Source organism: Danio rerio, chromosome 7 (assembly GCF_049306965.1).
Source record: "Danio rerio strain Tuebingen ecotype United States chromosome 7, GRCz12tu, whole genome shotgun sequence".
In the NCBI taxonomy this organism is placed as follows: Eukaryota; Metazoa; Chordata; class Actinopteri; order Cypriniformes; family Danionidae; genus Danio; species Danio rerio.
The window spans coordinates 35,590,607-35,662,695 of NC_133182.1; the positions used below are offsets into that span (position 1 = coordinate 35,590,607).

General features: G+C 35.6%; 1 protein-coding gene and 1 long non-coding RNA gene across 6 annotated transcripts; one reads left to right on the forward strand and one right to left on the reverse strand.

Moving 5' to 3' along the window:
• Positions 1-31,773: 31,773 nt before the first annotated feature.
• irx6a (iroquois homeobox 6a) lies at positions 31,774-36,294 on the reverse strand. 5 transcript variants are annotated; one of them, XM_073906511.1, is made up of 7 exons: positions 35,931-36,294; positions 34,898-35,161; positions 34,373-34,482; positions 34,010-34,275; positions 33,248-33,886; positions 32,905-33,010; positions 31,774-32,351 (listed from the first exon to the last, which is right to left on the reverse strand). In XM_073906511.1, exons 1-7 carry the CDS (start codon positions 35,994-35,996, stop codon positions 32,312-32,314), a joined length of 1,491 nt encoding a protein of 496 aa, XP_073762612.1. In that variant the 5' UTR covers positions 35,997-36,294; the 3' UTR covers positions 31,774-32,311. The 5 variants fall into 5 exon arrangements, with proteins under 5 accessions (XP_073762612.1, XP_005169033.1, XP_009301593.1 ...); XM_005168976.6 differs by having other exon boundaries at positions 33,983-34,275; XM_009303318.5 differs by having other exon boundaries at positions 32,896-33,010; positions 33,983-34,275.
• Positions 34,899-38,600, forward strand: LOC110439935 (uncharacterized). Its single transcript, XR_002459227.2, has 2 exons — positions 34,899-35,245; positions 36,857-38,600. It is a non-coding gene; the product is annotated as an uncharacterized lncRNA (long non-coding RNA).
• The last annotated feature ends 33,489 nt before the right edge of the window (positions 38,601-72,089 follow it).

Genomic DNA, 72,089 nt, shown 5'->3' on the forward strand with positions numbered 1-72,089 from the left:
TTAATTCAGAGAAACTGCAAATTTCCATAGCTACAGTATATTTGCATCTTTATTCAGCAACTCATATTTTTTAGATACTCATATTTCTTCCTAATTTTTTAATCAGAATCGATGTCCTGCGTTTGCCATTCTCAGCATTCAGCATTCTCATTGCCAGTCTTTTTTCTTCTTCCTGTACACCCGCCTCTCTTTGGTTTTTGTCGGATATTGTTGCTGTAAACATGTTGACAAATGGCCCTTTGAAAGCGCAGTTACAAATGACATTTATTCGGCAACAAAGCGGTTATTTGAGTGGCCTCCGTGGGCTTGCTTTACACCCGCTGGAGTGATCAGCTGTCTCATGGCCAAGCACCTCAGGCTTTCGGCCCACCCATGACGGCGCTTTCATGAAGACCCTTATTTAGAAATGCAGCTGAGGTGAGCTTTTCAACAGTGCTGATCCCACATCCCTTTCTCTGCTAATGATGCTGTGCTGGCATTGCTCACTCTAACACTTTAACATGTAAATACAGTTTGTCTTGGCATTCTGTAGTATTAAAAAAATAAATAAGCAAACTTGGGGGAAAAAAGAAACTGGCACAGCCTGAAGGTAGCTGTTTTAAATAAATGTACAGTGTGATATAAACAAAAAAGGGAAGACTGGAAGAAAAGATACGTTCACATTTTTTTGAATGGGGTTTCTTTTCCAAATATTTTCAAAAAAGTTGAAATAATTACAAATATAGCAAGAGAATATCGTTTCTACACTGTAAGAAATAATCTGTTAATTAATAGTTTCCGTATTTTGTGATTCACATGTGTTTTCTGTTTATTTACGGTTGTAAAATTGCATTGTGGGAACTAGATTTTTGCTTTGTTGATTTTGATGATGAAAATTCATCTCTAAAGAAAAGCGCTATATAAATGTAAGGAATTATTATTATTATTATTATTATATATGATGTGTGTGTGTGTGTGTGTGTGTGTATATATATATATATATATATATATATATATATATATGATGTATATACACACACACACAGAGGTCATGGTAACAGTCATAAAATTAAAATGACGGAATAAACGTTTTTTAAGTCAACATTAGGCGTAACATGAAACTCAAAATAACCATAGTAATGTCATCAAAATGGATAAAAAGTGAAGTGTCAAGCAGGGAATTCTGGGGTAGTCAATTAATGGTTAATCACTGTATATATTAAGAATTTACTGAACCAGATTACTGCATATTTTTACTGTTGGATTTCTACTGTTTTTTTTTCCATTGAAATCACAGACTATTTAAAAGTTTATTGAGCTAAAAGCCATTGTTAATGGTTTGTTAATATTGCGATATTTTATTTTTCTGCACTAAATATTGCGATATGTATACAATTTCACAAGATAATTTAAAATAGCGGTGCACAGTAGGTAGTGCTGTCGCCTCACAGCAAGAAGGTCGCTGATTCGTCCCTCGGCTGGGCCAGTTGGAGTTTCTGTGTGGAGTTTGCATGTTCTCCCCGTGTTCGCGTGGGTTTCCTCCAGGTGCTCCGGTTTCCCCCACAGTCCAAAGACATGCAGTTCAGGTGAATTGGGTAAGCTAAATTGTCCGTAGTGTATGATTGTGTATTGATGTTTCCCAGAGATGGGTTGCAGCTGAAAGGGCATCCACTGCATGAAACATATGCTGGATAAGTTGGTGGTTCATCCCCGATCCAAGATTAATAAAGGGACTAAGCCGAAAACAAAATGAATGAATGAATGATTTAAATAGCTCTCTTTGATTGTTTTCTGAGTAATCACAATACAGAAAATGCTTTTCTAACTTTTTCTCTTATTTCTTATCCAAATATCAAAAGGATTATGTAGATCAAGTAAAAATATCATTTAGTTTTTGCCTTCAAAAGAAATCAGTCAAAATTAGGAGTTTTTCTATAAAGAAGCAGAATTATGTACCAATGGAAAGCAAGACAAACATTTTAAGTAAGAAAAACATTTTGTTTGCATAAATTGTAGGAATATTTAAATTCAATTAATCTTTGTTACACTTCCAAACATCATACTTGTTGTGCCCTATATCTCTTGAAATGCTCAGTTAAAGTTTATTTTGTTGCACTTTATAAATGTTATGTCAGTTTTTACACTTTTATTCATTTTTATATTTTGAAGGTTTTGAGGACATGCATTATTTACTCCATTCATTCATTCATTCATTCATTCATTCATTCATTCATTCATTCATTCATTTTCTTTTCAGTTCAGTCCTTTTATTAATCAGGGGTCGCCACAGCGGAATGAACCGCCAACTTATCCAGCATATGTTTTACACAGCGGATGCGCTTCCAGCTGCAACCCGTCACTGGGAAACACCCATACACACCCATAAACACTCATTCACACATACACTATTTACCTTACCCAATTCACCTACAGGTATAGCACATGTCTTTGAACTTGTGGGGGAAACCGGAGCACCCGGAGGAAACCCACACCAACACAAGGAGAACATGCAAACTCCACACAAACTGATCGATCTGAGGCTCATACCAGCGACCTTTTTGCTGTGAGGCGACAACTCTACCCACTGTGCTTTCCTTACCTGATTATATGCAGCATATTATTCTACAAAAATAGCATTTTCTGACTGTTCACATTATAACCTAGACTAATAGTTGTGAAGAAAATGTATTCAATTTAGCATATTGTCTCATTTGCATATTTAAATGTAACATTTCAGAAACTTTTTTGTACTATATTCACCAGCAGTGTCTTGCCTTAATTGAAGCATAACTCTATTTAGAGTGAAGTTATGCATATGGAGAGGCAGGAGCTTCAGAAGCAGTGGGAAAGAGTGGCATGTTTATCTCTGATTATTCTCAGACAGAACAAGCAAAGCATAACTCTAAATTTCATTTGGCCCGAGGCTGAATCATCCTGTCTTGTTTCCTGGTGTGTGTTTGTGTTTGACGATTACACTGAAGGAAAACTAAAATATGTTTGTCTGTGAAGGCCTCTTTTCTTCTCTGTTCACCACTGGATTCCCACTGTGAGATTGCTTGCATAATTGTCAGCAATAAGAAAGCAAAACATAATAAACAATTATTAGATCTTGAACCGCATGACAGAGAAAACAAGTATCAAGTAAAGGATCATTTGCTTATGTTTCTTTATTGTAGTGATTAAGTCACAATAATTCATTCACTCATTTTCTTTTTGACTTAGTCCCTTTATTAATCTTGGGTTGCCACATCGGAATGAACCGCCAACTTATCCAGCATATATTTTACGCAGCGGATGCTCTTTCAGCTGCAACCCATCTCTGGGAAACATCCATACACACTCACACACATACACTACGGACGATTTAGCCTACCCAATTTACCTGTACCAGATGTCTTTGGACTGTGGGGGAAACTGAAGTAAACCCACGCAAACGCAGGGAGAACAACTGACCCAGTTGAGGTTTGAATTAACAACTTTCTTTCTGTGAGGCGACAGAACTACCTACTGCGCCACTGCATCGCCCGTCACCATAATATTATACGATTTTATCCATCTATTATATTATATTATATTATATTATATTATATTATATTATATTATATTATATTATATTATATTATATTATATTATATTATATTATATCATGTTATGTTGTATTATATCTTCTGGTTAAATGTATTTCTCACAGGATAGTCTGTGTTCTTTTAGTCTTCTAAGTTTGTTATAACTTGGCAACTTGGTTTTCCATGAGATTGCAAGTCCGTTCTCTACATTCTTGGTCGTTCTCTTGGTCATTTCCACCCTGGTTGTTAGATGTTTTTTTTTTTATATCCACTGTACATGTGTATACATATTATGTATATTATAACTATTCATTTGAGCTTAATTCATTTTAAAATTTAAAACAATTAAATCAATAGTATCATGTTTACTGTTTTGCAAAACCTTTTTTGGTGGGATGGGATGCGATTTAAGGTTTGGGTCATTTATTGGGATATGGATAAATTAAAGTGTTGAGTTCACACTGAAATTATGTATAGCTTCTGAAATTAATTTCATTTAATAATAATAATTTCAATGTCATTTTTAACATGCATTTTAAGCACACTATAAAAGCATGCATGTAAACAATAAGTGCATTACTTCACATGATTACATTTAAAATTGTACATGTCAATAAATACAATTTGTAAAAAGGTCGGTCAGAGAAATCCAACTTTTTATCATGTCAGCTCTAGCAGTGGGAGTAAATGAAAGTTGATTTTAAAATCCACTACTCTGTTTATTGCTGCATTTTTTTCACTTTTCTTATTCTAGTAACTGACCTGACTCAAAGTAATACAGAAATCATATACTGTATAAGTGTTTATGCAGAGTGCACAAATACAGTCTGGCAGGGAAAATGAAAGAGAATATTGATCCAGTGCCAGACTTCGTTGCCTGGCAAACTGTTGTGCTCCTGTTAAGACCCTCTGTTCCCCTTTGACACTCAAGCAAAATGCTGGCAGGATGTTTGCTGAATACTGAGAAAACTGGTCTTGAGGTGGCCCCATTAAAACTGTGTCAAACGGGTGTCTGCATATGTGTGTGTGAGAACAGAACCGGCTGTCCCCATGGCAATGATCCTATTTGAATCTGGCTTCCTGCTTTTTGGATCCGTACGTGGATGTTTCTTCTATGTTCCATGTCGCTTGATGAAATGCCAGCACTCACAAACATGCAGTCTGTGTCCTGGCTTGTTCAGGCCTCAACCCAAATCTGTCTGTCTGTTCCAGCTGATAGGATCAAACCGCAGCCTCTTCGAAATTAGCAGTTGACCGTTAAAAGGGTCTCTTTTTCACAAGAGATGCACGAAGACGTCTCTTCTGTTTCAGGTCTCTTCTGTGTTTCCGACTCAAGCAGAAACTTTACACACAGGATTCCTGTAAACAAAGTCCTTTAGAATACATTTGAAACCTTTTAACACTTACTGAAGTAGAATTTAAAATCAAATGATTTACTGTTATATGTTCAATCACCGAATTTAGTAAAGAATACAATTTCTTTCTGTCCATCATCGGCCTGCATACTGAGACACATTTTCTGCTTGGATTAGATTTCCATCCACAAGCTTGCAATTTAATCCAGTTATGGAATCCAATTTGATGACAATATATAAAAGAACGACAAAAAAAAAATTAACAATATTAACACTGTAAAGTATACACGTTTTACACTGTTTTTTAGAATTTATTGATATATGTGTATGTATGTATGTATGTATGTATATATATATATATATATATATATATATATATATATATATATATATATATATATATATATATTTATGTGTGTATATATATATATATATATTTATGTGTGTGTGTGTGTGTGTGTGTGTGTATATATATATATATATATATATATATATATATATATATATATATATATATATATATATATGTGTGTGTGTGTGTGTGTATATATATATATATATATATATATATATATATATATATATATATATATATATATATATATATATATATATATATATATATATATATATATATATATATATATATATACACACACACACACACACATAAATATATATAAAAAAAACTATGCCAGAAATATTTTTGGGTAAACTATGCTTTTAAATATGACAATCAATTGTGAAAGCAGTCTGTTTCTTTTTTTTCTTTGGGTGAAATTGTGCTTTCAGATAACCAGAAAGATAAAACATTTCACTAAGATACAGATTGGTCTGAAATATGTAATATTTTGTTTTCTAGATATACTTCATAGAGTGTTCAGAAACTCAATTATAAGTTTATTATAACAGAGTTTATCTTACACCCTTGAAAAAGAATTACAGAAACTCACCTGATCTTTATGTTAACTGTAAAAAATGTTCACTTCACTGTTTCTGTAATTGTGACAAAATCATCTCTCTTTGGAAGAAAATACATCATTTTATACAAGGACTCTTTAAGATAAAATTTAAGTGGATGCTGCATACTGGTGGTGGTGTGGAGAGACCCCTCGCATGATTGTGAAGCACTCCAAGTGTGTTGGTTAGCGCATCGACTGTTGGTGGAAATTATGAAATTATATTAGTAATGCAAGAGGAACAGCAAATGTTTTGAAATAGTCCAAATTAAATGAAAAATAAATTGTACAATAAATCATATATAATTATATTATATTATAAATCTGTTTATTAAGATTTAATAGCAATAAAAAAAATAAGGCAGGTATAGGGCAGGTATAAGTAATTACTGAAAATTAGCTTTCCATTCATTACATTTGATATATATATATATATATATATATATATATATATATATATATATATATATATATATATATATATATATATATATATATACATATATATATACATATATATATATATATATATATATATATATATATATATATATATATATATATATATATATATATGTATGTATATGTATATGTAATTTTTTTGATTATATAAAACTGTTAAAATATATTGAAATATATTTTATTTCACAATATTACAAGAAATATGCTATTTGCTGTATACAAGTTTACACATGCACACACAGTATGATTTGTCTTGCTTGTTTAGCAGTGTGACAGGATCCTTCTCAAGTTGTCACATTTCCTAAACCGCATGCCAAAAACACTGCTGACACCTGCCATTTTTGTCAACTAAATATATTGCTGGCTAATTCAATATATTTTCTTTTTATTCCAAAAGTACTCTTGGGATATGTATAAGTGTGTGTTTGTGTGTGTGTGCATCTTCGTAATTAGTCCAGTGGGCTGTTTTGAGGGCGAGCAAAGGTACCAGATGGACTTGGGGAGGGGGGACTGGCATTAAGACAAGCCAACAAAACCAGACAAGAAAAAAAAAAAACAAGGAGTGAGAAAGAAGAGAAGAGAAGAAGAGAACAAGCGAGCTCATCACTGTCAGCAAACACCTCCTTCCCCCTCGCTTAATCCTTTATCACTTCATCACACTCGTTCAGATGAATCTGGATACCCAGCAGAAGACATGGCAGTTACTGTACACTCGTGCTGCTGCAGTCAGTTAGTGTTCTTTTGTGGGAAAGAGCCGTAATCCTATATTAAGCCTGAGAGCCTGTGTTTGACCCAACTATAAACACCGCTCGCACTCCCCCTGCAATAAATATGCAAGCAAAGAGGCTTAAGAAAGAATAAAGAAATGAATTACTTTGTGTCTTATGAACACATTTAATGTTGTTTTTTTGAGTCCTCATATGCTGCTTGATCTGTTGTTATTTTTGCACTTAATCTCCATGGATTTTAAGTGTCCAGGGTAAATCTATTTTTTACTGTGGCTATTTGGCTAAAGTACTTTGTGGATACTTTGTTGTGGTGTAATCACAATTTATTCCACTTGTTTTTCTTATTTATACCACAGTTGTTTTTCACTAGACAAAGTAGCTTAAGCTGTGAAAAATATTTAGTAGTGCTGTGATGTTTTTTTGGGTGTCTAAAGGCAAAATATGGAGTGTTTATCTGATTCTGCACTGTTAAAAATAAAGTTCTTTATTGGCATTAATGATCCCTTGAAGAACCTTTAGCATCTATGGGACCTTTTTTTATCATAAAAATTCTCTTTAAATGAAAAAAAAAAAAAGTAATTTAGATCATATTCATCACAATATGAAAAACAAATGCTTCTTCAAAGAACAAAACACTGTTCTTTTATGTTATTGCTGCTGTATACAAACCTACTTCTGCTTTTTTCCTGGCACTTTTATATTTAAGAGTGTACGTTCTTTCACATTTTCATCAGATCTTGCATTTGTACAGCTGTCCTAACCTGCACTTCTGATCTGTGGCCTGGGACGTACATATTAAGTTTAAGGGAGGAATGTTTTTAAGAGACAAGTTGTTAAAAAACAGCGAGGCTGGAAAAAAATCTTCCCAAGAGATGCTGAGAAAATGTGGATGGCACAGTGAGAAATGGGTAGGAAGGAAAAGAAAGATCCGCTTCCAAATGAAAAGAAAGCAAGCAAGCACATAGGAGGGGTTGAGCTCCCCTGAAGACAGCAGACTTTGACTCCTGCTTGACAGGCTGCTGGGTCTCGGACCATACGGGCCTGTCTCTTCCACTATCAGCCCAGCTGCACTCCCCCTCTGTCCCCGCACCTGACACTTTGACACGGGCACAGCAGTGACAAATAGCTGGAGCTTTCACCTTCTGTCACCCTGTCTGGACTGCGCTAAATCAGCCCAGTGATACTGTAGCCTGGCCCCACTGACAGGTCCTCTGTCACAACACGCCACTGATCGGGGTCTCTATGGGTGGCTTAGTCCTGCAGAGGAGGGGGCTCTTTCTTCTCTTCATAATGCACTGAGAGTCAGTTAAGCAGCTTGTCAGTTTCTGTGGCACAGAGGAGAGAGAGATAGTTTATGTGGATGCATCGGGTGGAAGTGTGCAAAGCGGTGTTCATTGGTTTATTTGGGGATACATTTGAACAGATTATGACCAGAATTTGGCATATACTGACAAACAATATTTAAGGGTAGAGTTTACAAATTTTTTACTTTAATAACTATCATACTAAAACTACAAATTTTAGTGCACACACACACACACACACACACACACACACACACACACACACACACACACATATATATATATATATATATATATATATATATATATATATATATATATATATATATATATATATTATTATTTATTGTTATTTATTTGGTAGTATGAAACATGTTTTTTTTCAGCATGACAAGATTATATAATAATATAGTATTTGTAGCAGCAGCTTCTTTGTAAAATGTTTAGTCCTTAACATAGTTGGAGTGTCAAACTAAGTTATTGCCTAACTTTTGTTTGTTTAGTGCAATTGTAAATAAAAAATTAATACAACATGTTCGCTGTTAGTTTGTTACGATTATTGTATATCATGATAAACAAGATTTTTTCAACGTAGTTTATCTAGTAGAGACAACAAATGCATGCAATAAAACAACTGTGCTACAAACCAATGTGCTTATTATTGCAATAATAAAATAATACCATGGCAAATTCAGGTTGGCAACATCAGGCAGAATAATGGTCTTTTTTACAGCTTCAAATAACTGGCAGCAGCTGACACAGGCAGCTTTGCACATATAAGAAAAATTGCTTGTTATATGCATGTCTTACCAAAAGGGCTCAATGGTATTACACTTTTTAAAGCACTTCCACTAGAAGTGTTCTACATTGTTTTGGTCTGTCTATTAGTGTGTGTAATTGTTTTGTATGGTATTTAGTGCAAAGAATAAGGATACTGTTTTAAGAGATTGTTGGTATGATTTAGAGAATGTGGTAAATGAGGAGAGCTGCTAACAAGCTGTTTACACAACAAACATGAAATGATTGATTTCCAATCAAAGTTATGCTACAAGTAAAGTGATGCTGACCATAATTTTTGGACAGCCTGCCCAATACAGCACACCCTGATACCCTGATAAAGTGAAACTAATATCGTTTAAAATATTTTTTACCAGGAAGTTTGCTGTTTGTTCTCCATCATTAAACATAAAAAAATACTTGACATCTACTTTTTCCAGAACACTTTTCTTCGGCATCTGGTTTTTAAAACAGCGTCTTGTGCAATAGCACCACCAGCTTCACCTTTTTTTGCAACTTCAGCAGCACCAGAGATTACTTTTTTTTCTTTTCTTTTTTTTTTAAAATCTAGCCTGTTGGGTAATTTCTTTACAGGCCAATGTGAAATTCCTTACTTTGTAATGCCTCCGTTGATCATGTCTGGTGTGAATTGCCTCATAGGGATCTGTTGTTTTGATCCTAGAGCAGGGGTGGCCAAACTTTTTCGTATGAAGGCCAAACACCAAATATTATTGAGAGCTGTGGGCCAAAGATAAATATACCAAACTGTTTTACATGGGTTATTTCCTCATTTATTTCATAATATTTAAGAATCACTTTGAATTGTATCAACTTATACAGTATAGCTTTTTTTTGTTATAACTTATGGCAATAAAAGCATAAACAATCACATTTATAGCACAGTGGAGTTCAATGCTGAATACACTAGTCATGCAGAGCATCCTTGTTTAATCGCTATCAGTGTTCAAACAACAATGGTATGCTACAAACTATTTTTCCCCCTATTGCATTTATACAATAGCAATACCTTTTTATACTGATCTATGAAAACAACTAACTGTATTATGCATACCAAGCCAGTAGTTGGCATTGGCAATGCTATTTATTTTTTTAGAAACACGTAGTCCCCTATCACGTAGTCCACCATTGACATGTTGATTTTGTTGTTAAATACATACACATGCCTGTAGACTGAACACGTAATGTGCATGCAGTGCCATGCCCACATTTTGTTGTAGTTCACACAAAGATCATAACGTTATCTTTCACAAACACGTTTGTGTTTTCAGGCCAGTAAAATACCATTATTGTTGCATATGAATGGCTTAAAAAAATCTTCAAAACAGTGTTATGTAAACAACCCCCAAGACTACAGCGTCACACAAGCTTATGAACAATTGTCCTTAAATTGAATCTATATTTAAAACGTGAGCACACCTATGAGTCTAAAGTGAGGAGAGTCATTGTAAATTCACATTATGATCTACCTTAAGACAGATAGTGAGAAACCAACAAATAATAGATTATTTAATATCTCCTGAATGTAGGACCCACGGTTGCCCGCAGCGCACTTGTTAAATTCATGTCCCTGTTTCTCTTTCTTTCTTTCATATTTTGGCTGTCAGTCTGCCTTCCTCTCTCGATTCTTCTTCCTCCCCCCTCAGGCTTTAGGGGCCAGATGCATCTAACAGCACATTTAGCTAAACTACTGTATGCTTGCTGAGTTTTTTTTTTTATTCACCCCATCCTTTCCTTTGCTCCTCTTTTTCTCCTTTCCTCTTATAAACCCCATCCCCCGTCTCCCTTTCCTCTTTCCTCTATCTCCCTCAGCTGATATGGAATTGGATCAAAGAAAGGAGGAGGAAAAGGGGGATAGAGAGAGAGAGAGAGAGAGAGAAAAAAGCTCTCATTGGGTTTTATTGAAATATTTATAGTTCAAGGTTGGCTGGCTAAATTGAATATCTATGCTGATCTCACCCGCCTGTTTAACTTGTGCTTAGGCAAATATGTTTCCTAGGTGATAACCTTTTATGTACAGGTCTGACTTCATTGAAATGCATGAAGATAAAAACGTGTCACACTTCAGAGAGGCTCGGCTCTGCCACGCTGCTGCCTCGATTATTCAAATGATAATTGACCCCCACCTGTAGCTGGCTTATTTTCTCTCCTCCGTCACTTCATTGACTTTTAAGATATGGAATAAATACCATTTTTGCCATTTGCATTACAAACCGTCACAGAATGTCAAGCGCCCGTGGCAGGAGATGAGAAATGTATATGGCCAATTATTATTTCCAGTCCTGTGTTAATAATGTAAACACTGCGGTGTTGAGGCTGAATGAAATGTAAGCTTTCAAAGCTGCGCAGCCCCATTTTCCGCCGCGTAACAAATATGTTGATGTTTATCATCATTTACGCGTATCATTTTTCAGCTGGAATGCTGTATAGAGGCTGGCTGTCAGAAATGATGAATTGACATCTAGTGTCAAGCCACTGAACTGTGTGATTTAAAAGAGCCTTGTCCTAATATATCATCCACTTTCTCAGACTGAAAGGAAAGGTGTCAATTATTTGAGCGCATTTGTCAAAAGCTTGTGCGAACAAACACACTTTCGCTGCTCTCACCAGCCTGACTTTGGCTTTGTAATTTGTGCCAAGCATGAAGCCCCTGTTTTTTTTTTTTTTTTAACTGTTGTTTACTTTATCGTGCGGCGTTCTCAAAGGACACTCGTTTTCGGATGATTTTAAATAACTCATTAAAGAGTAATACCTCCCCATTATTAAATGTGATTGACCGTACGCTTTGATAACCCTCTCCCTCTGCTGTACAAACAAATGGCCGCAGTTTAGCTCCTAATGAGCAGGGATGCTAAATGTCCTCTTGCTTCATTAGCGCATGCATTAACCAGAGCACTGATTTAAAAAGAGCTCTAATGAAAGGCGTCGAACGTCTCCCACTTCGCTGCCGCTGCCTGTTTGCTCAGAGCCAGCCAAAGCTCCAGAATTAGAAATGTTTAATTATGAAAATGGTTACTGTGGAGAATTTCAAACACACTCCCTCCCCAGATCATTAGTTATAGAGTGAGTTGGAGGGGAATAAAAAAATAATAATAAAAAGAGAAAAAGAAATAAAGGAGAGAGGGGAAGAATTGAGAAGAAATGCTCTCAGCAATGAAGGGTTCATATTTCAAGCTTATAGCCGCTAAAAGGGTGTACTCAGAAAATCAATTTTATGAAAGTCCGCTCAGCACTAAAGGGAGCTCTATGCAACCGAGCAATCTTAAACCAACGTCCAAAGCCATGGCATAGGCTCTGATTCATGTTGGGTATCATGAATGCATTCCCCTTGGCTTACACATTATCCTCCAACTTGAGGTGAAAGGTTGCATCTGGGTTTAAATCAAGTCATGGTTAATGTGTGCGAGTTTAAATAATTTCACTATTTATGTAATATAATACATATGTATAGATATGTTATTGCAATATTATTGTAAACCTGAGATTACAAAAAAGTATGTTGGGCAGTATGTTATTTTAAATATATTCAATGTGAAATGCCCGGTGATATGTTTATGATTTCTTGCATTTAAAGGGACAGTTCACCCAAAATTTATGATTTTAAAATTGTTATCATTACTCAGCAAGTTTCTAATAAGCCAGTCATATGGCAGCAACTCGATGTAATTAGGCATGTAGACATGGTCAAGACGATCTGCTGCAGTTCAAACTGAGCATCAGAATGGGGAAGAAAAGTGGTTGTTAGTGCCAGACGGACTGGTCTGAGTATTTCAGAAACTGCTGATCTACTGGCATTTTCATGCACAACCATCTCTAGGGTTTACAGAGATTACTCTGAAAAAGAGAAAATATCCATTGAGCGGCAGTTCTGTGGGCGCAAATGCCTTGTGGATGCCTGAGGTCAGAGGATAATGGCCAGACTAATATAAAGACACCAGCAACTCAAATAACCACTCGTTACCACCGAGGTATGCAGAAGAGCATCTCTGAACACACAACATGTCAAACCTTGAGGCAGATGGACTATAGCCGCAGAAGACCACTCCTGTCAGATAAGAACAGGAAACTGAGGCTACAATTCACAAAGGCTCACCAAAATTGGGCAATAGAAGATTGGAAAAACATTGCCTGGTCTGAGTCTCGATTTCTGCTGTAAAATTCAGATGGTAGAGTCAGAATTTGGCATCAACAATATGAAACTATGGATCCATCCTGCCTTGTATCAATGATTCAGGCAGGTGGTGTAATGAAGTGGGGGATATTTTCTTGAAACACTGTGGACGCATTAGTACCAATTGAACATCGTGTCAACGCTACAGCCTACCTGTATATTGTTGCTGACCATTTTCATCCCTTTATGACCACAGTGTACTCATCTTTTGATGGCTACTTTGAGCAGAATAACACGCCATGTCATAAAGCAAGACTCGTCTCAGACTGGTTTCCTGAATATGAAAATGAGTTCACTGTACTCAAATGGCCTCCACAGTCACCAGAACTCAATTTGATAAAGCATCTTTGGCATGAGGTGAAACAGGAGATTCGCATCATGGATGTGCAGCCAGCAAATCTGCAGCAACTGTGTGATGCTATCATGTCAATATGGACCAAAATCTCAGAGGAATATTTGCAGTACTTTGTTGAATCTATGCTATGAAGGATTAAGTTCTGAAAGCAAAAGAAGGTCAAACCTGGTACTAGTAAGGTGTACCTAATAATGTGGCTGGTGTAGGTTCTTTTGTAGTGAACAGAACAAAATAGTCAAACTGGTTTAGAAATGATGAGTCAATAATGACATTTTCATTTTTGTGTAAACTATTGTTTAAATATTATTTATTATAAATTTTTACATTTTATTTACATCAAAATTACATACATTTTTCTTGCTGTGAGTTTGGGCTGCTTAAAAGGATAAATTTCTAAATCTTTTAAAGTTTTTTTTTTTCAGTTGAGCACAAAACAATATCTTTTGAAGAAAGCTGAAAACCTGCAATTATTGAATACTATGGAAGTCAGTAGTTACAGGTTTCAAAATATTTTTGTGTTCAACAGAACAGACTCAACCAGGCTTAGAACAAGTAAGTGGTGAGTAAATGATGACATTTTCAGTTTTGGGTAAACTATCTCTTTAATACTTATTAAATGCATGCATGTGAGAACAGCAGTTGATCAGTTATCTCTGTGAATTAACTAGCTTTAAGTCTTACTCTGCAAATTTGGCAGGACACTTGCAGTTTTTTACAATATTGACTTTGATTATATAGATGGACAAAATACCATACACTCCAAGATGACTGCAGTCTCATATTCAGTCAGCTTTTCAAATGAAGACTGAACTTGCTGTCACTCAATTTACGCTGACTCCTCTACACACTCTCTCAGAAAATACAGAGCACTGGTTTCTGTGGCTAAATGACATCAGTCTGCTGTTTCATCCGTCTGTTTGATGGACCCCCGCTTGGAGAGAGTCCTCTTGGGTGTGGAAATATGGCAGACACATGTGGAGACCTCAGCTGAAACACTGATGCACACAAACACTGACACAACGCATTTGTTACTGTAGGTCCTGCTTTATCGCGGGACATAATTGAGTTCTGTATGTTTATTTGCTTGTGCTCTTTTATTTGGGGGTTAGATGTGGGGGGTTAGATGTGTTGTACAGAGTTATATTTAAAAATACATCTATTTTGAATTCAATTTTTAACCATTTTAAAAATTTTTAACAGTGTTTTAGTGTCTACATTTGTGTTGAGTGTAGGCTGGTTAGTAATTAGCGGTATGTAGGGGTCTTTTTTGGTCATGAACACAAACATTGGATGGTTTGATCTTAGTAAAGTTACTGTAATTATGTTTGTTTGTTTAAACATTTGTTATGTCGTCAAGAACAAACTTTTGGACTTGTGTATTTAGGCTGAGTGGGTGCGTTTAACTGAGGGCTTGGGAGACGGTTGTACATGCATGTGTGTTTAAGCAGAGAGGTCAGTGGGATTGTACAGCTGGGTAACTCTGCCCACACTCCTCTCCAGGGATTCCCATTAGTTAGATTGATTGGTTCCTCTCTGTGCCCTTTGATTCATGCATTACACACGGCCCTAATCAGTGCACTGCCTTATGGTGCCATGCATCTGTGCATACATCTCTACATTAAAACTCACATACACAAACACATACATATGCGCACACATTTTCTTAGCCATCTAAATGAGGATGTACTATAGACTTGTTTTTTTTTGTTTTAATTTGCTATTGCTTTTACAGCTAATTAGAGTTTTTATAGACTATAGCTATAACCATCAAAGTTAAACCTCAATTATTATTATTAATAATATGCATAAAGTTTAAGCATTTTTCCAATTGAAGAAATATAATCATCACATAACTCTCATACACTGTCCAGTTATTACTTTGAATAATATAATATAATATAATATAATATAATATAATATAATATAATATAATATAATATAATATAATATAGGGGCTGCGCGGGGGCACAGTGGGTAGCGAAGTCACCTCACAGCAAGAAGATCGCTGGTTTGAGCCTCGGTTGAGTCAGTTGGGTTTCCTTCAGGTGCTCTGGTTTCCCCTACAGTCCAAAGACATGTGCTATAGGTGAATTGAATAAGCTAAATTATCCGTAGTGTATGTGTGTGAATGAGAGTGTATGGGTGTTTTCCAGTGTTGGCTTGCAGCTAGAAGGGCATCCGCTGAGTAAAACGTGTTGGATAAGTCATTCCGCTGTGGTGACCCCTGATTAATAAAGGGACTAACCCGAAAAGAAAATATTTAATATAATATAAAATAATATAATGTAATGTAATGCAATACAATAATATAAATATTAATATTGAAAACTGGTCAAAAAATGTCATTGTGACTCAATCCAGCTGATCGATTTTTGTGAAAAATTAAACAACTTACTTATTCTGAAATAATTGTTAAAATAAAAGTAAGAATAAGTGAGCATATAAAATGTTACATTTTAAATTTATAAAAATGTATAAAATTGGACAAACTTGTTATTTAAAGGCCCAAAAATGGCAATTAAATAGTATTTTGGGAGTATCAATGTGATTCTTAAATAAAGTCTATTAAAATGTCATGAAAAGCTTTTTGTAGTAAATTTCTTTGTCAAAATCTGTTGTTATACTGATTTATGTTTTGTAAATCATGATAAAATGTTAATAAATTAAATTAAAATAAAACAAGCTTTCTGACACTTCACCATACATTTTCCATGATTGATATACTTTATCTTGAAATCTCATATTAGCCAAAAGCAAAACTTTTTCAGTGTAGTGAAATATATTGCCTTACGTCCTTCATATGGCTTAAACAGGCAGAAGTCAGTACTTTTGCAGAGTGTGTATATTAATATAAATGTATTTTATTATGTTTCCACTGGGGGGTCAGATTTTACTGCTCCGGCTAAATTTGTCCTTTATGGCTCCAGACGCTGATGTTTCCCATCATGTTTTATCACATATAGGGACTGATGATGATAATAACAGCAGTGGTGTGAAACTCTATAAAATATGAAATCCTTTAAGTGATGAATAGTTTTGAATCAGATGCCACATGTTCCCATATAGACTAGGACTTTTAAAAGGATGATTTTTTTCAAGATATTTTGGTAAGCAAATACGCAAACTGACCATGAAGTCTATGCATTAATCAATTATACATGAAGAAGAGAGTTATACATTTTGTATGATTTCATAGAAGACTCCCACTGAAGTATCATTCATTGTAACTACAATAATTTATATACCAGAAATGCTGTCAGGCATTTTTAGAATGATTATTATTTGATTACTTGTTAAATGATAAATAATTGTCATTTCAACCCTTTATACTTTGCCATCATCCTTCAAACACCACTAGGTTTTATACAATTTTCAGTCAAAGGTTATGAGTTCATTAAATAGGAATCAGTTGAGTATGATCAATTATTATATACATTTTAGTAAGTATTTTATACAATTTAACAAGGTTAGATTTAAACTATTGTTTTATTTTGATCTTCATTGCTCATACACTGAATGACAATGGAATCATTGAATTCCTTCATTTATTCATTTTCCTTCGGCTTAGTCCCTTATTTATTAGTGGTCACCACAGCAGAACGAACCGACATCTATTCTGTCATGTGTTTTATGCAGCGGATGCTCTTTCAGTTGCAACCCAGTATTGGGAAACACCGATACATGCTCTCATTCACACATACACACACACATACACTCTGCGGCTGTTGTGGACATGTGGAGAACATGCAAATTCCACACAGAAACTGGTCCAGCCGGGAATTGAACCAGCAACCTTTTTGTTGAGAGGTGACAGTGATAACTACTGAGCCACCGTTATGTTATTATTAAGTGCATTGAAATAATGAAGTACACTTTAAATAAATTTTAAATACTTAAAATTAGTTGCAGACACTGATTAAAATGGTTCATAATAACAGTGGAGTACTGCTTTAACATTTTAAAAAAAAATTAAAAAATGTGGTATTTGTCTGGGCCAAGTGGAGGAGTTTACATGTTGGAAAAGGCTGGAAATGGACATGTATATATCTATTAGCCTGCTAATCCAAATATGTCATGTTTACTCTTTTTGGCATCTCTCCTAGAATACTACAGGATTTCTTAGATTTTAACAGGCTCATGCTGACATTAATATTTAGTATGAAAATATTTTGTTTTAGAGGGAAGCTTTTCTCCATGACTCATACTGTATATTTTTTCAAGTTGGATGGGAATTATATAACTGTCATGTTTTAGGAAAACTAACATGGTTACCCTATTGGACAAATAAACATGTTCCAAACCTATTTGAGTTTTTCTTTCATCTGTTGAACACAAATGAAGATTTTTTTTTTGAAGACTGTTGGAAATTGGTAGCCATTGACTTCCGTATATTTTTTTATTAGTAATTCTATAAAATTGATTTCAGAACTTTTTAGAAATGTCTTCTTTTATGTTCACCCGACTGCCTTCGCGTGGGTTTCCTCCGGGTGCTCCGGTTTCCCCCACAGTCCAAAAACATGTGGTAAAGGTGAATTGGATTGGCTAAATTGTCCATAGTGTATGAGTGTGTGTGTGTGAATGTGTGTGTGGATGTTTCCCAGAGATGGGTTGCAGCTGGAAGGGCATCCGCTGCGTAAAAACTTGCTGGATAAGTTGGCGGTTCATTCCGCTGTGGCGACCCCGGATTAATAAAGGGACTAAGACGACAAGAAAATGTATGAATGTTCACCCAAAAAAAAAGAAAAAAACCACTACATATCAGTTTGGAGGCACTCAAGGGTGAGTAAATGGTTAATTAAATTTACTTTCGTGGGTAAATTATCACTTTAAAACATTATTTCTAAAAAACTGTCAGGAAAATGAAGTCATTTTTGTTCGTTTTAAATCATAAAAAACTATAAAGATAAATATGCATGAACACACGCATATCATATGAACTGTGGATAACAATAATTGGTGTGAAAGGGATGCTAAACGTATTAGACCAGGGGTGAATTTCAGTGCACTGAGATTTAAGTGTGTGTGTGTGTGTGTGTGTGTGTGTGTGTACTCCTGTATGTATGTGTGTGTGTGAAGAAAATGAATGAGACTAGCAGGTCTGCAGTTTACCTGAGTGTGTTTTTCCTCTCTCTGTCACTCTTACGGGCCTCTGCCAGAGTTGTCAGGGGAAGTGAAACTCCATGTTGTGCCTGGAGAGTTCGGTCTCTAGAGGTCAGTGCAGTTCCACTAGTGACAGCTGCACTCACAGACCTGCTGGAGAGCCAACATGGCCGCCAGACACTAGATGATCATGGGGAGGAGGGGGCAAAATAATTAAAGCGAGGATCAAATATGTTTGGGTGACAAGCAGTCAGATTCACACACACACAGACAGACATACACACAAACACACAGAGGAGTGCAGCCCTCGAGGGTCCCTGACCTTGTCTCTGAAAGCGCTGCTGTGTGTGATGGTGTGGAGCTCATGAATGAATGTAAATGAAGGACTGCTGTGTGGCTCATTCAAACTCAGACTGCGCTGTCTGTGGACATTACGTATTTGAATAATTGATGTATGAAATATTATTTTTTATTGTTCTCGTTTATGGAGTCGTATGTGTGAAATGTCTGTGGTCTTTAGAAAAATTGTAATAATGATAATAATAATAGTTGTCACTTATACAAATATGGTACTTGCATCAGTAATAATAAATAATTTTATTTAATGGTCATTTTTATTAGTTTATGTTATCAGTATTTATTATTATAATATAATTATTTAATAATTGATCTCTGCCAATATTTTTAATTATAAATATATATACTATATATATATATATATATATATATATATATATATATATATATATATATATATATATATATATATATATATAATTGTTATTATTATTATTATTATTGCTACTATTATTATTGTTGTTGTTGTTATTATTATTATTATTATTATATTTGATTATTTGCTGTTTTTATTTATATTACTGAATAATGCAGATAACTATTTCTATTCTATACTAATAATAAAAAGAATATATTAATAAAATTAGAGCTGGACCGATAAACAATATTATATTGAATCGCAAAAAAAATATGTTGATAACAATAAGCTCTGGATTTTTACTGTTTATTGAATGCACAGCAAAGGGAATCTAGAAGTCTGTTGATATTTGAGTGCACCAATTTTTCGGCCACCCAAAGATAATCAGACAAAATAGGTTATTCTATTTAATGGATCGTCTCATTTTTGTGGCTTCAGTCATTGTTGGGATGTTCTTATAAATCTGGAAGCATTACCAACTAATTTCAAATTTTATTATTGTTTAATATAATAATAAAAAAAAGCCAGCTTGCATTTTTGCTAAATAAAATGTATAAATAAATTACTACTACTACTAAAAAACAACAACAAAACATTTTTTTAACCTAATAGCAACAATTATTTAACTGTTATTATTATATGTTTTTATACTTTTTTTTTTTTTTGTCACTTCTCAGAGCCATAAGAGGCATAAGCATCTTGATAATTATTGGACTTGACTGTATCTTGTTCAAGTACTCCAAAAACAGCCATTTCAAAAGTAGGCCTGATGGCTTTATTATATGCCTCGGACAGAATTTTAAATATAGTTAATATATAGTTAATATAGTCCAATAATCGAACAGTCTGGGTCATGCCAACAGTACTTCTAATGCAACTATTAATAATGATTATTACTATCAATATTAGTACCCCCCCTCCTCCCTTTTATTTTATTTTTATTTTATTTTTTTTATAAAGAGTAACACCTGGATATTTCCAAAACCTGAATGTGATTGAAAATTAAACAATTTGTTCATTAATACCGTAGACCTGCATAGTCCACTCATCTGTTTCTCTTTTTAAAAAGCACTTTTTTTTCAATCTGTGGCTGAAGTACAAGATGAGAATAGGGTGAATGCACCTCCACCCGTCCAGAGCTCTGGTTTAGCGTAATGTCATTATGTCCAGTTAGTTTTAAAAAGCCCTTTTTTATAAACATTTACAGTGTGGGCCACAAAGGGAGCTGCTGTTCCGCTTGCTCTGTTTGTATTGTGGTTTTGGTCACGTTGGGCTTGGACTGACGTGTCTACAGAAAACGGGTGGCAGAAACGTGGTCTGCTCTGCCAAGATTTAAAATTAGTAACAAATTTAATATGTTCAACGCAAGCATCCCTTGCCACAGAGATTGCGAAAATGCGTTTCGAGTTTGTCTCGGGGTCTCGATGAATGACCACAAAGAGGCAGAATCGGAGAGAAATGCGTAACAGATGCCAGCAGCATCAGGAGAAATGGGGAGCGACTGCATCTCAGGACCACCACATACGAGCTGCTTGTGTGATTGAAACACTTCCACCATTCTCAGACTCTTAGTGCGACCTAAATGACAGAACCATGCTCCCGTTAATGGCGTAATAGTGATTTATTGCTCTCATTTTGAGGATTGCTATCCCCATAACTCCTAATACAGAAGGAAATATGTATTTTGGATAATGCAGCCCCTTCTATAAGGCCTCATGGGCAGTTAAAGCATGGGAAGGAACATATTACTGTCATAAATCTACATCTCTAACCTGCTGCATGAGAAGAGGTGGAGATATTAGAATTAGGAATGACTGGGAAGAAGACAAATGAAATGGAGGGAATGGAGTTGACATATATTGATGTCAGGCTGCTAACTTTTATTTCTGAGGATTTAAGTAGTGTTTTATTAATGGTGTTCTGATGGAATTATCTTATTCTCACCAGTTTTTGTTCCATCTAGCTTGCTTTCTGCTTTAACATTTGTTTTTTTTTTCTGTGTATGTGTTTCCTTCAGTGTTGAGAAATATAATTTGCAATGTTTGCTGTGCTAATTTAGCTATTTTCATTTTAATTTCATTTTTTAGTTTTTGTAAGTCAGGTGCCTCACATTTGTTCACTAACATGCATAATATTTTCTTAATTGTCTGTTATTTTCTACATAGATTATCACCATCACCTTGTGGGTTTTCTTAGATTGGTCATTTATTTGCAGAGGTTCACATAATTGCAATTCATATTCTTATTATTTTTAATGTCAGTTATTTGGCCTAGATCTTTGCCAGTATTTTTTTTTTGTTAATGGCGGCAGTATTCCTAGTAGTTAATGCTGACAGAAATTAATATATTTATCTTTAATTTTTTTTTAAATAAAATTATATCATTTACATTTTTTTTGAGAGTTGGATCGCACAAATTTGTTTACTAACGTGCATATTATTTTTCTCATTTTCTGTGTTTGTTATTTTCTCCACAGATTAACACCATCATGTTGTGGGTTGCCTTAGATTGGTAATTTATTTGCAGAGGTTAACATAATTGCAATTCATATTCTTATTCTTATTATATTACATGTCAGTTATTTGGCTAATACTCTGCCAAGGTTTTTTAAGGCTGGTTAATGATGTCAGTATTTTTTTTTTGTAGGTAATGCTGTCAATTATTTATATATTTATCTTTTATTTTAGTACTTGTTTTGTAGTAGTATAAATATTGGCTGTTAGCAATCATTATTAAAAAAAATATTGTCATTTCATATTATTAAACAAAATATATTTTACAGTTTTCAATATATATTGAATAGGGTTTATTAATATATATGACCTAATATTTGAAGTAGCATGCATATTACTTGATAAGCATTACAGGTGTGTATTTTTATTCACTTAGTTTCTGAACTTAATTGCAGTCCTAACTGGAGCCAGTAGAGGGAGTGATCCACTGATTTATTTCCAGCATTTTGTGAGAGCACACAACCTTTGCTGATAACCCCTCATTATGTATGATGCTAAAGAAATGTGTCACTTATTATTTTTGGCCAGCCACATCAAGGGCTCGGGGCTTCTACGAGGAATCATTTATAATGTAAAAGATAAGCGCGTTCCAATAACTGATTCCTTACAAACAGCTCACGAGGGCTGATTATATGTGACTTCACATCAGGTCGTAAATATTTGTCAGCCCACCTTTGAAACAGGCAAGCTGTGGCGCTGTCAGCCCGCCCACATGAAAGGGGCGAATGGAAACGTTTAGGGTTGGGAGCCGAATCAGTCATAGCTGGAATGAGATGGCCAATAAAATGCATAATTATGATGCTCTGTCATTGGCCACAGCCCAGAGGGCTTTTTAACTGGGCGAAAAATCCCACACGCGCATAATGGGCCTTTTTTTATGGTAGTCTAGTCTAAAAGTGAGCTGTGACAATGTGTGGTCTGCATTCAGTGCCCAAGGCTGCTGGCGTGTGTGTTTACCTAGCTAGAACAGTATGTAGGCGTGTTGCGACGGCCCCGCTTGATTACACCGTCTTCTGCAATATAGTAGTGTCAGAAATGCCATGCACCACAGTAACCCTTCGCTCTCACCTGCCGCCATTGGAAACATTCCTTTCTGTGAGTTGCAAATAATTGTCACCGGTTTATAGTAAAGTTTGCAGAGGTTTTATGGAAATGAGGATGTCAAGAGCTGTTTTATAACTTCACCAAGTGTTACTTCGGCAGCGAGACAGACTGAATATCATTACTGAAAAGTTGCAGATGTCTTCAATGGGACAGATTTGCCTTCATTCTTAGCCTCATCTAGATGAAAGTTGATGGATGGCAAAGGTAGGCAGAGATTCCTCTCTGTCAGTATAATTTGTGTTTGAGTTTAATGTAACTGAGAAGATTCCCACTGAGCTGCAGACCCCTAAAGGAGAGCGAAGGCACAGACCTGCTGATACCTAGCACTGATTAGGTCTAAACTAGCCCTGATCTGCTCTCTCTCTATCTGTTAGTTTCATTTGAACACACTAACTAATTAGGGTGGTGAGATTTTACGCTGATGGAATAAAGTTTGGTTTGAGGTATTTAGGGAAGTTATGCGTGTGCTCTATAGAATGTGTTTCAGGGAAAGGATGGGGAAAAATAATTCTCTGAATATCATCCGTAAATTCTTTACTCTCTCACCCAACCCTTTGACAACTAAATTTGTGCTGGCATTTGAAAAGAGGGAGTCACTTTCTTTAGGTCTTATCACATATTATACACGGTTATTAAATAAGTGTGTAAGGTGCAATTTAGTAGAAAGAAAGCAGGTAGTACATTTCTTGGTAATTATAGTTGACGTGCCTCAAACTACAAACCGTAATGTGTGCTTATAGCTGTTTTATATACTAAGAAATCATATTAAACGCACGTGTCTGATTTACGGTTTCAAATAAAAATGTCATAATTTTTATTTTCATTAATTTTCTTTTTGGCTTAGTCCCTTTATTAATCAGGGGTCACCACAGTGGAATGAACCGCCAACTTATCCATTATGTTTTATACTGCGGATGCCCTTCCAGCTGCAACCCATCACTGGCAAAGCATTTTAATTATGAATTATAAAATAAGTTCAATCATTAAAATATATTAAAGGATACATTTTTGTATCATTTATACTTTCTCGTGAAAAAATTCTGCTAACTAGTAAAAGCTTGTGGTTTAAAGGATAGTGGCAAAGAACAAAGATGAATTTTTTTAATGTAATTAACTGGAGCTGCACTGTCATCTTTAAGTCTTTTAGTGCAAACTATTCGTGCGAATGACATTTTAGTGGCTCTTGCAGTGCAGTGGTCTCTAATGATGGTAAAATTTATGATGGTCATTATATATTTGCTCAGACATTTAATGGGACACATTTGAATGTACATAAAAAGGTATTATACATTTATTTTAATTTGATTTTATGGATTGATTGATTGATTTCATCGTTGACCCAAACAATTCAGCAGTGCAGGTGCCATTTTAAATAGTAATAGTGCAGTAATTGTACCTGTATACTTTAAGTAAAGGTATTCAGCAAGGATGCACATAAAATATTGGTCATTCCTTGTTTTTAGCATTATTATTATTATAATTATTATTATTTATACATTTGCAATATGCATCAAATCGATATATTTGAGTGGTTTATTAAAGACTTGAGTTATGCTTTGCCATCAAATACATTACATTTTTTAAAAATATGCTCCTAGAAGGGCGACACGGTGGCTTAGTGGTTAGCACTGTAGCCTCACAGCAAGAAAGTGGCTGGTTCCTAGTTCCCGGAGTCCCGGCATTTCTGTGTGGAGTTTGCATGTTCTCCTCGTGTTTGCATGGGTTTCCTCCGGGTGCTCCGGTTTACTCAAAATTCAAAGACTTGCGCTATAGTTGAATTGAATAAACTAAATTTGCTGTAATGTATGTGTGTGCATATGAGAGTGCATGGGTGTTTCCCAGTATTGGGTTGCAGCTGGAAGGGCATTCGCTGTGTAAAACATATGCAGGATAAGTTGGAGGTTCAATCCACTTTGGCGACCCCTGATGAGTAAAGGGATGAAGCCCAAGGAAAATGAATGAATGAATACTCCTAGAAGTTATTTTGGATTTGTTATAATATTTCACATTATCACTGTTTTTTATCATTATCACTTTACCTTTATGAGCATAAAACATATTTCAAAATTTAAACAGTCAGGCTAGATATATTTTGGTTTATCTTTGATACTCTGAATCCAGTGACAAATTTTAACAACCTTTTTACAGAAAGGTGCTTAAAAACTGAGACTGATTACAGAGAAATAAACGAAGAACAGACATGATGGCAGAGCTTTATATGAACTTACATCTCAGATCCAATTAGCCTAAATGTAGGACAATAGCAGCATGAGCCAAACTAGGGCCTACAATACTGTAGTTTCCATAATGGACAAAGATAATGTCTTAGACATTTATAGATATTTAGGTCTACATTGAGTGACCATCCTTTGAACCATAGCCAATAGGCAGTGTTACAGCCTATTTTCTACTGCAGAGTTTCCCAAACTTTTCAGCCTATGACTCCAACATAACAATTCCAGTGACTTGCGACCCCCAAATTCCTCGGAGGTTGTTATAAATACAAATGTTGCGCACACAACAATAGGCCTATATAAACACGAGCAGATAGACAACACAAAAAAGTGCAACAGTCTAACAACCATATTATTTTATATTTAGTAACTTGTTTAATTTCATATTAACCTCAAATAAAGAGACTAGTTGGCACAATTTTTTTCAGCACAAGTCTATTCTTGGTTTAATTTTGGAGACCGCCACTCAGAGATCATTCTCGATGTTCATTTGTGGCCTGTAATTTGTTTTTTGGATTTAATAGCCATAAAAGTGTCAAAGTTTAACCTGGTGCTATAAAAACAATTTGCTGCAGCTGACACTATGGCTGTGTGGATAATCTAACAAACACTATCCTACGAAAAACAATTGAAAGGCTGATGGCTTTTCATTTGCTTGTGGTTGTTTTTTTATGTAACTATTAACTACTATTTTTTTTATATGTGGGTTATGGATAAAATATGGTAATTTTAATAGTTTAATCAAATTTATTTGACCTTTGGAAATCATCATGTGAACCCCCGTCACTGTCCCGTGACCCCCCCAGGGGGCCCCGACCACTTTGAGAACCACTGTTTTACTGTATTGTATATTATATGTGAAATATAAAAATAAACTGAATGTTTAGACTCTGTGTCTGAACATTGGTTGTGTTGTCTCATCTAAAATTAGGTCTACACTCTTAAAAAAATCAAGGTTCTTTAATGACATTGATCGTTTCTTGAAGAACCTTTAGTATCCACGAAACCGTATTCACTAAAAAAGCTTTTTTTCTTTGAAGCTCTTTCACTAATAGGCTTTTTGAGGAACCAAAACACTTCTGCTTCTGTGGCATCACTGTTAAAACTCTTTTTTAGTTCTTTCTGATATGTTTGGGATAAGATTGAGTTAGCTGAGCTCCCTACATTAGGCAGGACTCCATCGTTGCAGGACAGCAGGCCTTAGCCAGGAGAGGGTCAGGTCATTCGGGTCACTCAGAGTGCAAGGGGATGAAAATGCACTGTCCACACACAAGGCACACAAAGCTAGCTTTTCATCGAGCTCTTCGGCCACCGAGAGGAGCCCGTAATTATCTTTGACAAAACTCATTAGCAGGGACCTTGTAGCAACATCGGCGACCAGGAATTCCATGAGGAGAGACATGCACAGAAACAAAGCCCTGCACACATTTCACTGCGCCCTTTGACAAAATGTAATGAAGTGTGTTCATTGTCCCTCTCATCAACATTTGAACCCTGAGCCGTCATTACTGAGATCCACTCTCAAATGCCCTCTGTGGCACTGTGTGGGACACATCAGATGGCACCTACCCTTTACCTCTTTTGTCTGGATTCAAGCAAATTGTTGTAGGAGATGTTGTTTTTGTTGCTGTTGTTGTTATCCTAGGCCTTATTAGTATGAATTGACCATTGCTGTTCTGTCAGAACCAGTTAGCTAGTGTAACATCACAATCATATGCTCTGTGAGCAAACAGTCTGCGGGACGACTGAAAACCCCTTCATAACCTAATTTTCAATGGTTAACCTTCCGCTGACCTTTGACATAAATAATTGTGACGCTGTCAATTATTTCTCATTGTTCAGAAGAGGATATGATCTATCAGTGATTCTTTAAATACTGAGATGAGACAGGCAACAGAATTCTCTCTCTCTCTATATATAAATCTATATATAGTTGTTTAATGTGTTAAGTATCCTGCTTCTTTTATTTTCTCTCACACAGGTATTTTTTTCTAAACGTGGGTCAATGCTGTAAGACATGATTATTGTCTCACAAATAATATTCATTGTCAGTGAATCAATGCTGAAGCTGCAAGATTATTTTTTTATGTCACATATCTATTAAATGCTGTAAAAGTTTCATTTTCTGGTGTTTCTAAGTTCAGTACTAAAGTGATCTACTAAAACAAAGGAAATGATTTTCTTTGTTTGACCTTCAGAACTTGACTTTCATAAGCGCCTTCATAAATATCTGACTGCAGTTGAAACATTGTTTATATTTCTTTTTAATTAACTTCTGTCTGTCATATAATACATGTCTGTTGATGTACACTTAATTATTATTTTACACTTTGACAAGGTTTTTATTAATAATGTAGTGTAAGTTTGATAGAGAAGAAAAAGTCTAATGTAATTGGGCGTATGTACTGAGAGTGATCATGACAAAGAGAGACAGAAGATTAAAGAGACTCTGCATTTAACCCCAAAGTGAAAATAATGTTTATTTACTGACACTCAGGCCACTCAAGATATATTTGACCTTTCTATTAGAGCAGAAAATAAAATTTTTGAGCTGGAGCTATAGTTCTTAGTGCTTTTATATAATGGAAGTCAATGGCTACTAAGAATCAAAACCAAATGGCAAAACAAAATGAATACCCACGCCTAGGCCCAGACAGAATCTGCAGACACTTTTTGGTATTTCTGCTGAGAATTTTGTAAAACATCTGCAGATTTATGCGGAATAATTTTGGTAGTATTGTAACAAAAAACTCAATACATAAAGTTAAAAAGAATGGCTTTTTAACTTTTATTTAGTGTTTACAATGCAAATCCATCTAGATCCACTTATTTGGTAATCAATGCGAGTCTATCATATAACATATCAAAAGACAGAAAACTTTACAAACTGTGTTGTAAATGAATCAAGTGGACACTTAATCAATATTATTACTTAAATTAGTTTAACTGAATAAATATAAATGTTCAATGATGGGATAAAAAAATATGCGGATTTCTGCATGCACAGATTCCGTGTGGGCCTACCCATGCCTCCTATGTCTTATTTTTAGGTCTAATAAGAGAAAGGATTGTTCTTTGCTAGAAACTGCACATATCGTGCTCTTATTATTATTATTTTGTGGTTTACAGAAACCATGCCCTTTATAGGCATAACATGTTTGTTCACATCAAAATATATTTTCCAGAACCCACCTTGGCTGTGGATGTCACCAACTAAAAGCACTTTTAAATCGACTCTGTTCCATCAATTATCATTATAAAGATTAATACTGGCTCATCAGTCCACTTTATCAGAATCCAAACCATTTATGCCACATTTCCATAATCCATAAAACTGATTGCGTCGTATAAGAGTCATCCACAGGTCATGGGATGTACACTGACAACCTTAAACATATGGGAGTGAGAATAAACTGTGTAGCTTAGTAACTGTGTGATGTGTTAATTTTGGTGGTATTTTTGCAAGTTTGGGGTTATGAACGCTTGTAGCAAATGTAGTTTTCGGTGATGGCATTAATGGTCATAGACGCATGTAATAGAATAATAATACAGATTTGGTCATGTGAAGGTGTCATTAAACCAATCAGAGGCGTACCATGGTGGATTTCTAAAGATTTTATATTTCTTAATCGCAGCTGGGACACATTAAGTTCACAGCCAAAAGCGTGAAAACTCCAATGCTCAAATGATAATAAACAAAGCTGTCTTTTTGATACAGCGTTTCATCGATGGATGTGTTGTAGTTTTGTTGTGAACACGACACGAGGGCGACGGGACAGTAAAGAGCTGAAGAGCAGAATAAAGGCTGTCAGCGGGGGGTTTGACTGCACACTTGCGGATCATAGATGTGTCGGCTCCGGTCATGACAGAGGACGCGCCTCTTCCACAAACACAAGCGCGCGCTCAATTCGTTGTATCTCGATGGGACATTACATTGATTTATTCATTATGCTATTTATTTATTTATTTATTTATTGTAATGAGTAACTTTAGGCCTTTTTGTTTAATCCTTAACTCCAACACATGCTTTCACATTTATCCTAGGCTAATAGGCGATATTTTTAGACAACGCACTTTACCTACCTTACTTTCATCTTCACGGTTCAAATGACCAGATTTAGTGCCTAGTTAAAAATGACACTTCATGGCTTTAGTCTTCATCTTTTTTGTTTATCCATCATGCGGTGGTGTTTATTTCTTGCGTCTTTATTATTGGAGATTAGCGGAAATCTGTTTTGGATTAGGCCGCTATCGCTACAACAGCCCGTAATTAAACCAGCACACTAGCACTATGTTTTGACTATAGTTATGTGACAGACCATATGTCTATTCAAATATCTATCTGTCGGTCTCCCTTTATTTGATCCTGAAGATATAATTTTAATCATTATTAACAAATATTTTGAGTGTTCAGCGATTTCAGTGTGAACCATTATTGTAATGCCATTTACATTCAATGCACTCTGCATAATGCATAGCATGTGTCCCCATGCACCCATCCATTAGACTAATGCACAGTCTGAACAACAGCCATACCCGCAGAATCAGGGGTGCCGTTCTTTGAAGGAAATAGGCTGACACATAGGACATACAGCACAACCTTCCACAAGTCCTGTTTTAATGCGAAAGCACATTTTAGGCTTATTCTGCCCTCGTTGGTCTAGATTTAATATGGTGTAAACCTGTTGTAAGACAGGCTCTTAATTGATCTATTAGTTTCAGTATGAGCCTGATGCTTTGTGGCAGGAATCCATGCTATTATTGCCGGCTCCCTCAGGTATAGCGCTACCGCACTAATCCCATTGCACATGCATCATTACCTTCAATAATGTTTGGCAGCTCTTCTTTACAGCTCCCATTTTAATTACCTTTGCTTTAAATATTTAACACACGGCAAACGTCTTCATGCGGCCGAAGCACAAGCTGTGTGGCGCTTGACAGTTCACAATCAGATTTATTACACAGTCTGTGATTCATATTTCCCCCGCTATTGTGTTTCCTTGTATTTTACAGTGTCAGTGTGTGAGTCATAATATTTTTTTCCGCGGTTGTGTGTCCTTGTATTTTACAGTATGAATAGGCCAATGTGTTGCAGATCAAATGTTTTGCTGGCTTTTGCCATTAAGCGCAACACTACAGTGTTTTGATTCTTCCAAGTTACCCTGTAGCCTACTACATCATGCCAATCCCACTCCTTGTTTTTTTCCTTTCTTTTTTAATCAAAACAGTATTCAGAATATGATTTTGAGAGATTATATTAAGGGAGATTTGTAGAAATAGATCTCGCCTGTTGGACAGATTGCTTGGTAGTGGAGATTCTGAGGGATAATCCAAATGATAGTCCGTTGACCTTTAATAAAACAAAAAATATGCATGGTGTCAGGCCTCTGGTATAGATTTTAAAATATATATTTTTTCAGCAACAAGTTTAGCTTTCAGAATTTAAAATGCCATTTTGGCCGCATTGTTGCTAATTTGATCTTCTTGTTGTTAATATTATTATTATTATTATTATTATTATTATTATTATTATTATATTTAAAAACACATAAGAACTGTACCGCATTTTAGATATAGGCTAAAAAGTGACAGTTTGCGCGACACCTTTTCCAGTTCACCCACAAATTGACCAAAACACTTTTGAATAGACCTAATACTGTTATTACATGCCTTAATCTCTCAATCCTTCCTGAAATAATGTCTCTTTGGACGGCTTAATTTACAGGACCCTGACCAGGTCTTCGCTCCAGTATTTTTTTTTTCCGTGTTCGTATGATGTTGTTTTTCTCTTAAAAATACAGCTTTATTTTCCCATTAAACGACCTATTTCACGGAAATAATCTTGATATAAAAGTTGTGATATTGTACATTTATTTTTCTTATTTCAATTAATTTCGTCTAAATATACGGCCACGTATTTGTGTACACTATATTGAAATAGTTGAACCTATAAATAAACGAAAAAAATACTTTTCTCTGTGGCTTTGAAGCCGCCTAGCCATTGCTTTGTAAGTTTAATTGGAAGCTTAAAGATCCCCTGGGATGTCAGTTCGAGCAATTGACTGATCAACATCAAAACACTTGATGCGCGTTTCATGGTATGGATGCTCCCGCGTGACCTCGTTGTTAACACAAGAACTGGATGATGATGAACCTGCTCGCGCGCACTGGAGACAAAGCTGCATTCATAACCAATTCCTGCCTCACTCTGAGCCTGAACAGTAACAAAGTGTTTGATGCCAATTCCGATTAAATAATGACAATGAGAAACTGATGTGCCCTTTCTTCACACCCTTGCTGAGTTCATTCACGTCCGCGTTTGAATTTATGACCTTCTAACAAAGTCCCGGCTTTACGAATATAAGAGAGTCAAGAGATGATAAAGCGGACACGACAGAGCTGTCTGATTAATTAATAAACACAAACAAAAAAACGAGTTCTTATAAAATATTTTATAAATAACAACATGACATTTATACACAACTTTTTTTTTATATAAACATATCACACTCCGCAGGAGCACAGTATCGCACCTCATTTATTTTTGAGAAGTAAATAAAAGTTAAAAGACTGACTAAATTTTACACCAGCTTCCAAAAAAAAGTAAATCACATAACATTAAGCACATAACCACAGAGAATTAAACTTAACACACACAAAAAAACCTTGAGAGGACACATGGTAACAGATAAATAAAGCAGATGGATGATAAAACAATAAATAGATAAATAGAATTACTAAACCTACGATTGCCAATGCAGACATAAAAAATCACAATTTATTCTCATACATACACAAAACATTGCATAAAGTTATTGACACCATTAAATCATATTGTGCAAAATTATGGCTGCCTCCAGTTTTCACAGTTCCAGAAAGGGCACACAAAGTCATTGCGCTACTATTTCAAGTGTCTGCTGCCATGGGCTTAAAGTTCCTCATTGACTCCATTCCATAGTGCATAATGTAGATCATAAAAACTTCCCCATGTTTATTGGCATTTCCATAGTCCTGATTCAAAGGGAGAAAGAAAATGTATGAGCTGATGATATGAAAGTTATGCTAGATGAAAATGACAGGAAATATTGGATACATGCATGCATGATGCAATCATTGTGATGCTGATTTACAGAACACAGATTACATGCATTCCTTATAAACTTACATATACAGGTACTAAATGGAATTTTTTAGTGATGCAGTATCTCTGAATTCGCCAAAGCAATCCAATAATATTCATCAGATTAGGCTTTACAGCACAAATGTTTACTGTTACCAGATATACTTTATGTAATGGCATTACTTCAATGGAGGTAGTGAGGTGACAGATATGATGTAATCCTAGATGACTGGATTTCATTTACAGAAAAAAGTCACCAAACACAGAATTTTGAAAACATTCACATGCATGCTCTTTTTGTACCTCAGATATAAGCAGTTTTAATTAACGCATACTTGTGACAATTGTTCTATTAAGTTACAATAATTAATTTACATAAATTCATCCCCACAAAAGTACACTTGTTAAAGTAAGTGTGTATTCACTCATGCTCACCTGCCTCACCTCTTCATCACAGGTCTGAATGCAGTGGTCTTAGCCTCCTGGATTGTTGGGCATGTGTCACTGAGCTCACTGGATTCTGTCTCTGTCTTTCCTGCACTGGGGAAGCCTGTCATATGCATAAGATCACACAACAGGTAATGGTCATTAAACTGATTAGCATGTTTTGAGATACTTTTTGGTTGTGTTTAATCTTGCAAATCTGTATGTATTATTGTGTATAGTTTAAACATTAACATCACAATTTAGAATTACTACTGTTTAATATCCTTATAAAAACTTATAAGGCTGTAGCTCAGTCCTTTTTGGAGCTGTGTAATGAACTGTAAACACAGAAAGGCTGTACCTTCCATTGAGGAGTACTGGCAGGATTCTGTCAGTCCAGGATATGATGAAGAGTGAAGTTGTAGTGTCTTGAAGCTCCCGCTACTGTATGCCTTGTGTATCCCCTGTAGTCCTTCTTGAAAAAGGCTTTCAGTATTGCTGAGGTTTGTAGGGTCCTGAAGGCCCTTCAGCTCCCCACACTGCACTGCTCCGACTGTGGGTAACCGGACTCCCTGCATCTGACAGTCCACAGGCCCAGTCCGTACATCCCCAACATGCTGTGTGCCTAGTACAACCCCTGCTGCGGCCGTACGTGCCAACGACCAGATCCGGGGCTTCTCCGATGACTCAAAGTGAGAGAGTGCCACAGTGTTTATGGAGGTGGACTGAGGTGAGGGCTGTTGCTGCTGTGGTTTGGAGCCCAGATGATCTAGGTAGTCTGGGTTCAGAGGCCCCAAACTCTTCAGACCACAGGGAAAAGATGGGAAGTTGGAGTGGAGAGGGATGTCAGGGTTACAGTCTCTCTTTGGAGGGGAGGAGGTCGGGAGGTCATCCTGACCTGATTTTTCACAGTCACTGTCCAGCTTGTCACAGTCCTCATCCTCCATATCATCCAGGTCACTGAACTGCAGGTCCTGCTCATCCTTACTGTCTTTGGAGTCTGAGAAAGTGGAATTAGAAGTACTAAGTGAGCGTCCAAATTCATTTATAAAACAAAAACACTGTTTAACTGCAGCGGAGAAAATTTATGAGGTACCTTTGGTAATGTCTGGGTCACTCTTACCGAGGTCTTCCTTCCTGTCATCGCCTGCTTTGTTTTTGGGGGACCAAGTCATCTTGTTTTCTTTTTTTAGTCGTCTTCTAGCATTGGCAAACCAGGTAGACACTTGCGTGAGGGTCATTTTGGTGATAATGGCCAGCATGATCTTTTCACCCTTTGTAGGATAAGGGTTTTTGCGGTGCTCATAAAGCCATGTTTTAAGCGTACTTGTTGTCTCACGTGTGGCGTTCTTTCTCCGTGTTGATCCATTAAAATCAACTGTCCCATACCTGGATCAAATAAATAGTGGAATATCTGGATCATTTATCTGCATTTTAAGTATATTAAAATATGCCATATTAGAAATGGGATAAAAACAAATCTCACCTGTCATACTGGTACTGTCCGAGTGAGTGGTCATATGGATAGTAAGTGGCTGGTTGTGTTATAGTGCTATGAAGACTGCCTGACCCCTCTTTGATTTCATATTGTGGGTTCTAAATATAAACAATAAAAAACAAACAAACAACAAAAAAAACATAGACTTTAGCATCTGATATTTCAGTTATATGTTACTGAGACAGTGCTTGCTGATAAACATTTATTATTCACAGTGTTAACAGTTTTATCTCTTTACTCCATAAACCTATTTTTTTCAATATTTTTATGATAAATCGCACATTTCTGTCTATTTATTGTCCATTAAACCAAGTAGGCCCTGTTTATAGCAAGCAGGCGTCATGCAATGTTGCTTCATTCTGTTCATTTCTTCTGATTATTCAGTTATTTCACCAGAGTGCTAGACAGCTTGATCCTCTTACCAAGCCAAAATAATCAATAACAAGCCGTGACATGAATGAGACAATCGATTGAACGGAGGACCCGCTTTATCTGGTGAAGTGCTGCACGTACCAGGCTGGAGTAGATGGCGGAGGGGTCGGCGCTATACGGAAAGTAGTTGGCGTAGTTCTGCCCGGCTGCGGCCGCTGCTGCTGCGTAAGGGGAGCCGTACATCCCGAGCGCGGCGTTGAGCTCCGTCCGTGTACTCGCCAGCAGCCGGTTCTCATAGGAGGGACAGCAGAAGGAGGCTGCGGTCTGCGATGCGCTCGATCCTTCTGTCACCGACCTGGATATCGAATCGCAGCAAGTCGTACTGGGGGTTGCCGACACGAAAAACTGCATGAAGAAAATTGTGGATAAACATGACTTTTTTATTTGCGTTTCAAAGCAGGCGTTTCCGTAGTTTGAAAAAGAATTAAGGTAAGATGGAGCTGCTCTGTGGTAAAGCAGCTCTTTTTCTTTGGAGACCGATTGCAATTATTTTCATTCATTCGTTTTATTCATAAAGATAATCCTATAGTTTAACTGAATTGAGACTTTGTGTAAATGACTTAAAAATAAAAAGGCAAAGGGTTTGTCTTACTTAATTTTTCAAAAAGTGATTTTGTCAAAGCTGAAAGTAAACTTTCTAAGTTTTGCCTCAGGACAGGAGAAGTTAAGTGAGCGCGGCTTATTTTGACAATTAAACAATCTGTCGACTTTAAATAAAACTTGAGTTTGACTTAAGTCATGTTGTCGAAATTATCTATGTTATCAGTAAATCTGTAATTAGTTTATACACAGAGACGGCAAAGGCTACCGGCAAAGGGAGGAGTCTCGCTCTCACTAAACAATTACACCGTAAAGGTAATTTACACGTTTACAACAACACGTGAGGTCATTTATAATTCAAATAACCCATTACTATAAATATTGACAAACCCACGATAACGTCTAACTTTAGTTTAGGACTTACTTAGTGACAGAACAATCTGCTGCTACCTAGTGTTAGTTCCTGAGATCCAGGGAGTATGACAGAATGTGGAAAAAGAAAACAAAACGCACACAACGATGTACACGCTTAATAGCCATCTACATTAAAAAAATATATAATTTGCATGCTTACCTGAGAAGTTGCATTGTAAGGATATCCAAACTGAGAGAAGGACATAGCTGCTTCTTTTGTTACCATAAGCAATATTCTTCTCCTGCTGATCGATTGAAACCAAATCTACTTCAAATCCACCGTCTTACACACATTTCCACACTCGGCCTTTCGCTCAATAATAGATGACTGCACTTAACTGGGAAGCACTGAGGATGTTTACGCCAGCCCTAGTTTTATATGTATAGATAATCCCCTTAAGGAAATGAGAAATTAGAGTTAAGCTTCATCAAGTACAAAAATATTGTTGTTAAACAGCTGTAGAAAGCTTAAAGGATAACGTAAGACTTGCAAGATATGAACTTGTGGTTGTGCTATTATTTGTGCCTCTATAGTTCTTTAGAATTCATCCATGCACGGGTATCAGTGTGACGTCATTCTAATCCCGGGACGGCGAGGATAGAATGATGTGTTTGCCAATCACGTCATGCTTCGCGCTTTTCTTGAGGTGTGTTTTGCACACCCCTGTCCCCTGTTTTCCCCCTTTCTGTTCTTTTCTAACATTAGTGTATTATTAGACTTAGAGCCCTTAAAAGTATTTCAAACAGCCACTGAATAAATATAAAAAATAATTTTGAAAAAAAAATTATGTAATTCATATATATCACTTTCACAATAATACAAAAATAAATCAGCTTTTTTTAAAACAATATTTTGCATATTAATATAAAAACAGCATTTAATGCCAGATATTGTTTTATTATCCGTGACTATGCCATGTGTCAATATTTAGGTTTATCATGTAAATTATTTTAAGGTTAAGATAATATATTACCGTTTTAGACCGAATTATACTTTTTAAATTAATCTATTTTCTTTAAATATATATGATCTAATAATATTAGTAGCCTATATGTTCCCGATTTTCTTATTATTATACATTTCAGACACTGTCCCGCTGATGCGCAAATGAACTGAAGAGGAATCTACAGGACCCTTGCTCGCATCTGTCTGGCCGATCAGAGGTCCGACCTGATGTTAATTGCGATGATGTTTCCATCTCTCTCTATTAGAGAGAGGGCCAGTCCCGGCAGACGTGAAGAGAACCTCTGGCAGGTCAACAGAAAACTGATTGATGCGTATCTCGGGACCTACGCGACCATTACGAGAAATGCGTAATTGCATCAATTAACAAATGGATATGGCCTTGTTTAACCAGCGAGTTACACCGTGAAAATATGCCTTTGAGGTGAAATTAGACGATCAGAATGGAACTGAGAGAGAGAGAGAGAGAGAGAGAGAGAGAGAGAGAGAGAGAGAGAGAGAGAGAAATTAGCTGAATCTCTCAAGTCTAATTATACGGTAGTGGGAGGCGACGGGAACAGCATTCTAATTGAAGGATGCGTACTTGAAAGGGATGGTAGAAATATCGCTCCCTCACGCGGAATAAGTCTGGATAAAGGGTAACACATGCAGTTTTATTAAATGTTTTAGACAATATAATTAGAAGACCCCATTTACTCTCCCTCTCTCTCTTTCTCTCCCTTGGTTTCTATTGTTTTTTTTTTATTTTAAGCTAATGACATTGCATCATTGTATAGACACCACCTACCCAAGACAAACATGTTTTAATACTATAGATTTAGTTTATACCATTATTTTATTGCCGTTAGAGCCTAAGAAAGTTTTGCTTGTTGATCTGAAATGTCTAGGACACGTGGTCCTACAGTCAAGACACACTTATCTAAAGTACTCATCTAAAGGTTTAACTTCATTGTGAAGTATTGTTATATAATTAAGTCTATATGTGACTTAAAAGAGCTGAATGGCTGTCCTCGCGCATCATCATCGTTCACGAGCAGCAGAGCAGCAGTGCTTGCGCGGTCGCTTCCAAACGCGTGGAAATCCGTGACCATTTGATCGTTTTCACTGATAATATGAGAGGCATAGTTCAGTGACCCTGCTTTGAAAGGACGAGAGTCCTGTCCCAGATGATCTCTTTGCTATTACAGGCTCACTCTTCGAGAGGCGCCAGAGAGCTGCGAGTAAGTGAACGGCGCCGATGGAGCAGGTAAACCGTAATGACGAGAGTGTTCAGGCCCATCAAGAGTCGCGTTCAGTTCAGGTCACCGCCGTCCCTGTATGTTCTGTGGCGAGTGTGTTACAAAGAAAACAGGGAAAATACAGATGTTTTGCTTATGAGCTATTTTATTTATCTGAAGGAAGTCAATTAAACTGGCTATTTGCCCCAAAATAAAACTTTAGTCATTTACTTATAATCATGTCGTTCCAAACCGTTTGACTGTATTTTTGTATCGCGAACAGCTAAAGACTGTTTTGAAAAACTTTTGTCAAAATATATCCCACAGAAGATTTGCTTTAAAAAAAATGAATATTTTGTGTAATTTTTTCCTGTGAGTTATCCCATGCCATTAATTTGCATTTAAGCTACTCTTTGTTCCTGCCATATATTGTCTTACTTCATAAACTCTACAATGAAAAAATAGAAGGATAACACAATGCAATTTTATAGACTATAACACATTTTGACAAAGTGTTGACTAAACAAATTGACCCTATTAAATTGTGACAGTCAGTCTGTCTGTCTATTCGTCCGTTCTTCCGTTTGTCTGTCTGTCTTGACTAGATATTTGAATCTAAAACTCAAATCTAATAAATCTATTAAATCCACTAAGTTGCTTTTCAAGTAAGCTTATAATTATTTTTCCATTATTGCACATTCAAAACCTTAAATATGTAAGTTAGACCCCAAGTGTCAATCAAGGTGGAAAATATTGAGGATTTTCACAATTCAATAATCCGCGCTTATTTATATATAGATCACTTATTGTAGTGACTTTCCAACAAATCTCTCATGTTACAAGCACAATCAGAGATAGAAGAATCAAAAGGAAGGTCAGACTCTCCTATGTGATAGTTTACTGTAGTTTCTCGAAAGCCTTTTGCAAGGGCACACATGATAGCCCAAGTGCATACGGGCAGCCTCATCCATAATGCATGTGGAGCAGCTCCTGATGATCAGTACTTGGGGTGGAGGGGCTCGTAAGTTAAATCAACCTTAATTGAAGAGGTAGAACACATTGACCAATCCTTACGCCTATCACTTTTCATCCTATTTTTGATCTTAAAAGCAGTTTTTTTTAGTGTGATACACTTTAAAAAAATGCTGGGTTATTTCCACTCTAGGTTTGTGCATATTTTCCACAAATATGAGTATGGGTTGTTGTAAATGGAGCTTTTTCATAATTTCTTCAAAAGTTTGTCTGTAAATATTTTATCCAAATCAAAATTACCCAGAAATAAACCAAATAATTGAAACAACCCAGAAATGTTCACAGTGTATTCGTCCTAAACATTATGTTGTCCACATTAGGTTTTGTGTTTTCCAAATGTTGAATTATAGCATTCTCTGTGACGAGGGAATTTGACTGGTCTCTACGTTTACCGTGTGTGTGATTGTGTGTGTGTGTCTGGGCCCCTGTTAGCCTTGCATAGGGATTATGGAGGCTCAAAGCCTCACAGCAGAAAGGTTAAACCAACAGCCAGCTTCACCTTCTCATTTAATACATTTCTCAGGCTGCTTTAATGAATTTCACAAAGCTTTTCTGCTTTTTCATAAGACAGATCAGAGCTTTTTTTATGAAATAATAATAAGGCAGTGCTGCGAGAGGGGCAGAGTGAAGGGGAGGGGACACTCAGGATCGAAGCAGAGTGATATCTCATTAAACAAGTCTGATATTCCTGATATATTCAGATGAATCCCAGACATACGAGATCCTGAATTATTGCTCACTGTCTCTCCTCGCTTCATTCCTGGCCAGGTATTAACACTGCTAAATTATCCAAAAATTGAAAAGAAAGTAATAAATATTCTAATGAGAAGCCCCTCAAATGATAACGGAGGTGGCCATAACAGTGCCCAGCCAAATCCAAAACAAACTTCATCTAAGCAGATAGATAAATTGACCAGAGTGAGGGAGACTTTTCATTCTTCAATTATCTTTGCCTTCTAGAAAGATAATAAAGTTATGTTCAAGCTATGTTAATAAAAGCTGTGCATTTCATGCAATAAAGTAGGAATATCTCAGTTGTCTGTTTCTTAATGTCAACTTTGAAATCACATAATTGCTTCATTTTCTGTTAATGATCTAAATGAATATGAAACATATTCTGTTTGCTGATTAGTCACAATGTTTTAATAGGAACAGGCATATTTCCTAACCACCTATTTTCAAAGGTTTATTACATTATTTACAGTATCATATATTTTAAATGAATATCTACTAAATATAAAAATAATTACTATTTAATAATAAAAATGTCTTTATTATGTTTTTCTCAACTTTTGACCATGGCAATGTGACATTTATACCCATATATTCCCCTATAGCATACATCATTATTTATTATTTGAGCGTTATTGTAGTAAACAAATTCAGACATTCTTTTCTTATTCAGAAGTTATTTCTAACATGTCTAACTTTATTTTTTTTCTGTTGAATATAAAAAAAGATATTCTAAAGACTTATGGTAACCATAAAATCATACCACTATAATATAAAAATACTGTAAAATCAATATCTGCTAGCATTTTATTTTGATGCTCTCCAACAGACTATATTGTCAACAGACTATAGACAACTGACTATAAACAACTTTGCAAAACTTGTTAATCACTTTGTCAACAATTTGTAGTACCCCTAGCATACTAGTCTACTAATACTCCAAAAGTACTGTTTAGACTGCAGTGTAGGTATAAAAGTCTACAGAATGTCCCAAATGGGACATGTAACAATGTACTATGTTGATGCAATATAGCTTATAATATACTTTTAGGTTTGTTCTTTTCTGTTTTGTTGCGTTTGTGTGAACAGGACAGTTCAGCTGGCAGCATCTCCACATACCCCAAAGTAATTTAATGAGTGTTTTTGTGCTGTCAGGGATTTGTTACTTGTTACACTGAGATTTAACTGGCAGCTCTTTGGATGACTCACTCAGTGTCTCTGTGTTTCTCAAAAAGCCCTCTTGTGAATTCCTTCAGTCTGCTGCATATGTATATGGATATGCATATGTAGTATGCATATGTAGTTTTCATATACTGTAGATTAAAAATATTATCGTAAAAAAACTGTATTAGTCCTTAGTGTTTCGGTTTGTGTAAAACACACTTTTGATTTATTCTGCAAACTGATTGGTATTATTCCAAATTTAAATTTGAATTGTTTTAATTTCCTGCATTATTTGCATATATTACCGAAAATTGCTAAATCTTAGACATGTTGTAATAATTATTTTAGACAACATAATACCAGTGTTCATCAGATAAGTTAAGAAATATATATTTGATGCAGTATCTCTGATTTTCAATTATAGCAAATAATAATAATATTTTTTTTTTCTGAGCAGCTGATAATAATAAGATATCTTTTGTAACACTGAGGTTTAATAAGAGTATTAGTAATAAAAGTAATTATTTCTTTTTTATATTCACACTGACTTCAAACATTTACACTGCACATTATTATTCAAAACTTTGACATCAGTTTGAACCCATTCAAAAAAGTTTTAATATACAAAGAGCATAGATGATGACAGATTTTTTTTAAATGGTGGATACATGCACATATGTAATGCTTGAAGTATAGGAACTAGTAAAATATGTTCAGAACACACACATACCAAATCCATTCATCTTGCCAGTAAACTGTGGGGACAAATAAGTCCAGTATTACATTAGTGTTTCAGTAATTATAACCCTTCATCCTGATCTGTGTAGACGACAACATCTGCAACATCTTGTGTGGTTCTGAAACCAATGCAGCTCTGCAGTCGTCCACTCCTCGTGACCCCAGCCCCCCCCCCCCCCCCACCCCCCTCCCCATCTCCAAAGCTTGTGGCCCCCTGGAAAATGTCCCATCTGCAAATGCTTGTGGGTAGTTAACCAAACCCTGGTGCCAAGTCATACAAATAGCCCTGCTTTTGGTGTTTGTTTGCATAAACACTTCTGAGATGTTTTGTAGCTGTTGTTGATACTGTTTTTACAATTGGTTGGAGGCTGTAGCACAATATAGGGATGCATCACTCTTAGTTTTCTATGGTAGATTTAGAATTTTTATGGCTTTTTTATGAGCAAATTGGGCAATTCTGATTTCTGATTTAAATACATACAGTTGAAGTCAGAATTATTAGCAGCCCTGTTTATTTTTTCCCCAATTTCTGTTTAACAGAGTAAAGATTTTTCATTTCTAAACATAATAGTTTTAATAACTCATTTCTAATAACTGATTTATTTTATCTTTGCCAAGATTACAGTAAATAATATTTTACTGGATATTTTTCAAGACACTTCTATACAGATTAAAGTGACATTCAAAGGCCTAACTAGGCTAAATAGGTTAAGGGCTAGGTTAGGGTAATTAGGCAAGTTATTGTATAATGATGGTTTGTTCTGAAGACTATCGGGAAAAAAAGTAGCTTAAAAGGGGCTAATAATTTTGACCTTAAAATGGATTTTAAAAAATGTAAAACTGCTTTTATTCTAGCCGAAATAAAACAAATAAGACTTTCTCCAGAAGAAAAAATATTATCAGATATGTGAAAATTTTCCTGCATCATTTGGGAAATATTTAAAAGAAAAAAAATTCAAAAGGCGACTAAAAATTCTCACTTTAATTGTATATACATTGCCGAATAAATATGGTTTTCATTGATGTATGGTTTGTTTTGAATGAGAACGATATTTGGCTAAGATAAAATACTGTATTTGAAAATCTGTAATCTGAGGGTTAAAAAAGAAGAAATATTAAGAAAAATCCCCCTTGAAGTTGCTAAATTAAGTTTGTAGCAATAAGAACTTTCATTTAAGGTTTTGAAATATTTATGATAATAATAATAATAATAATAATAATAATAATAATAATAATAATAGCTTTGTGCTCTAGGGTCACAGAAAAATAAAAACATAAAGACTGGACTTAAGCTTTGTGAAATTACATGTACAAAATAAACACAGTAGATGGGCTGAATAAAAATTTAAATTCAATATGATATGCATCAAACAGAGATAATGTAAAAAATAAACACCATCTCAACCAAATTTTTAATTGTAAAGGGCCAAAACCAAACTTGATTAAGGGCTGTGGGCCAAATACATGCCTAACCTTGTTACAATAAATTTGCCAAGAGAAATTCCTAAAAATGTTGCTTTAAATCATGTTAAATAATGCAGTATCACATTTAGCATTTTAGACTTAAATCTTTTAGACTTAGCTTATTACAGTAAAAACGTAAACAATTCCATTATAACACTATAGAGTTTAATGCTGAAATGCTTCTGCCTTTCACCTGATTTGCTCACAGATGACTTGTGCATGTGTCCTCTTGTCTGTCAAGTGACAGTATTTCCCTTTTAAAAGTCTGATTCATGTACAACATTTAATTGAATCATTTAATTTCAGATGGCTTTTTTTGAAGCTCAACAATACAACAAAGAAACAATTTGAAATGACAATAACTGTCAATATCTTTTCAGATGGGATGGCGGGTCAAAACAAAGGTTTACCATGGGCCAACTTTGTCCTGCAGGCCCTATTTTGGGCATCTCTGATATAAACTTTCCTGACAACACTTGGATCCCCTTATAGATACTTTAATAAAACCTCCCACCCCCAATTGAATATTTAGTATTTTCCTACATTATTTTTAATACAAGGAACTGTTTGTTTCGATATCAGCTGTAATACATCTCTTTAAGTATGGTTCATCTCGAGGGCCCCAATCTCTATTACTTCAGTCTGTGCAGTGCTCTCGGAGCAGGACGGTATTTGTTAAGTCTAATTTTTATTTATTTATTTATTATTCCTGGAAAACATTAAAGCAGTGCAGACTGTTGTCACGTCAGATTTACTTTTCCACTTTCTTCTACTTCAAAGCCTCCATCTTGGGTACCATGCAGTATTAGGCAGGAGAAGTCCATCTAATTGAGAACTTTTCTTTCACTTTTAATTTCACTCCTGGATCGAAGGAATGCCAGCGAAGGGAAAATGTTGAATCGTGTAGGGAGGGTGAATTTAAGATTCGGTTACATGTACAGGCAGAAAAGAACATTGGTTTATGCCCTATTATATGACCACATATTTTACTTTCAGGTTCTCATCCCTGGGATTTAGGAGCAACTGAAAGTGACCAATTGGTAGTCATCATCGAGTAACCGCTGTTATTCTGTAGTTTTAGCAAAATTGAGCTGACTGCTTTTATCTTCAGGTGAGAGAAGGTGCTGTAAGTGGGAACAGACAAGGGTTGTTGATACCCACGAAAAAACGACCTCTCCTGCAATGACAGTTCAATTGCTGAGGCTTCTGGTCCTCATTTGCAAGCCAGGCATTGGAGAGCTTTTTCTCCTCCACGCTCGCTCTCAAAACGCAAGCCAGATGGCTCTAAAAATATTTCCTCCACACGTTTTATTTTAGTTTCCAACCAACCAACCAAAAAAAAAAGTCATTGTCCTAAACTAGCATTTATTGATGCATTTTTCATTTATTTTAGTTTCATCTTTATTATTTGTAAAGTCAGGCTGCAGTTTTTATGGCGTGGATAAGGGTTGTCAAACTCAATTTCTGGAGGGCCGTAGCCCTGCAGAGTTTAGTTCCAACCCTGCTCCAACACACTTGCCTGTACTTTTCAAACAAGCCTGGAGGACTGAATTAATTAGATCAGGTGTGTTTAATTAGGGTTGGAACTAAACTGTGCTGGGCTGTGGCCCTCCAGGAATTGAGTTTGACATCCCTGGTGTGGATCAAATTGACACTTTTTTTGGATTCAGTACAGAACAGTACAGTTTACCTAAAAAGTACACATACAAACACAACACATGCAACACTCAGAATTTGACATAAATGCTCAGGATGTTAAAATTAGATTTTTCATAATGAAATCAATACATTTCTTTACAACTTAAGCTATTGCTTATAAAATTATGTTATTGTGTATTAGTTCTTTTAAAATGTCTCTTATTTCCACTTCAATATATACATTATAACCAACAATGTAACGGTGTAACTTATCGCCGAAAAGGAGAGAAAAAAAACCTACAGTGTTTAATCCCAGACACAACCTGGATTCATTTTAGTCTCATGTATCACTCCAGAAATGTCACCCCATGCTCGTTTTACACTGTTGTGGATTTTCATTTCCAGGACACAGTCCTGTTACCGTGGAGTGCCATTCAGACACGGCTATTTCATTACATTTTTTTCTCATTCAAATCACATGCATTATGTACCAACTGAGAATCTGGATTTCACTATAGCGGGCCTATTGGGAAAAAATCCCCCTTTGCCGAACTTAAAAGCAGATGTTACATAGCTGCCAACATCAAACGCTCTTGTTAACTGTACAGAAAGTGAAATTAAATACCTTTGATTGCTGAAGTAGCTGGTTATTGTAAACTAGTTCTCAACATGGCTCTTGTGTAGCCCTTGACCTCCGCTTGGCCACACTTGCTTCATCAGATTTCTAAACCAACTGCGTCTCGTTGTTGCTACTAATACCTGATTAGCAGATAGTCAAGCTTACTTTGGGGACAGAAAGACTTGGATCAAGCCTTATAGGTGTTTCCTTTATTGTTTTAGAGTCAGCTTCTCTAAGCAAACAGATTAAAGCACAGTGTTTTGCGGCTTGAAATGCAATATACTGTAGTGCTTTTAAAAGTTTTGCTTGCCCAGCGGTTTTCTTTAACTTATGGATATCAGGTTCTGTTGTTCTAGTCCTCCATCTTATCTTAAGAAATAAGTGCAGAATTGCTTGTAGTTACAACATTTCTTTACTTGTTATCATTTCAACACAGCAGGATTTTACATTTTGAAAACGGGGTTTAAGGTGATTCATGAGTGTACATTTAAATTACATTTGCCACACCCTGGGGATGTTAGAGTTAATCAAAGTGAAATTTACTGTATAACCTACTAACAAATTTAGTGTGCACTAGCACAGTACCATCCTTCTTATTGAACAGCACATATTTAGGAAGCAGTTAAGCCAAATAAATGAAGACTTTTTTTTCTTTTATTTCTATTTTGGTTCCTAGTTGCCACAGTTAAAATTAATTTGTAATTCAGAAACTGATATATATATATATATATATATATATATATATATATATATATATATATATATATATGTATGTATATATATATATATATGTATGTATGTATGAATATGTATGTGTGTGTGTGTACACAAATCACAATTTTTTTCTTTTTTAAATATTTAAACAGAACAAGGGAATTTTCACAGTATGTCTGATAATATTTTTCTTCTTCTGGAGAAAGTCTTATTTGTTTTATTTCGACTTGAATAAAAACAGTTTTTAATTAAAAAAAAACATTTTAAGGTAAAAATTATTAGCCCATTTAGGCTAGATATTTTCTATTATTTTTTAAAATGTCACTTTAAGCTGTATGGAAGTGTCTTGAAAAAATATATCTAATAAAATATTAATAACTGTCATCATGGCAAAGATAAAATAAATCAGTTATTAGAAATTAGTTATTCAAACTATTATGTTTAGAAATGTGTTGAAAAAAATCTTCTCTCAGTTAAACAGAAATTGGGGGAAAAAATAACCAGGGGGGCTAATAATTCAGAAGGTTTAATAATTCTGACTTCATTCCTTCAGTTAATCATTTTCTTTTATGCTTAGTCCCTTTAATAATCGGGAGGTGCCACAGCGGAATGAACTGCCAATTCTGACTTCAACTGTGTATATGTATGCATGTATGTATGTATGTTAACGCTTGTGATTAATTTGAAATATTTAACGCGTAATAAATAAATAAAGCAAATAACACAGTTGCAGTTTTTTTTATTTGCTGTTGTGGTTGACGTGTGTTCAGGGACGGCACATGCATATAGGTGACCTAGGCGACCACCTTGGGCAGCAGAATAATGAGCAAACTGCCCGGTCCTCACTTTCATCCACTTCACCCACCCCCTCCCTCACAGTCCTTACTTTCATCCGCGAACTGGTCCTTTTCGGGTTGAGGGAGGCGTGATTGCTGTTTTTCTAGAGCACTAAATCAGCTTGCTCTGGCCCTGCGTGTTTTTAACGTGTAAAGAAATACAAATAAGTTTGTAAAATAACAGAAAATGTATTGGCAGTTAATTAGAAGGTTTTTTGTACTGTAATATACAACTCCAACCCAGACAATATAACACTTCAAACTTTAAAAAAATGCTCATAAAAGTCACTTTTCAAACTTTTCAAGGTTAAAAGTTGTTAGAAGAAAGATCAAGGTCCCACAATGCAACTCAAAAGCAAAAATAAAAGGGGAAAATCTAAAACTAAAAAACATAAATCCCAAAATATTGAAAAAATTTAATTTACAGATTTTTTTTTACAATGTAATGTCTGATGCTATAATTATTTATTCCAGTTTTGTTGGCTCTGGAGTCTTGCTTAATTGTAGAATTATTGAATGTTGATCTTAAGGGTAAAACTGAACCCAAGATTAAATTAAATCTAAAACAATCTGTTCAAGCTGTTGTACAAACAGATATGGAAAGTGTGTGAAAGAATAATTTGCACCTTGTCAAAAAGACGTAACTCACAGGCAACTTCAGATGATATAGAACAAATAGATTTTTTTTTTCTTGCCACAGCTGGCCACGGGGTTTCATCTGGTGATTGCAGCGAGGAGAGATTCAATTTGAAATCCAATTATATCTATCTGGTGTGCTGTGTGTATTGTGTGTGGTTTTCTCTCTGGTTGGAGAGTACGATTTTGGGCCCACGGAGGACCGGCAGAGGATGAATAAGTGAACAGTGGTGCTATAGCAGAGATGTAAAGATTTTCTTAGAGGACTGCGTTTCAAATCTCAGATTATTGAGTAGCTCTTTGTTTGACGGGCTGACACCCCAAATGAATGCACTCAGTCCCATACAGTGAATATTTTACGCCTTGGTGAATAGCATAAAACTCATCCAGCCTCAGAAAATAGAGAGAAAAAGAAAGAGCGTAAACTCTCAATCCTTTTGAATTCCTCAAAGCACCATCTAAATGAGGGGCTTGGTTAAACTTTCATACCTCACGAACAAGGCAAACAGCAAAGACCAGTTTTGGAGATTTTTTTTTCAGTCTTTGGTATGCCCCGTCTGAGATTCATTAGATTTTGAAGGCATGGGCTGAGACGGGTGTGGAGGCATAAAGTAAAGAGAAAAAATGTTGACTTGTGTTTTTTGACAGATGGAAAGGTAACCCCATAATTTGCTAAGGCTTTTGTCATTTTCTATTTGATTAGCAGATTCCGAGAGCTCTCACTTTCCCCTTATACATGGTTATTTCTTAAATACTTTGCTGACAAACTCTCCTCCAAGGCCTGTCAGATTCACCCCAGGTAGGCAGTCTGTTTATTTCCCAGCTCCAAACATGTTCTTATCTTGATTGTGTAATTACATCAATCCATTTATCAATGTGACATTTATATTGCAGTGTAGTCTCCAGCAGACAATTCAGACGGGTATTTTTGATGAAAGAAATCTTATCTTGACACATTCTTGTTGCCAGATCTTGCAGAAAAAGTAGCAAACAAAAATAAATACAGATACTTTATTGAAAATTATATAAAAATATTGCATCTGCATTTACACAGTAAATATTGCCTAATTATTTAGATTGATTTATGAGCCTTAACAAAAACATTTGCAAGAACCAATAAGGCTTACTCTTGCATTTCATGCAGAACATTTGAGCTTCCTCATTAAACTTTGAGTTTTTTTTTCTTGTACATCAAGCATGTGCTAAAAAATGCTGCGTTGTCTCTATCTAGATTGAGTAAAATATGGACCAACCCCAAACAGTTTGGTTATTTTAAATCTAAAACCCAGAGTGTGGTTTTAACCATATTTTTCCCAAATTGAGCCTGTAATTTGGTTGAGGTTATATTATTAGAAGACTTTGGTTTAAGTTGATCAGTTGATATGAATTTATTTTGAATATTTTGACATACAGTTCTTATTTCTCTTAATTGTATTATAGTTTGTTTATTTGTTAATATATTTGCAGTCATCTGACTCATCTTTTTTATAATATATTATTATTGTGTTGTTATTATCATTATTATTTATCAAACATAAGATAAAATACTAACTCCATCTGACATTTTTCTTTATTTTTATTAGGCAATTTCACTTGGCTCAGATGTTTAGTTTTGTTAATTTTTTATTTTTAGGTTTAATAATTTCAGAATTACTGAACCTAAACATAGGAACCTAATAAAAGTGCTTATTTAAATGATAAAAAACAATGCCAAACAGTCTTAGAAGGCTTTACCTCTGATGTCTTCATGTGCTGTTTGTAGAAATTATACTTGGCTTCCCAGAAATCTTTTGATTATATGCAGAGAATCTTCTTTATACTTAATGTCTCGCCATTTAAAACTACATTAAGCTGTACTTGAATAGAGGAACCATTCTAACACGATGCATAAAGGTTACACCCAAGAATATGTCATTTTATATCTCTAGCTATCTACTGAATATAATCGGATCAAATGTGGTTGTTAAGCACAAGCACTAGATAGTCCCATCTTCCTTTAGAAAGCCCGCAGCTCTTTTTCTTGGTTTCTTGTTGTCAGATTTCCTGCTGCTGTGAGTGTGAGCGGGGCGAGGGGTCAGGCAGCTTCGCTCTGTGATAACCCCTCATCAGAGCCGCCAGCACTCATGACACTCTCCATATGGCCCTCTGACCCTGTCTCCTTCAGAAAGGGACATGGCAGAGGAAGGACAACACTGCCGGACTGATTCAGACTCAGTGGAAAAGATATGTAGGGATAACTTGGAAAAACTGGGAACATGTCGATAAGCACTTTTGAAAAGCAATGTGTGTTGTGTTAAAGTAGTTCACAGATGAAACGCTTGTTGACTGATGATAAGGCTTACATTCACACTGTCTGTGTTTGACATTGACAGTTGAGTTTTCTTTTGGATGTGATTTTCTAAGTCAGGCTGTTCACACACAGCAGCTGACATTAGAGGCTTTATTGCTGACTATTCTATTCATCATCTGGAACCGTAGAGACACTGACTAATGTAAATAACAAATATGGCGATGTACAGAGCTGCAAAGTCTTAGCAACAAAACTTCAATGCATGATTTTGTCAGTCAAACCTTTAACTTTTATATTTAAAGTCACTCTCAAACAAGACTAACATGACCAAGACAATGGCTGGATCTAAAACCTGTATGGTTTATAAAAATATCTGTTTAATAGATGTCTAAACACGGACATATTGGCTAAAACCTAAATCAAAGAGATGTCTAACAATTTTACAACAATAGCCTAGTCATCACACGAACAGGAATGCATGACTACACATGTGAAGTCTGTCTAATCCATTTGGCTATTAAACACAAAAAATGCTGAGTGGGTACCCATCCACATCTACATCCAACTGAAACTGTAACTGTGTAACTAAAACTGGTTTTATGTATGTACACTGTGACATCAAAATCAAAAACCTGTTTTTTTTTCCAATCATTTAGCTGACCTTCACTGAAAATGTGAGTGTGAATCCTGAAAATGGTGCAAGCTCATTATAAAGTGTCATTATACTGTACAATGCTGCTCCTGTAAGTGGCTCAACTCTGCATGAACGTCACTGTATTGGGCATGTACACACTGTTAAGTTTCAGGAGTGTTAACCACTCTATATGTGGGAGTAAATACCTTATTTTGTTACTTTGTGTGTGTAAAAGATATTTTGAAGTATGGCAAGTCAACTTAAGTCAACACTGACTTTAATATTAAAGTATTGGTTTTTAATATAAGTTTGAAACAAGTTAACAGTAAGTTTTTTGTTTCACCTATTTTGGGGTGAACTTTCTTGTTACAGTTGTATTTCATGTTTCTTATTTTTTGTGACTATCATCTGTAAACCACTATGAAAAAAGAATAAAGTAAATAACAAATATTGCAACATCTTACAAAAGCCCCTTTCACACATACAGACCATCTGGAAAATTACGGCAATTTTATGGAAAGGTATGTGTGTTTTCCGAACAGGCTGGTAATTTTCCGGAAAGAGAAGTTGTAACATTACTGGTAATTTGCCAAAATGATGCGCTGTGTGAACACACGTTCATGCTTAGAACACGCTGACTTGAGACGTCGACTCCAGCCAATCAGAACATTCAGACGCATTCACATCCATGCTGTTTATGAAAATAAAAGCCTTTGAATATTTTTCCTGACACATTTAGCTGCTAGATGTTAGTCATATAACATTTCTATGTTCCTTCTTAATGCCAACTGTGAAAATAATTAATGACAAAATGCTTATGACGAGCCGTTGTTTGTTATCAAGCTCTGCTTCTTTCAGTTGCTTGACACGTGTGCATGTGAAGCAGCCATTGAGCGCCAGCACAAACACGTATCATGTACATTTCAACATTTGAAAGTGTTTCTCCACGTTTTCAGCGAAGTTTTTCACAATACTCATCTATCCACAGAGTTTGTAATGTAGTCAAATCTTTACGAATACAAGCGGAGGCGTTTAGAGGGCATTTCTGAGTAGTGATGTCAGCATCTCCGGTTTAGCACAGTGACCGGATTGAAAACTTCAAATGACACACAGCACATATACTGCAAACATCATTGTAAGTAACTGAAACCACAGAAACATCTCAAGCAAAGATCAAGATGACTAGTTGTCTAGTACATTTCTGTTTACACAGCAGGAGGTGCTGAAAATGTTTTGGTGTGATTTCAGTCATGTCATTTTCACTCCTTAATTAAACTCTGTGTGAACACAACCATACCCGACTATATTCTGCTGCGGTGGGAACACTGCTTTTAAAATGGCTGTTTAAGTCTACTGTTTGCAAATGCACAGAACTAATGATGTTCAATGTGGGAATTAGTCTTTTATCTTTGAAATTGCAATCAATAGTCACACACGTGCACAAATGCGTGCACACACACTCTCACAAACTATCCGGACGGTTCCCTGGGGTTGAGGGCGTGAGGAGGGGAATGTGTAGCCTGGCCTTATTAGAATGCTCCAAGTGTGATGAGAAGAGAGAAGCAGCAGCTTTCCCAATGCAGACCCCGCGTCACATGCAGTCAGCGCCACTCGACAGAGGCCATGGCCCCGTAACCCCCTCTTCCTCCTGGGAGATAGTCCAGGTCTGCTTTCTGTCATGGTGTCTTCCACACCACACCCCAGGGGCCCGCACCGTGTGGGAACCCGGTGTCTGAAAGCGGAAATGGTCAGAGGAGAGCGAAATTTCCCCTCTTTCCTTTTTGTCAGCGTGCCATTGTCTGTCTCAGCCTTCTCCGGGATGCGCCTCCTCTCGCTCTTTCCTTTGGATCAATAGTGTTAATTGGTCTGCTCTGTCAGTCCTGCATTGATTGTGACCACTAATAAAAGAGATATTGATTGGCAGTTTGTTTAACATTGGCCTGCGCACTGCACACTGCCCTTTAATGCTATTCTTACAGCAACCTTTTCCTGTTTCCAGCACTTCTTAATGTCATAAATTATGCTGGCGATTAGGGGGATTTTTTTTGTGTGCCTTTTTGTTTTTTAAAACAAGTCGCCACTTCAGGACAGCTTGGATCTTGTTTACATTTAATGTGAGATTATTTATTAGTAGTAAATTTGACTGAATGTGTCATTTAAACATGGTACTGAAAAAATGCGTATGTGATTACCAAAGGTGTTGAAAAAATTAATACATTTGCAATTATCGTATATTTTCTGTTTTTTAGGGACCTAACGTGCAAAATTCTAAATACAATTGATCATAAATATGTACACAGATAAATACTGTATACAGATCTAATAAAGCCATGACTTATATCTTTCCAAGCTGTTTAAGGCCCAATGAACAGGAAGCTGTGATTGTTATTTTTTCGTATTGTGACACAGTTCCTAGAGAAACAGAATATTAAATGAGCAAACATCTTGTGCTTTCCACTGCAGGCTGAATAGATGTAGTAAAGTAGACATTTCATTCAGAAAAATTGGGAACGGGGTTATAGATGAGATATTACAACCTGACAGACTCCTCCTGCTCACCATTTCTGTTTGCTATCAAAACTGACAGTTGAATCAGCATGGTTACATGTTAGCCATGCCCATTACCTCAAAATCACATCATCTGATAATTTACCTGAAAACAAACCTGAAGTGCCTTTTCAGATTTCAATTAAAGGATAGAAGGGCAAACTTTTATTTTTTCTTAATGACATCCACAGATGAATCATTTACCACAAAACTAGCAATGTGAGCTAACAAAATCAATATGGTTAGTTTTGATATCTTGAGGACTTTAACTTAATGAAGAGTTTTAGTGCTTGCATCTTTCTGTGATTTAGATGTGTGTGCTTATTAGTTACTTTAGGAGTTTAAACTCTTAAAAAAAAATGTTTTGAAAACAAATTTTCTAATTTTTGACGTTGTAGAGACCCCACCTCTTTCAAAGCTTCTTTGCATTTAAAGACACACAAATAGCTTATTCTTGCTTGCTCTCACAAATTGGTCTTTCTAACATGATATAATATTTTATTTGTGAAATTTCACATTTATTTTTTTAGTTATTTTTTGGAAGCCCCTGCTCTCTTTCCATAACTTGAGACTATCTTTCATGCTTTTTTTATGCCTAGAAAACTGTTATTCAATTATAGTGGGAGTTGACCAGAAACTCTCAGCTGCAGTCAGTCCAAAATACGATAAGATTTTGACTCGAAAACATGCCCATATTTCTCTGATTTTGTTGTGGCTTAAATGGCTGCCAGTTCAATTTAAATAAAGTATAAACTATTATTGTTTGTTTTTAAATCTTTCAATGCACTGGCCTCAAAAACCCATGTAACATTAGGAGCAGATCCTTTGATGGTTCCCAGAACCAGATTTAATCTGCTTGTGGTGTTTAAATTAGATTTTTTTTTTTGGAGTTAATTTATTATTGTACTGAGTGTATCCTTTGTACACTTTGGAAAACCCTGGTTGTATAAATATTTTAGTCCCATGGAGTGCTGGAGTGCTTTGAAATGTGCATTTTTTTCTTCAATGTTTGACTTAATCTCAATTAAGAAATAGGAAAGGGTGGAGAGGGTCCCCTTTAAAAAAGCCAATATCATCTTTTTCACAGCTCTGCCAGCGAGAGTTGTTGAGATCAAGAGCAAGAAATGAAAAGGAAATGAGAAGTATCTTGAGGGGTGCAGGGCATGTCAGAAAGTAGAGAGCTTTGATTGGTCAAGATTTGATTTGAAACGGAAGTATAAGGTGATGTGAAAAAATAATTGATTCATTTAGGCGGAAGTGATAAACTGCAAGCTTTGGATGTTATTGTCAGTTTTATATTTTCTAAACGCAGATTTTGTCACTGTTTTGGAGCACATTAGCTAATATATACCCTTAAAACATTAAAAACCTTAATCGACCAAATATAACTTAAAGATATATTCAGTGTTGATGTTTTTTTGATGCAATAAGCATACATCGGTGTTGATGCAGACTTTTTTGTTTTGTGTTATTCAGTTCACTCCACAGCTGCCATTTTTTTATATATTTAAATTGCAGATTTATCAGGATATTTTGTACAGAACAGTTATTTGTTCTGCATATTATCCTGCTCCTCAATTCATTATTTTATATCCTACTAATGCTAATTGATAGCGTATGAGGGCATGGGGAAAGTGAAAGTCCTCTGTGTGTCCCCTGAGTCTATATGAGGACTTCAGAAACAGTCTTAAGTACTGTACTTCATGGATTTAATTATCTCCATTAACTATTCAGTGATCAATAGAGTTAGTTTTATCCAATCGATAGGTGCCCAACCACCAGAAGGACAATGTGCATAAGTTAATATTTGCATTTGAAAGTGGCTGATGTCACATGGCCCATTGGAAATCCATAGCGTTTTGTGCAGCTGTATCTTATGTGTCTGTGTTTATGGCTGGCCGCTATTGATTCAGACCACTGTATTTACAGCCGGGACGCTGCTGGAGGTTTTAATTGTCAGAATGTTTTAGACCTATCGCACATGCTCTGTTGTTCCTCTTACCTCACTCCTCACGCTTCTGTCATCTGTGTCCTCTGGATTACATGTACGTATTATTTCTTTTGGAAGGACACTTATCTATTGTATAACTGCAGTTTAACTTTGCTTTCATACTGCCCACTCTACACACAACACCCTAACTTTTCTGATTTTGACTGTAATGTAGTAATGTGAATTTAATTTTATGGAATTACTTTTATCTATCTTCTTTCGTGCCTTCTCTTTATTTAATTTTATTTGATTTTATTCTTTTATTTTCATTCTTTTTCTTTTTTCTTTTATTTAATTTAATTTTACTTTTATTTTATCTTATCTTATGTTATTTTACTTCTATATTTTATTATATTTTATTATTTTCTTTCCTTTCCTTTTTAATATTATTTTATTTTATTGTTATGAAGCAACATGTATCTTGAAATTACATTATATCAATAAATGAAATGTACTGTTATAAATTATAGGTAAAAAATACAGGCAACAATATAGCATGATATAATTTTGACTTTTTTCTTACCGTTAATATCTGACAACAACAGCAGCCATTTATTTTTTTAAATGTAGATTCATTAGGATGTATTTGTTACACTATATTACTGTTTTTTTTTAAGCCTGCTTCTCAATTTATAGTTTTCTGTTGTATTTATTATTTCATATCATATCTAATATTTTCATTCGTATTTTTATTTGAACTCAGTTCAGTTTTAGTAGCTTTTAGCAACTATTTTTCACTGAGAACCATCTTCATTTACTCACTATTTGTGTGTTTGGGTTGTTTGTGTGCATGTGTGTGTATGTGCGTGTGTGTGCATGGGAATATCTGAGTATAATTCAAATGGATACCTTTATGAACCCCAGGGAGCCGCTCCAGTCTCTTCGAAGTGTGTGTCGCTGCTTATTGAGGCCTGTTCCCAATGGATTTCTGTTTGTTTACTAACTCATTTTCTGATGTAATGTGTTTTCTCCTGATCTCTCAGACCGGCAGCCCTTCACATGTGAGATTTCAACATGCTCTATGTTTAGGCAGAGCTGCTGCTTTGATTTTGTAGCACCATTTTTCTTAAGTCATTTCATTTATGATATTTGCACTCATTGGACTCAACTTTTTCATGAGATATCATTCATTCATTCATTCATTCATTTTCTTTCCGGCTTAGTCCCTTTATTAATCAGGGGTCGCCACAGCAGAATGAACCACTAACTTATCCAGCATATATTTTATACAGCAGATGCCCTTTCAACTGCAGCTCAACACTGGGAAACCTCACAAGATATTATTATTATTATTATTATTATTATTATTATTATTATTATTATTATTACATGTTTGATGATTAGCTAGACTCTGTTAAAGAATTACAGTGCAGCCCTAAAATGCTAATTAATGGTAATTTAAGATATTTATACTTTTAAATGTTATTCAAAACAAGTAGACACTTATCTTTAAAATGCTTTCAAATGGTAACATATTACTAGGCCCACCCGAAATCTTTGTCCGCAGAATTCTGCAGATTTTCCGCAGATTTCCGCAAATTTTTAGCCCATCATTAATTCTGTTTATTTACTTGAGTAAAATTGTGTAAATTATATCTATATTTATTCAGTTTTTTTATTAATTTCAGTAATACTATGGACTAATGTGAAAATGTGCATCTGATTTATGTCCAATGCAGTTTGTACAATAATATTGTCGTTTAGTAGATATATTGTATGACAAACTGGCTTTATTCACCAAATAAAGTGAATCTAATTGGATTTGCATTTTAAACATTAAATAATAGTTAAAAAGATATTATTTTTTATTTCATTTACTAAAGTTTTAGTTATGATGCTCCCAAAATAGTTCTGCAGAAATCCACAGACTTTTACTAAAATTCTCAGCAGAAACAGCAAAAAACGTCCGCAGATTCCGTCTGGCCCTACATATTACTTTTGTTAATGTGTTAATTCAATTAAATTCATTTCAATTTCATTTCAAAAATTCGCAGCTCTACAGATCCCGACCAATGCAAGCCAGTGGCAAAAGCGGTTTATGCACCAAGAATTGTAAACCTTGTCTTTGACCAATTTGAATTTATTTTTATTATAAAATTATTTGTAAAAAATTATTATAAAATTCTAAAAATGTATTTATCATTCATTCATTTTCTTTTTAGTCCCTTTATTAATCAGAGGTCGCCATGGTAGAATGAACCGCCAACTTATCCAGCATATGTTTTAAGCAGTGGATGCCCTTCCAGCTGCAACCCATCACTGGAAAACATCGCTGCACAATTTAGCTTACCCAATTCACGGGTACAGCATGAGTTTGGACTTGTGGGGGAAACCGGAGCACCCGGAGGGAACCCACGCTAACACAGGGAGAACAAGCAAACTCCACACAAAAGTGCCAACTGACCCAGCTGAGACTCGAACCAGCGACCTGCTTGCTGTGAGGCAAACATGCTACCCACTGCGCCATCGTGCAGCCAAATAGTATTTCAAATATTTTAAAAAGTTATATTTACCTATCTCTTATTACTTCGTCTGATCAGGTAAACATAAAAGATCTAGAAATAGATCTTTGCCTTCATAGCACTATTTTCGGGGGAATGTTTCTGCAAAAAATAATAACGAAAGAAATAATCCATTCTTGTGGATGAAGTCATGTTGAAAGTATTGATGTGCAGGTAATAGATTATACAAGATGAAGTCATATATTTAAACGCCTTATTGACTAATTACAGTTTATGATGATGGCATTGAAATGTATTGATTTGAAATGAAGTTAAATGGTCCTCAACTATAATTTCCCTAAATGTGTGTAATGATATTAAAGACAGGCATTGTGTTTGACTATTGATTGTAAAATTAGTATTGACTTTTTTTTTTTTTGTGGAAATGCTATAGTTTCTTACAACCCCTTGAACTGTATTAAAACAAATGGTGCAGGACAAACCTACCCACAAACTATACTTCTAAAATGACATATTAATACTTGTGACGGTCAGGCTGATTCTCAGATATGATTATGTTGCTGGAATAACATTATAGTTGGGGTGACTGAAGACACTTTGAAAAGTGAGTCCAGTTTAAATTGCTCCCTGCTGTGTTTTTAATCTGCTAAAAATCAATAGAGCTTTTACTGTCACTCTGAATGGGAGGCAACGTGTATTGATGTCCAGATGTCATTCGGAAAGGATTTGAAGCCTCTATTCCTCCTGGATAGTGTGATATATCAGTTCATCCTGTCGTTTGTTTTTAAGAGAGTTAGTAAAGCTTTCTGCTGTGCAGGATGTCGGGCCTCGCTTGCATCTCTTTAACGTGCTTGGTTTACACAACAGGGCTTATTTTAAAGCCTTTTATTGATGTCCGTCTCAAAGAAAGCTCTTTAAATGAATACAGTCTTAATGGGTTATCACTGTAAGCTCTTACACGTAGCTTGGCTCGCACGGGGCGAAGGCAATTTATCTGGCAATTCAATCAGAGGGGAGAAAGTTTTACATGATTCAATAAGGCTTTCCTGCTGGCAAGACTTTTAGAAGAAACGGGAAGAGAGAAAGGCATGGGAAGGAGATAAAGGAGAAGGAAATAGGAAAGAGAGATTAATTGATGGGGCGAGGGCAGACGGACGTTCAGAAAAAAATGCAAATAGACAAGAATTATTAATAAATTTTACAACTATTTATAAGGAAATAGTAGGTAGCATTACAATAAATAGTTTATGAATTTATTATTTTCTCTTTTGAGCACAAAATACAATATTTTGAATAATATTGGAGACCTGTGTTTTTTGTTTTTGGGTGTGTTGGTTTGGGTTGTTGAAACCGTTAGTACAGTTAAAGTCAGAATTATTAAACCCCCTGAATCAACACATTTCAACACATAGTTTTTGTAGCCCATTTCTAATATCTGATCTATTTTATCTTTGCTATGATGACTGTAAACAATATTTTACTAGATATTTATAAGACTTTTATGCAGCTTAAAGTGACATTTAAAGGCTTCACTAGGTTAATTAGGTTAACTAGGCAGGTTAGGGTAATTAGGCAAGATATTGTATAGTAATGGTTCGTTCTGTAGACTATCGAAAAAAATGTAGCTTAAAGGGGCTGATAATTTTGATCTTAAAATGGTCAAAAAAAAAAAAAACAGTTTTTATTCTAGTCGAAATAAAACAAATAGAACTTCCTCCAGAGGAAAAAGTATCATCAGACATACTGTGAAGCTTTCCTTGCTCTGTTAAACATAATTTGGGAAACATTTAAAAAAGAAAAACAATTTCAAAGGGGGGCTAATAATTCTGACCTCAACTGTAGCTACGTTAATATTTCTTCAAAATATCTTGGAATAAAATCAAACAGGTTACTTAAAATTATTTGAAAAATGCACGGGGATAAATTATGTGTGTCTGTGTGTGTGTGTATATATATATATATATTTTTTTTTTTATTTTTTTATTTTTTTTTTCCCATATTTTCCAAATAATTTTAAGTAATAGGTTGCAAACACAAAAAACAACAAACCAAACAAATATCTGTTAAATAACAACTTTTGGCACCCCTATCAATTAATGTGAGTTAAATATTATTGAAGGATACTCATTGATATTTAACATGTTTTTAACTGGGTGATGAGAGGAACAGAAAATAGTTCAGCCTTTACCTCCTGTTTCAGAGGGGTATAAATGAGCAAACACAAGCAAAACTTACTCAAAAATCACCTTTTGGACTCTCTTTCAGCTATCACTACATTAGTCTCCTAATATACAGTAGACAACTTGAACGAGTGAATGAAAACAAATGAGTGAATTGGAGTGTGGAGAACTTCTTGGTCAGACACTTTTATAGGTTATTAACAGCTGGCAACTAGTAATGAAACATTATTTTCATTTTTGATCCTTGATTCATGTATAAAAGTGTTATTAAACAATTAAATTGTAATTTTTATCGAAACATATACACTGGTAAGATTCTAACGTGAATGTCATCTTGTGGTCAGACATGGAAATTAATTTTCAGTGCAAATTTTAGTAGTCTCTAGCCATTTTGTGTGAATCAGTAGTATTCTAGTGCACTTCAGAACATCCACTATGGTTTCAGTGATGCTATGAAGGCATATTCCCTCAAATGATCAACTGAAAACTATTAATTTACAAGTATTACTACAATAAAACATTAATCACAATAGGTAAAAAAAAACCTAAAAAAAAAAAAAAAACAGAAACTGGCCCTAGGAATACACAGTAAAACCTATTACCCTGCAAATGCCCATACATTTCCACCATTAGTGTAGGGGAATAATGAAGAAAATTCAGCCTGGAAGAGGACATCTTTTTTTGTCTTTTTTCCCAATGTTATTTTTAGGTGGAAGATTTACAGTAACAGCTGGAGAATTGCAGATGTAATGATGTGTGACGTGAAATGTAAAGTCAAGACAACAAATATTTTGTTTTGCTTTAACTTGTTTTAAAAAGTTAATCAGGTTTTAACTACATTTTTTATGTTATACAAAGTTTAACTTTTTAGGTGGTTTGATGTAAATTAAGATGACTCAAAGCTCATTTGATTTAACAAATAACTTTAAGGCAACTTTTTGTTACATTAAAAGAATTTTAAGAATAAAAGCTACTCTCATTCAAAAAACAATTAATGCAGTCGATAAAGCATGTTTAGTGTAATTTAAAAAAAGAAAAAGAGAAAGACAATAACGGCATTTTTTGCTTCTACAATAACATTGTCTTGTATTTACAAAAGGTGGCAGAATGAGTGCATAAACTGAACCATGGTAGTCAATTTAATTTGAACAGTCCCTTTCATTAGTCTCTTCCTGTCAGTCTTTCATTACTAAACTCTCGCATATTCCTCCTCCACTTCTTTGATTTCGGACTCCTCCTGATCTTAGAGTTCCTGATGCGCACACAGAGACCCATAAACCAGTGCGTGTTCCAGGCTCTCTTTGACCTGTGGGACTCCACTGGTGGCCCTCGCTCTCTCTGCTCCACTGAACCCGATGCCTTTGCCATTATTTATTTAGCCCTTAAGTGTTTAAAACGGAGAGGTCTTGAGGGACCAGGAATAGCTGATGAAAATATTCCCAGATACACTTGCAGGGCAAGAGGGAATAATTTATTTTCTTTTCAGACTTGTGTCTCAGCAAAATAACCAATGCGGATGACACATGGCCATCGATATAATAACGGCGCATATAAATTTAGCGACGTGTCATAAAGAAGTCAGTGTGACAGGAGAGCGAGATGAGGGGTCGAGAGAGTATCATATTGTCCGAGTGTCTCTGTAATGGGAGATTCACATGAAGAACTGATCTTTGACTAGAGGGTCCCTAAAGGGGCATCGCTGGCCTGAAGCGATTGGCCTTTGAGATAACATCGTCATCAGACACCCGCGGGTCAGAGGTCGCCCCAGGGACGACGGAGTATGGGCTGCCGCTTTTGTTAACCAGCTGGAGTTTGGACGTCTTAGAAAGGTCTTATCAATCTTGTCAGAGCTACGCAATGATTTATTGTCTGTTTATGTCGGAACATCTAAGATCATTACTCTGTTACCAGTGCCGTGCTGTCAGTTATTGAATTCTGCAATCAAAGGTGTCAGGCCTTTAATGCTCTACAATAAGGTTCAACTGGTTACAGTTAGTTTAAGCATTAGATGTCACAATCTAACAAAGCATTTTTCTTGTTATTTTTGTGTTTTGTTTGTCAGGGTGGCAATGCAGGCAGATAAATCGATGGATGTAAAATACTAGCATCTGACGTAAACATTTGTAAAATTTGTACATGTCTTATAGATGTCAGACAGAATGGAATGAATGAACTGTATGTTTAACAATCTACTGTATATTTGAGATGTTGAGTTGGACACATGACTCATTCATATTTGTTAAAAGGGGATTAGAAACTGTTTTTGTAAAAATCGTTTGAGTTTAAATTAATGCCGTTGATATGTTTAACTAATACTAGGACAATGTTTTCATTTAGAAAATAAATGAATATATTATTCATTCATTTTTATCATTTGTTAGGTTGAATGATTCCATATAATTGTTGTATGTTTAATTTTGTAGATTGGTTATTAAGACAAATTGGTCATAATGGAAAAAAATTGTCAATTATTTGAAACAATTTTGCTTAGCAATGATATTGAATGGATGGTGAATTTGAATTTAATTTGTGGTGAATGTTGTCATCGATTTATTTTAATGTGGTATTACATTATAAGCAAATTAATTGCATTTTATAAACATTCTCTTTTTACATGAGCAATGTTTGTTCATTATGTATGAATTTTAATTTGCTCAGTTAAATGCTATATAATATATGGAGAAATTAACATAAGCATTAAACAAAATTAATGACCGCTGTAAAATGTTCAACAATGACATAAATTCAACTAATTTAAACAAATTGATTACTAATGTGTTACTAATATTTTTGCACGCTGTAAGTATTCTGTTTGTATTTAAGACTGTGAATGCATATTTGGTGACAAATATTGTTTGATATTTAAAATTTATTGTTGATAAATGTTTTGTTGTCAATATTGTGTACGTTTTTAAAACTTTTTACTTAATAATTTGTTATTATTTTTATTTAAAAAATATTTTTTCAGGTGCAATTTTGTGATAGGAAAGCTAAAATGTCAGTTTTAGTGCCTCAGACGCTATTGCAATGTGCTGATTTAATGGATTTATTGCAAATTGCGCTATTAATATTATTATTATTATTTGTTTAAATTGTGCAAGAAGTACAAATGATATGATATAATGTATGATATTATAAATAGTTTTACTGACTCTATTGCTTGATTATTATAATATGTTCATTGTAAAAAATTTTACAATTTTGGCCTTGAACTTGAAAAAATATATAATAATAATACAAAATTCCATTATCATCATGTGTTCCGTTGTTACAATGAATGTGTTGACAAAAAACTAATTAGTTTTGAGAAATTTCACAAAAGGTTGCCATAGAGTTGGGAATTGGTGTTGGTCTGGACCCTAAACTTTTTAATACGAGTTTAATACACTGGTTAGACATGGCCTAATTCTTTGTTGTTTATTTTATTTCACTGTAGTAAAGGTAAAAAAAATTAAATTAAGCAAGCACTTCAGTATTTGTCAGCATACTCACAAGTGGGTCACATACCTCAAGGACCCCAATGTTTTCCCCCTTCATGCTCTTTTTCAGTCTCTCTCTTTTTTTTGTTTTGTCTTTTACTTTATATTGATTTTGTATTTTCCAATTTTGATTCTCCTCCTCGCCTTCTCTCTTTCTTTCTCTCCTGCTTCTCCTCTCAAGTTTACAAAAGCCAGGTCTCCGTTAGAGCATCTGTGAGAATAAAGTGCCCCATCAGGGAATCACACTCGCTCATGAAACACATCAAAAAATGATGACACAAACCTGTACTGATCAAAAGAGGTTTGAAGTAGCCTGGCCTTTGTGTGCGCATGGATGCCAGCCGAGACTTTGGTGCATCGTCTCTGCTCTGATCGTGCACTTAACAGTGATTTAAAAGCATTTTTATTTACTCTTTCCCATGGTTTTGGCTTGCAAACAGCCCATGGTTTGAGTCAACGAGTCAGTGAAACAATATTAACCACTGAGAACACTTGCTTTTTATTGCATTCTCAAGCAGAGCTGACAACGTTGCACTTCCACCGCAGCATCTCATGAAACACACATCCAGTCAATAACCTTAAATCTGTGGAGAATTTAAGCTGAAAATTAAAGGAAGTCAATAAACTGCATTGCAGATGGGATATTTAGATTAAACTGCACTTAATGCGATTTCTACACAATCCAGTGTTGTGGATCCCCTTATGAATTGCCCATTTTTCCAGTTCTATATGGTAGGCTAAATGGCTTCTGTCATATCCCGCTAAGCCTAACCTGGTAAAGGTTATTAATGGGAGCAATAAAGGGCAAATTATACAGTGAAAATGATGAAAAAATAAATATCTGGAGTCATACTGTGCATTGGTTTGTTTACCTTTAGTAGTTATTGCTTGTGGTGTGTGCTATTGTCAAGTGTTTCAGATGTGACTGTGGTGTTTGAAAGGCAAATTTTTATTATCTCCACTTACTTTTGACAGGATCCATGGTTGTGGTGATTTCAGGACATCAGTAGAACGTTAGAAATGTTAATCTCTTCTGTTTAGTTTTACCACAGCTTTTTAAAAAGAATTTGATTTGCATCCATGCTGGTGTTTCCACTTAAAAGAAAAGGTCTCCTGCCAACCGACATGACCAAAAATGCATGTCAGAATCAAGAGTAGCAATACAATTATTTTACAGAAATGTAGTCCATATAGTTATTAAATACAACACACAATTTGTAAAGGCATTTGTTATGACAACTAGTATTAAATTGTGTGAAGACAAACATCACTTTTAAGTTGGCAAAAAATCAAAAAAAGATTAGAAAATATATGCATAATAATGATAGTAAATTATATATATGAAATAAATCACAATTCTATTAGTATTTGTTAAATGACATACCTCTGCCAGATAGCACACGTCTGCAGTTTTTTTTTCATTAACAAAACATTTGTTTTGTACAAATTTAAACAATTTGAAAATCTCTGTTTTACAAAAATTACAAATCATAAACATCTTAAAGGCATTTTCTAGATACTATTTAACCTCTGACAGCACTCTCTAACTACATGCCTTTCAGATGTAAATGTGCACATCACATTGATGTCTCCACGATATACTGTAAAAAACAATGTAACGACAAAAAGTCATGACAACAAGTATTTTTATGGTGCTTTAACTTATTGTAATAAGTTAATCAGGTTTCAACTCAAATTTTTAAGTTATGCAAAATGTACTATATTTACAATATTTTTCGTCAGTTTGATTGATATAAGTTGATATAAGTTTGATTCAACTACAAAATTTAAGGCAAGTTTTTTTTTTTTACAGTGTACGTGTGATATAAGTGTTAAATTGTATTAAATTGAGGAAAAAGTCAAGTTTAAGTTAATTGCACATGTTTTATTTTGAAAAAAGAATATTATCAATATAAATAAATCAATAACATTTTAATTTTTTTTTAATTATAAGCATCAGGTCTAGAAGCCTGCAAGGCTTATAAACACATTACTATGTTAATTAAAGCTAAATAAATGTCTCTAATTTTTAACAAATTATTTTAAAATACTCGTTTTCATAATAGTTTAGCGACCAAATGTTTTAATGTGTATATTTTCCAATAGAATCAAGGCTTTGTATTTCACTTCAGTTTTAATACCCCAATACAATTTCATGCTGGTGCAACTGGCAAAGAGTATCCAGCTAATCTGTACTCTAAACAGTGTAACTTTCTAGATGTTGTATGTATGTTTGTTTGCCGGTTGCAATGTAAGCTTATCAATGCTAGAATATATTGTGTACATATGAGAAGCTCTAGCTTAATCACAATTTTTTATTATAATGCGAAAACAACTCAAAATACTCTATCATTTTAGGTTCTACAAAAAAAGACTCTAATATGTTTACCTTTTTTGTAAGCTCACAAGAAAAAGAAATCATACAAGATACAATAGCATTCTTGGCGTTATTTTAATGACAAATGTTGTGAGCGCAGTATTACAAGTTGAGATTACATTTTTGTAATATGAGCATGCAAATCTCTACTTGCGCACAATTTCCTTTGTTTCTGCACAAAACTTCTTGCACATCCTCAAATATACGCTACTCAAGTGCAGATTTTCTTGTGCTCTCAAATAAATGCTGCTGAAGTGTGATTTAGTGCATTTGTGTAAAGTCTTCAACATTTATTAGATTTGCTAGGAATATTTATAAATGTCTCCAATAGACCTACAGGGCGGCATTAATGTGTCCCAAAGTAAAGTGAAACGGCTGTAAACTCCAGCAAGATAAAGTCATAATATGCAGAACCACAGACCTTTATCTATAAAGTATAATTATGGAAACTGTTCATCTTAACTGAAAGCTACGTTGTGTTTGCTGGCCTCACACATCACGCACCTTTCAGTCAGTCAGTCAGTCATTCAGTCAGTCAGAGTTTTTAAAAGTTTGTGTTTTAGTCTGTCCACTGTTATGCTGAGTTTTCAAAGTAAAAAAGCATCAGCAGCATTTCCAGAACTTTCTTGAGTAGTGTGAGATGCAGTTAGAGGAATTACCTTATTGAAGCAAAAAGTTGTGCATTTTAAAATGATCGCGCACTAGTGTGAACAGTCTAAGTCCTGTAATTCCCTCACTGTATTCCATATTAGTCTTCTGTGAACTAGTACCTGAAACTTCCCTGCTGACACACACACACACAAACACACACAGACTGCTTCAGTAAATACTCTGAGAGCTCTGAAATGGCCCTGAATCATATCCTCCCTCTCTCTCTTGTAGTGAATGAACCTTATCGAGAGGCTTTCTGTAAGGCAGACACAGCAGTATGTATTGATCCCACTCCTTCTCCATAATGAACTACTCAGCACAGCTTTATCACAGGGCCGTGCCGCCATTGGCTGCTGGTAATATGAAATTAGGCTGCATGCAACCAGCCTGTCAGTATCGATTTCCCCACCCAGATTACTTGTTACAAAAGAATAGAGCTGTCTGTGGCATAATTGAACAAGTTAACTCCTTGTCTCATAAAATGTAAGCCAGCATTGATTCATAGGGACCTGTTTTTTTCCACGCAGGATAAAAAGAAAACGTGGCTGTGTTTTATCTTGATGAGATGTTCTTGGAGTGTGTTTTCTTTTTCTGTCTTATGTTCTTTCACACTAGCTTTCGCTGTTTTTCTTGCTGAGTTGCGAGAAAAGTAAATGGGATTTTGTTTGATGCTTTTTATTCAGTTTTTCCCTGAACAAAACCCTCAAACCATATTCTGTGCTGGATTTGTTTTTCAGTAATATTCGCTGGTGTAACAATTAGCTTAACCATGAAACCCTGTGAGCGTAGGAGGAAAGATAAGCACTGGTACAAGTTCAGACAAGCATTCTCTAAAACAGACGTCACCTGTGCAGTTTTGCATATAAGAAACATAACTGTTTTATGTGTTGTCAAAACCGTGGCTAAATTTGTGGATTCAATTTCTCTTGTACAAAAATGTATTTATTTTTTTAAAGGGAGGCACGCCCACCTTTTAAACTTTTTTAAATCAAGCTATTATTTGGGGATGGGCAAATCATACTAAAATGTATTAATTAAATTATTCAAGTTTATATCAGTTGACAACTAAATCAAAGAGTTACAAATTGTCAAGAGTTATGACGTGACAAGATGGCATGGCTGAAATAGGAGTTGTTTTTTTCATCTATTTGGGGTAGACTGGAGCACACATGATTGTTTTAACCTAACTTTGTGTCAAATATGGATAAGCTCAACATTGTGTGAAAGCAGAATTTACAATTTACAAACTGATAATTTTTTTCCACGTTTGGAGGGGTGGTCCTTTTCTGTTGACGTCAGTTTGACGACTTCAGCTTTTTAACCACACACCATACTGAAATAAATGTCCATCCATCCATCCATCCGTCCATCTGTCCATCTGTCTGTCTGTCCATCCAGTACATCCATCTCTCCACCCATCCAGTGAATTAATTAATCCATCCGTCCGTCCGTCCATCCATCCATCCATCCATCCATCCATCCAACCATCTAGTAAATCCATCTATGTCCATCCATCCGTCCATACATCCATCTGTCCATCCAGTAAGTTCATCCGTGCGTCCATCCATCCATCCATCCGGCCATACATCAGTCCGTCCATCCATACATTCAGTAAATACAACCATCCATTTATCCATCCGTCCATCCATCCTGTAAATCTATCAATCTGTCCATCCATCTATTCATCCATTCATTAAATCCATCCAATCCTCTCTCCATCCATCCATTCATCCATCCATCCATCCATTCAGTAAATCCATTTGGCTGTCCATTCATCCATTGATGCTGGAAATCTGCCCATCCATTTATTCCTCCATCCATCCATCCATCCATCCATCCATCCATCCAGTAAATCTATCCATCCGTCCATCCAGTAAATCCATCTGTCCGGTGGTCCATCCATCCATCCAGTAAATCTATCCATCAGTCCATCCAGTAAATCCATCTGTCCGGTGGTCCATCCATCCATCCATCCATCCAGTAAATCCATCCATCCGTCCGTCTGTCAAGCCATCCAGTAAATCTGTCCATCCGTCCGTCCCTCAGTCCGTTCATCCATCCATCCATACAGTAAATCCAACCATCCATTTATCCATCCGTCCATCCATCCTGTAAATCTATCAATCTGTCCATCCATTTATTCATCCATTCATTAAATCCATCCAATCCTCTCTCCATCCATCCATCCATCCATCCATCCATCCATCCATCCATCCATCCATCCATCCATCCATCCATCCATCCATCCATCCATCCATCCATTCAGTAAATCCATTTGGCTGTCCATTCATCCATTGATGCTGGAAATCTGCCCATCCATTTATTCCTCCATCCATCCATCCATCCATCCATCCATCCGTCCATCCAGTAAATCCATCTGTCCGGTGGTCCATCCATCCATCCAGTAAATCTATCCATCAGTCCATCCAGAAAATCCATCTGTCCGGTGGTCCATCCATCCATCCATCCATCCATCCATCCATCCATCCAGTAAATCCATCCATCCGTCCGTCTGTCAAGCCATCCAGTAAATCTGTCCATCCGTCCGTCCCTCAGTCCGTCCATCCATCAATCCATACAGTAAATCCAACCATCCATTTATCCATCCGTCCATCCATCCTGTAAATCTATCAATCTGTCCATCCATTTATTCATCCATTCATTAAATCCATCCAATCCTCTCTCCATCCATCCATTCATCCATTCATCCATCCATCCATCCATCCATCCATCCATTCAGTAAATCCATTTGGCTGTCCATTCATCCATTGATGCTGGAAATCTGCCCATCCATTTATCCATCCATCCATCCATCCATCCGTCCGTCCGTCCGTCCGTCCATCCATCCATCCATCCATCCAGTAAATCTATCCATCCATCCATCCAGTAAATCCATCTGTCCGGTGGTCCATCCATCCATCCAGTAAATCTATCCATCAGTCCATCCAGTAAATCCATCTGTCCGGTGGTCCATCCATCCATCCATCCATCCATCCATCCATCCATCCATCCATCCAGTAAATCCATCCATCCGTCCGTCTGTCAAGCCATCCAGTAAATCTGTCCGTCTGTCCGTCCCTCAGTCCGTCCATCCATCCATCCATACAGTAAATCCAACCATCTATTTATCCATTTGTCCATACATCCTTTAAATCCATCAATCTATCCGTCCGTCCCTCCATTCATCCATTCAGTAAGTCCATCCATCCGTCCATCCATTCAATAAATCGATCCGTCCGTCTATCCATCATCCATCCATGCAGTAAACCCGCCCATCCATCCAGCCATCCATCCATCCATCCGTCTGTCCATCTATCCATCCATCCATCCATCCATCCAATAATTCTATCCATCCGTCCATCTGTCAACTCATCCAGTAAATCGATCCGTCCGTCCATCCATCATCCATCCATGCAGTAAACCCACCCATCCATTTATCCATTCATCCATCCATCCATCCGTCTGTCCATCCATCCATCCATTTATCCATCCATCCATCCATTTATCCATCCATCTATCCATCCATCCATTCATCCATCCATCCAATAAATCTATCCATCCGTCTATCTGTCAATTCATCCAGTAAATCCATCCGTCCATCCAGCCAGTAAATCCATCCATCCGTCTGTCTGTCCGTCCATCCATCCAGTAAATCCATCTATCCATCCAGTAAATCCACCCATCTGTCCATCAGTCCGTCCGTCCATCCATCCATCCATCCATCCATCCAGTAAATCCATCCATTCATCCGTCCATCCATCCGTCTGTCCGTCCGTCCGTCCGTCCGTCCGTCCGTCCGTCCATCCATCCATCCATCCATCCATCCATCCATCCATCCCCTCCTTGCTCATTTTTTCTATCATCTCTTTAATATAATTATTTAATTCTTTTTATTTGAATACATTTTCAGCCTCCTTCTTCACACTCAAAATTAATTGATAATTCTCAGTCTGTTTTCTTCAAATTCAATTCAGTTCTGAATGGCCGAACAACGCTGATATAAAAAAGGAGCAAGGAAAGGAAGGAGAGGAAACTGAAACAGAGGGAGAGAGCAAGGAAGCACTGCGCCCCATAAAGCAGTTCTAAGCAGGTGAAGACTTTTTCCACACTGTTACTCCTGCTAATTACAGAATGGAGCTCAGTCAAGGGGAAAATGCAGTCTATCTGAATAAACACTCCCCAATCAGCCCTTCAGGCCTTGTGCTAAACCGCTGCTTTTTCTGTAGCGGGTGGGGGGTCAGCGGGCAGGAGGGGGGAAGGATGTAAATTGTTTGATGAGCGTATGTAGCTCTTGTCGCTAGTCCAGATGCAGGCTAGATACAGTGTTTTCCCTCAGTGGGGTTAAGGGTTAATGAAACGCTCCCTCGCTCCCTGATTCTCCTCTTCTCCTCCCGGCACAGTGATAAGTAGCTAACCAACGGTGCCTGTAATTACAATCTTACAGAAACTGGCCAGATCTGTATATAAATCTCACCATCCAATTACAATGTGTAATAACTTTGCACTCAAGCTGGTAATGAGCTCTAATACTGCAGCATGTGATAATCCCCTCTGGATGCTGGCTTGATCAGATGTTGGCTTTGTAATTAGACTGGCAGAAAATCATTATTTCGTGTTCAGGAAAAAATGAGGTTGGTGGGAAGTTAATTTTGCTAGCGTTCTCTGAAGCGTAGACAAGAATTTAATGATTTAATCATGATTGTTAGCTATTTTGCAATCAATTTGTAATGATTGTGTCAAAACAGAGGGCTTTCCTAGGGAGAAAGACCTGGAAAGTGTCGCTGATATGGCATGTTAGTGCGTGGGTGTGTGTCAGAGAGAGAGAGTTTGTGTGTATGATCATATGCCAGTCATAAATAAATGAGGCGCTCTGTGATTTTTAAATAATACAAAAATTGTGTTGTTGGAAATGCAATTTTAATATCTTGAGTCTGAAATGAAATAAAAATAATATTAATAATGCCAAATAAAATAAAATAATATTTTAATCAATGGTGGTGTTTGTGGAAGTCAAAATGTACCTCAATCATTCATTCATTCGTTCATTTGCTCATTCATTCATTCATTCATTCATTTATTCATTCAGTCAGTCAGTTGGTCATTCATTGAGTCATCCGTTTGTTCGTTTGTTTGTTCGTTTGTTCGTTTGAAATACAATTTTAATATCTTGAGTCTGAAATGAAACAAAAAAATAATAAAGGCAAGTAAAATAAAATAATCAATAATAATAATCAATGGTGGTGTTTGTGGAAGTCAAAATGTAACTCCATTCATTCATTCAGTCAGTCAGTCAGTCAGTCAGTTTGTTATTTGTTTGTTCGTTTGTTCGTTTGAAATACAATTTTAATATCTTGAGTCTGAAATGAAACAAAAAAATAATAAAGGCAAGTAAAATAAAATAATCAATAATAATAATCAATGGTGGTGTTTGTGGAAGTCAAAATGTAACTCCATTCATTCATTCATTCATTCAGTCAGTCAGTCAGTCAGTCAGTCAATCAGTCAGTCAGTTTGTTATTTGTTTGTTCGTTCGTTTGTTTGAAATGAAATTCAATATCTTGAATCTGAAATGAAATAAAAATAATAATGCCAAGTAAAATAAAATTATATTTTAACCAATGGTGGTGTTTATGTGAAAGTCAAAATGTACATAATTCATTCATTCTTTCGGTCGTTCGTTCGTTCGTTTGTTTGGTCAGTCATTCGTTCATTCATTCATTCATTCATTCATTCATTCATTCATTCATTCATTCGTTTATTTAATCAGTCATTTATTCAGTTAGTCATTCAGTCTGTCATTCATTTGTTTGTTTGTTTGTTATTTTGCAATGCAATTTGATATATTGAATCTGAAATGAAATAATAATAATAATAATGCCAAGTAAAATAAAATAATATTTCAATTAATGGTGCTGTTTATGTGGAAGTCAAAATTAACATCATTTATTCATTCAG

Excerpts from the sequence above, each read along its gene's own strand:
- irx6a (XM_005168976.6), bottom strand. The coding sequence starts at position 35,996 with ATGGTAACAAAAGAAGCAGCTATGTCCTTCTCTCAGTTTGGATATCCT. Across the intron at positions 34,483-34,897 it reads CCGCCATCTACTCCAGCCTG|AACCCACAATATGAAATCAA; the intron begins GTACGTGCAGCA and ends GTTTATATTTAG. Across the intron at positions 33,887-33,982 it reads TGACCCAGACATTACCAAAG|ACTCCAAAGACAGTAAGGAT; the intron begins GTACCTCATAAA and ends CCACTTTCTCAG.